This window comes from Meleagris gallopavo, chromosome 2, assembly GCF_000146605.3.
Source record: "Meleagris gallopavo isolate NT-WF06-2002-E0010 breed Aviagen turkey brand Nicholas breeding stock chromosome 2, Turkey_5.1, whole genome shotgun sequence".
NCBI classification, from domain to species: domain Eukaryota; kingdom Metazoa; phylum Chordata; class Aves; order Galliformes; family Phasianidae; genus Meleagris; species Meleagris gallopavo.
Genome location: NC_015012.2, coordinates 59,612,139 through 59,671,942, shown reverse-complemented (window position 1 = coordinate 59,671,942; position 59,804 = coordinate 59,612,139). Strand labels below are relative to the sequence as shown.

At 42.6% G+C, this 59,804-nt stretch overlaps 1 protein-coding gene across 1 annotated transcript; it reads right to left on the bottom strand.

The window, feature by feature from the left end:
- Positions 1-9,617: 9,617 nt before the first annotated feature.
- LOC104909800 (maestro heat-like repeat-containing protein family member 2B) lies at positions 9,618-21,808 on the bottom strand. Its single transcript, XM_010707420.2, has 31 exons — positions 20,203-21,808; positions 19,781-19,902; positions 19,505-19,627; positions 19,200-19,365; positions 18,946-19,044; positions 18,614-18,765; positions 18,107-18,250; positions 17,519-17,611; positions 17,171-17,240; positions 16,942-17,055; positions 16,783-16,856; positions 16,244-16,363; positions 15,993-16,100; positions 15,644-15,803; positions 15,479-15,519; positions 15,102-15,243; positions 14,632-14,684; positions 14,318-14,425; positions 13,948-14,067; positions 13,631-13,753; positions 13,340-13,495; positions 12,992-13,114; positions 12,642-12,721; positions 12,098-12,233; positions 11,889-11,981; positions 11,464-11,559; positions 11,162-11,285; positions 10,855-10,964; positions 10,258-10,410; positions 9,847-10,001; positions 9,618-9,690 (listed from the first exon to the last, which is right to left on the bottom strand). The coding sequence occupies exons 1-31, from the start codon at positions 20,225-20,227 to the stop codon at positions 9,618-9,620; spliced, it is 3,456 nt and encodes a 1,151-aa protein (XP_010705722.2). The 5' UTR covers positions 20,228-21,808.
- Positions 21,809-59,804: the final 37,996 nt, after the last annotated feature.

The window sequence follows — 59,804 nt, the reverse complement described above, 5'->3', positions numbered from 1 at the left end:
GTATTGATGATAACTTTCTGACACTGGTGGTGGAGGAGCTGATCATAGAATCATAGAATCATAGAATCATAGAATCATAGAATCACAAGGTTGGAAAGGATCTGCAAGATCATCTAGTCCAACCATCCTTCCATTACCCTTGCTACCACAAGCTACTAAATCATATCTTGTAGCTCTTCATCCAGATGCCTCTTGAACACTGCCAGGGACAGAGACTGCACTACTTCCCTGGGCAGGCCATTCCAGTGCCTGACCACTCTCTGAGAGAAAAAGTTCTTCCTTATGTCTAATCTAAACCTCCTCTGGCACAACTTGTGGCCATTTCCTCAGGTCCTGTTTGTTGCCTGGGAGAAGAGGCCAAACCCCTCCTCATCACCCCTCCTCCCTTCAGGCAGTTGTAGAGTACAGTGAAGTCTTCCCTGAGCCTCCTCTTCTCCTGTCTAAACAATCCCAGCTCGCTCAGCTGCTTCTCAAAAGATTTGTGCTCCAGACCCCTCACCAGTTTTGTTGCTCTTCACTGGACATTTTCCAGGGACTCAATGTCTTTCTTGTAGTGAGGGACCCAAAACTGAACACAGTACTTGAGGTGCAGCCTCACCAGTGCTGAGTACAGATCACCTCCCTGCTCCTGTTGGCCACACTATTTCTAATGTAGGCCAGGATGCCATTGGCCTTTTTGGCCACCTGGGCACAGTGTCAGCTCATGTTCAGCTGAGCATCAACGAACACCCCACGTCCTTTTCCTCTTCACAATCATCCAGCCACTCAACCTCAAGCCTATAGCACTGCATGGGGTTATTGTGGCCAAAGCGCAGGACCAAGCACTTGGCCTTGTTGAACCTCTGAAGGGCCTCCCTACCCTCAGGCAGGTTGACACTACCTCCCAATTTGATGTCATCTGCAAACTTATTGAGAGTACCCTCATCAATCTGCCTGAGGTTAGGGAGGCCATTCAGAGGGATCTAGATAAGCTGGATCTGAGCTGAGGTGAATGGGATGAGGAAGTTAAAGAATTGAACAACTAGAATTCATACTTTTCAGTAAATATGTAGATAAAATCTTAGTTATACCTCTTTAGTGATAGTGCAACAGTGATGAAACTGTTTCGTCAGCTGAGTTGGAAACTGTAAGTAAACTATGAGCCCTGGCTTGTAGAGGTATTTCTGCTGGTCCTTGCCAGGCATCTCCTGGGACACATAAGTTGTGCTATGGAGCTCCTGCTCTGCTTCAGAGCTTAATCAGTTGTATCTCCAATAAGCCTCGAAGAGTTTTATTACACTGTAAGACACATCTCTGAATAACTCCAGCTATGAAACACTAGCAATTCAGTTGCCAAAGAAGTTGTTTATAATAATGGCCTGAGACAGGGCCAACATACAGAGCTTCAGAGTCCTCAGGCAACAGCTTCTCTTGCGTGTGCTTACCTTCAACCAGCTAATAAAGGGACTTGAGATATGAGAATCTGTAGTTAATGGTAGCATTACATTTCTTCCATAGTTTTTACAATAATCGTAAGTCACTTTAGGCCGTCCATTTTCAGGAGATGACTGCCTTGCCCCACGAGCTGAAATCTCTATTCCTTCAGCCTTGTGACTCATACTGCACCTTTAGTCATATTTTAGCCTTCAGAACTGTGCTCTCTGTCATATCTTATTGCTTAATGCATGTTCTCACAGCATCACACCACCAGACAAACCTCAGTTTGATTTTTTTTAAGAAAAGCACATTCACATGCCTGATTTTTAAAAAGAATTCTCCTTAAATATGAATGTTTAATAGCATTAATAGATTTTTTTTTTTTCCAAATCAATTGCGCTATGAAAAACGATAGATTCAGGAATGCCTTTAGTGTCTTGAAGTTCAAGACAACTTACCTTCTTTCTATATATTTTGTGTGGATTCTAGTGACATAACAGTAACTGTGGAAAGGGAAAGTAGCTCTGAAATGCCAAAGTTGATTCGGTGGCTTTACAAACCATATGGCTCTTCAAAGCCCTATTCTATGGCAAACGTACTCTCTCCTGTGCTCTTTCAAAAAGGAGAAGCTATTGAGAAATATGAGATGTCACCAGTAAAACATCACATTACTAAAAAGAAAATTGGAATCAACATTATATAACTGTTAAAGGTATATATATATATATATATATTTTAAATTCTTCTTTTCACCATTTGGAAGGATCTGGGTTTTTTTTTTCCAGATGACTGTAAAAATCATTAAATCACGATTCCATCTCTACTCTGCACTAAAGACTCTACATCTGCTACTCAGAGACATCTTCCTTCTCTTTCCCTGTTCCTTGGGCTTGTGGAGCTGTGACCTTCATTGCTTGCTGTCCCACCAGCCATGACGCAGGAACAACTCATTCACAGATTTTCCTTGGAGGTCTTCATCTCCCACACGTCTCGCTGCTGTCTTTCCTTGTGATTGTCCCAGCAGTGTTCAGAAGCTTCCAGTTCCCATCAGTCCATCATGCTAGCAGCTGCAAGCCCTGCCTGCTGTTGCTCATTTACAGTTCTTCTGACCCTTATTTGACTCTCATGCGATTACCTAGGGAGCTTTCCACACCAGCCAACTTTATGCATCTGATATGTCACACTCTCCATTGGCTCCTCAGAGAGTGACCACCTCACCTACAGAGCACAAATGGATGTAAGAGGTGCCTAAATCTGGTCAGAAGGAACACATCGCTTACTGAGATCCTAGACAACAGTATTTTAACTACTTTAAGATATGAACACTGTTCTTATTGCTGCTATGGCTGCAAGTGTATTGATCATAATAACTGTATAATTCTAATTACAGCAATAATAACAATGTATAACAACGGTAGTAGTTGCTTTTATCCATTTAAATTAAAGACTTGATATTCCAAATATGATGACATTTATTTTTCTTGTGTAGAAGAATAGATTGCCTTAACTGTAAGCCAAGATTTTTTCCTAATGGCCCTTCTAGTAAAACACTTCAATCTATTTTTTAAGAAGTTGATGGCAGATTTTTTTATGCTTTTATCTTTTGGCAGTCGGAGCACGTACAAGCTTACAAGTAGATAATTTTTCTGAATTTTAGTTTTCATTTTTAAATATCTAGAATTCATCATAAATATCTTAAACAAAATTATCTGTTTAGAAAAAGTACACCATATATATTCTCAAATGAAAATGGAATGTATCACAGTTTTTTAACTGAAAAAATGTCAGAATGTGGTTCTACAATAAGAAATATGTTTAAATAAATAGTAAACAGCTCTGGATAGGGGAAGAAGAGCAACACAATATAACGTGTTCATTCCAGGAATGTTGTTTTTTTTTTCCCAGATAAGAAATTCTTATACTTCATGTTGATCATTTTATGTATAATATTTCACTACGGGAAATACAAAGAGATTTTAAACTGTCTTTGGGAAACTGTATGTCATATTCTAAAAACAACAAAGGATATTATTGGCCAAAGAGCCATCCAGTCCTTGGATAATAAAGGAGAAAAACAGACTCAATAAAAAGTTTAAGGTGAGTAGATTTGGCCTTTTGCCATTTAAAATATTTAGCTTTATGCATTTCCTAATGGAAAATAAGAGTATCTGCAGTACTGGTTTAATATTAGACTGTGCTGGTGGGGCTGTGGCAAGACTAATAATCTGGGAGGAATATTTGGTGACAAACACCATTCTAGCAGGTGGCATTGCATTCCAGCCTTTTGAAGGGCACTGTAGTACCAAATGCTCTCTACTTGTCCATGTTCTGTCTGGGAAGATAATGTTTTGGTCAAGGTCTGCCTCAAGTGTAATTACACTTTACCGCATCCTGGTGAGAATTAATAATGACTGGGACAGTAGCGAGCACACAGTGCTCTCTTCAACTGCAGCCAAAAAAAAGCATAATTAAATCCTCCAGATTTTGCTTCACTATTTGTAGTACTTGTTATTGTCTTACTTTCTCAGCATGATTACCAGGAATGGAACCCAGACAAGCCTCTGTAGAAGTGAGCTGTGGTATGGAAGGCACAAATTGCATTAGTGCTCCTGGGATTGCCAAGCAGAAGCAGTTTTCTCAGCTACATCTTGTTTCAGTCCCGTCCCCTGTAAATCCAAATGAGGCAACTCTGAGGAGACAAAGAACCAGCTTCCTGTTAAGGCAGACAATTTGTCTCTTAGCTCGAACCCCAGTTCTAGCCATCAGAATGGAAACCAGATGGTGGGAAGTACACTGTGGCTTCTCTTGTAGCACAGGCTACAGCACAATAACATATGCCTAAAGCCAGCTATGATAACCTTCTTGCTAGCCCTCCAATTAATCAGAGAATTTACAAATACCTTTCTTAGCTTTATTCTGCTTGCATTTACTTTTTTCCTGTTTCTTTAACGGACTGCCCAGACAGGGCAAGCAAGTGGCAAGACAGATAGTTTCAGAGGTGGGAAAGAAAGAAGTTCACAGTGCAGAAAATGCATGTCCTCTACTGCTGCAGTCTGAATTTTAATTTAGGAATTCTTATTTCTGTGACTGAGTAAAAGGATGTCACCATTCATCCTACCTACCATATATGTTTAAATTCCAATTTTCATTTGAATCTGAAGTACATTTTTGAAGTGTTTCTCTTAAACTCTTGTAGTGTTTTTGTTTGCACCATAGAACAACTTAGTGTGCCCAGACTGGATTCCTTTCAGCTCAAGCCAAGCCTAAGAATATGGTTTGGGAGCACACCTACTGTACTCCAACCACCTGTGGGCATTAGTAGACGAACAACAGTTTGAAGAAAGCATGCCCTGCACTCACAGAGGGTGAGTGCCCAGTGTAGAGCTCTAATGGTTTCAACTTGATGGATCAGCTCCTATTTGACTTGCTATGTGACAGGAAGCAGATGTATTAATTGTGAACCATTTAAAGCTCAGACAGAGTAAACAGTTCTTATTTATGCTGTAATAGAGTTGTTGTGCTGTTTAGGCGTGCATATGTAGAATGAATATATACAGTTACCTCAGGCTGGAGCTGCTTCTGTCAGAGACAGGCTGCTGTAAGACAAATAATCCTAAAATAAGCAAGAAAGGCAGAATTCCTGTATGGGACAGTTAAAACTATTTCGCTTTCCACATTTGGAAGCCAGTAGCTTTATTATCCAAGAGACAGAAACAGTTACGCTACTTCCAAGGTGTGTCCAAAGACTGTGAGTGTGTACACACCAACAAAAAGATCGCAGTTACATGAAATCTGCAGGAGCAGATAGGATCAATTTCCAGCAAATAAAAAGTCAGTGCGAGAATCTACAGCTCATAATTATATCAAGGGAAGATGGAACTGAGGGTGCAATTGAAAGTGGAAGATCAATAGCCTAAGAGGGTAAGATATCTTGCAATAAAACTGAACATTGAGGTTCAGACATGCAGTAGCTTTGAGCCCTTTGGAAGCATTCAAGGATGCACTGTAGTAAATTACAGCTGAAGAGATGATTAGGTTTGCTGCAATTGTCTTAAAGAGAAACACCCATGACATTGCACTGACTAGGACAAGAATAGAACGGTGTCAAATGTTGACATTAGTTTTTCAGACCACTAATGGCAAGGCTAGAATTTGGAGACTCCTGTGTGAGATCTGAGCTAATTCTGTGCAGCCTATTTTTTTATCTTGGGCCAAAAGGATGGAAAGAAATGTATACAGCAGTAACTATGGATAAATCACCTTCCTCTGATTATGATTATCAGGGTAAAAGGCAAACATTTTATTTACAAACTCCCTGAGAAGATCATCAAAGAAGATATCATGCAAAAGACATCTAGATTGTCTTTAGATCCACAAGATGTGTGAGTGCTCAGCACCTTCCAGAACTCCAGAGAGGACCACACAACCTGCAGTGCCCTTCTGGTGGATAAATACAAAAATGTAAAGTAACTCCCTCCAAAATCTACTTTCATAGCCTCGATAATTCTACTCAGTTTTATTACTTCATCTGAAATTCATTAGGGTGCTAATTAACAAATGAAACATAGCTCATTAAACAAAGACACAGACAATGTTATCTCGTTCAGTTTCACCTTGGAAAAAAAACTCAAATCGCACAGACCTTGGAAGTATGGTAAAATGCAGTAAGAGAGAACTAATGAAAATCATTCAGATTTACTGTTTCACTACATACCTTTCCTCACAGAAAAAAAGAAGGTATGGTTGAAAAGTCCTGTTTTCTCTGCTAGTAGAATTGAACAAAGTAATTGAATAAAGATTGGTATAAAACACTGTTAAACTGGATAATAGATTATATTGTCTGTAATCTTATTCTTAAAGGTCACAGGACATTGTAGCTCAATTAAATAGTTATTAGGAAAAAACCCACTCTTTTTTTAGATTTTTAGAAAGGTGAAACTGTTTTGATACTATTCGATATACTTCAGTGAAAAAATATTTTTTTTTCACTGTAGGTTTCAGAAGGATTAAAAGAGATCCAAACATTAATCTTACATCATGAGCAGAACTAAAAATTCTCATACTCTACAAGGTTTTTAAGCATAGTTGCAGCATACCCAGAGCAAGACTTCTAGCAGCAGAAATTGAGAGCTCATTGTCAGACAGCTCATTAGTCTAAAGAGTTACTTACTAAATGGAAATTTCATTCTTTCTGTTCCACACACCAGCAATTCAGGTAAGAAGAAAATGCCCACTTTAAGTATGTACTTACATTCTTTGATGGATCAGGACCATGACAGGGGTTCTTGATCTTTAGCAGATAATTACTGCATAAGGAAAAGGCTGCGGGAACTGGGCTTGTTTAGCTTGGAGAGGGCTGTGGGGAGGCCTCATTGTGGTCTTCCAGCACTTGAAGGAAGCACATAAACAGGAGGGGTAACGAGTTTTTACATGCATTGATAGAGATAGGACAAGGGGGGATGGTTTTAAACTAATACAAAGGAGTCACACTGCCCAAGGAGGTTATGGATGCCCTATCCCTGGAGGCATTCAAGACCAGGCTGGATGTGGCTCTGAGCAGCCTGGTCTAGTGGTTGGTGGTCCTGCATATAGCAGGGGGATGAAACTAGATGATCTTTGAGGTCCTTTTCAATCCAGGCCATTCTATGATTCTACGATCTCAAGGGAGGTGGGAGGCAAATGGATGAGGCCAGGCTCTTCTTGATGATGTGTAGCGATAGCACAAAGAGTAGTGGCCTAAAACTTGTACATAGGAAGTTCCATAATAACACGCAGAACTTCTTTACGGTAAGGGTGATGGAGTACTAGAACAGGCTGTCCTGAGAGGTTGTGGAGTCTCCTTCTATGGAGATATTCAAGACCCATCTGGACAACTAGCTGTGCCACCTGTTGTAGGTTTCCTGCTTTAGCAGAGGGTTTGGACTCAATGATGTTTTGAGGCCTTTTCCAGCCCCTGTGTTTCTGTGATTTCCCCATTTTCCTTTGCCTGCAGTCACCCACAGTCCCCAAAAGCACTTCAGCAACCGCAATGTGAAATGAAAGCTGGTAACTGGTGGCCAGCTGTATCATCCCCCTCCCTCTGGTTTACGAATTGTGTTTCTCTGGCACCGAAGGCCCCTTCTGACAGAGTGGGTTGTCCCTGTGCTCAGAGGCAGTCCTTCTCCGCAGAGTGCCAGGGCCCTTGCTCAGTTCTGGCTGTCCTGGCGCAGTTCTGCTGCCGTTCCCCTCTGGCATTACCGTGCAGTTCTGTTTCGATCATGACTCACTCGCTCACCGAGAGCAGCTACCTCGGAGCCAGCCCAGCCAGAACTGGAACAACCAATGTCAAGGTAGGAGGCTGTCTGCGGCTTCCTCCACCAGGGAAACACTGAGACAACAGAACTGTGTGCCATCAGGGAGGCACAACTAGAGAGAGTCAGACAGATTCATGTGCAGTCTGCATTGAATCCACAGTCCAAGGCCAGACAGCCCCAAACTCCCCCACTGATGTATCCAGCAGTATAAGCAGTAACGAGAAAAGGAAAATTGCCATGAGAAAGACTAACAAGAGGAGGAAGCCTGCCTCAAAGCCTGGGGTGCCTCTGCAGAACCCTTGCAGACTCAACGAGTTCTCAGAGAAACTGGTGGATGAAGTTGACAAGCTGCTATCCATCGTTTTTTAGAGCTCATGGCAGTGTGGTGAAGTTCCCCCCGATTAGAAAAGGGGAAATATAACCCCCATTTTCCAGAAAGCAAAAAAAGAAGATCCAGGGAACCACAGGCCAGACAGTCTCGTTTCTGTGCCTGGCAAGATCATGGAGCAGATCCTCCTGAAGGCCATACTAAGGCACATGGAAAATAAAGACGAGGTGATTGGTGATAATCAGTAAGGCTTCACCAATGGTAACTCCCCTTCTATCCATTATTCCTTCCTCTCCAACCTCTGGTTCCTCCTTCATGTTGAGATTTCAAGGTGCTCTATTCTACATTCCAAGCAATGATTGGGGTGAAGAAAGGTGGTCATAGGTGCCTTTAGAGCCTTTCCCCAGCCCCTTGCAGGGGCCCGCAGCTATGGGGCTAGTCACCTCCTGTGACAGCACAGGGAAGGGTTAGAATACCCCAGTCCATGGGTCTCTGGTTCTTCCACATCTGGGAGACAGCAGTCTTTCATCACATAACCCAGCACTACCTCATCGCTGTAAGGTCCATATGGGATTTTGGAAATGTCGCAAACAACAAATAAAACAGTTGTTGTGGAAGGGGAGGTGATGTGCAGTGGTGAAACGTCAGCACCTTCAGCAGTGGCCATCACCTACACAGCAGGGGCAAGGATGAGTGAAGCAAAAGAGAAAGAATGAGAATGAGAGGGGTGAAAGAGAACATGAGCGTCAGGCAGAGATGATCTGGAAGGGTGCTGCCAGAGAGGCAGCTGGCCTCAACCTGCTGCTCGGAGAAAGGCCAAGGATGAAGGAGACACAGAGAAATGACAGGGAGGCAGGCAAGAACAGAATGTGTCATCTGACATGGAGAGAGATGGGCACGGCAGGACTTACTCTTTGTCTGCAAATGCAAGGAAATGGAAATACGCCATGAAGGAAGATGCAATAAATAAGTAAGCAGCCAGATAAAGAAATACACATGACACAAGCAGAGTCAAAAGTGGAAAAATAACCGAGCAGGAGTGAGAGGACGCATGTCAAACCACCTGGCTAGGCTGAAGGGAATTCTCCAAGAGTTCAGAGAGAAAGAGACCTGTACCTCTAAGTCAAAACACAGGAAGAGCTCTGAGTGTGAACAACAAAGTAATCTGCTTTGGCAAGCCATGTGTTTGGAAGATATTCTGCAGGAGACACAACATAGCCACGGCAGGGGTTTTGGCATCCTGTAGAAATTCCCATCCCTGTGCAGACACAAGCTCTGCTGTGGGAAGTTTGCTCCCCTTGCAGACCAGTTCATGATGTAACTGGTATGGAGATGATCTACAGCAGCTATTAAAATGAAGACTTAGGTAAAAAAAAAACTACTTTGCACTTCTTAGCCAGGATTTTAGTATTTAAAAATATTTAATAAATAATATATAAAAATATATACACATATAAAAATATATAAAATATATACATATAAAATATATATACATATAAAATACATAATATATATATACATGTAAAATATATACATATACAAATTTATAATACATTTATAATACATAAAAAAAAATTAGTTCAGCGTTTCTTTTCATTCTTCTCCCGTCTCCACTCTCGAAGATAAAACTCTCTTATTCTCCTCCACGTCTCGCTAGAAAAAAGAGATTCTCAAGTTGTGATTGAGTAATTTTCACCTCAAACAGACTTTGAGAGTAACAAAGAAAAAGCTGCTTCCTCCTTGGATCCCTCTAAAAGAGGCAAGCTACAAATGGGACCACAGCATCAGCAAAGGCAGGAGTGCCAGTACCTGTCTGTTGGCTCAAGCAGCCGGAAGAAGTTGTCAATTGTGACCTCTGCATGGCAGCGGGTGAGGATGACCATTGCCTGGCAAAGGAAGGGCATGAACGTGCTCTGCTTCATGGATGACATGCAGCTGCGCAGGATGTAGACAATCAGTGCCGCCTGAAAGAAGAAGGGAAGAAAGAATGACTTGCTGCATCCTTGACTCTGCAGTAAGTAACCACGGACATTCAGCACATGAGCAGTGCCTGCTCCCTTGACATACTGCCAAGTCCTAAGCCTAAATTTCACACCAATCATCCTGTCCAAGCCCTGGCTTTGTGCTCAGTCTGTGCTTCTTTAGCACAAGAGGCAAATGGCACAAGGCGTACTGCAACAACCAGCAAAAGTCCAAGACACGTGGAAGAAAGTCTCTTACGTCCCAATGGATGTCCTTCCCGTACATCAGCAGAAGGGTGATCATCCACTTCCCAGCTGCACGCACGCGCATTCCTCTGCCTTTCCGGAAGGTATCCTCGATGGCCATCATGAAGTCGACAGTTTGTTCCAGGGGGAAGTTTCTGCACACCATCTGCAGAGAAATGAGAAGCAGGAGAGATCTCATCACTGCACTGCGGCAGCTCTTCAAAACAGAAAGCAGTCTTGAGGGCGTTCTTAGTTCAGCAGCTTGCTGGTCATTCAGGCGGCAATCACAACGCTCCTGCTGTCCATGCCCTGCTATTTATACGGAAGGCGGCTGAGCCTTCTCTCAGCTGCTCCACCCATGGTGTTTGCTTACATGCAAAGCCTACCTAGCAGCCACAGTCAGCCACACATGCACACATACACACACACACACACACACACACACACACACACACGCCTGAAGGCCAGACATAGCTCAGCGCCTCCTGCTACTTGCTGAGAAAATTGGTCTCAGCTCATTCTGGAAATGGTGGGTGAGATTGGGGGGAGTAGAGGAATGTGCAGAAGCCTACGTGCTGAGATCCTACCACCCCTTTTTGGGTCCACTTACCCTTGCAATTTTGGACAAGGTCCGGAGCTGAGCAATGGTGCTGCTGTCATTCAGCCCCTCACACAGGCTCCCGATGTCTCCCAGTTTGATGACTCTGTTGGCTGCCTTGGCTGGAAAGAGCACGGGGAGAAAAGGGAAGTCATGCTTCTTGAAATGGAACCTCTTTCCATGGGGACAGAGGACAGAGTGGGGACAAGAAGACAGCTGTGCACGGTGCCTCTCCCTCCTGGAAACAGGGCCCAGCCCATGGGGTTCTGGTAATGCTGTGGAGGAGAGCGGAGGGCTGGTGCATGGCCGCTCTACTCACCTTGGATTCGGAGAAGGGAGCTCAGGCAGGTGGCAGCCAACTGGCGGGATGTGGGCATGGGATCACATGTCAGAGGTGCCAGAAATCCCACCAAGGAGCCAAAGTGCTTGCAGGCATCTCCCCCCTGCAGGGATGAGAGGCAGGAACAAAGTTGTAGGCAGCCCCAGCTCTCCCTAGCTTCTCCCGCCTGTGCCTTCCCCACGCAATGGGTGACACAGCATGCACAGCTGGGCGGAGCTCGCCTTCCAGCTCAGGAGCACCAGGGAGGGAGCCAGGGGCATGTGTTGGGGCTCTTTACTCACTTGAAGTTCTTCACAAGCAGCCAGCAGCTGGGAGCAGGTCTGCAGGGCTCTCTTGCGCTCCCACATGTTGTCTGATGTCATTGATTTTTGCAGGACCTGGAACAGAGCATCTGTATGACTGAGGACATCTTTTCTTTCCCTTTCTGCCATCCTTCTCTCTGTCCCTCCTTTCCCGGTACTTTCACTCATGGCCTGCCCTGTGGCTCCATGCAGCCCCCTGCTCTGCTGAGCACTGGCACTGCTGGCCTGGCTCTCTGCAGACACTCCTTCCTCCTAATCCAGGAGCTTTTCCTCAGCTGTAGCCTGCCAGGGGCTGGCTCCTGCCTTTCCCCTGCAGGGCCCATTTCTCTGCCCATTTCTGAGCTCGCAGTGAGCCAGCATGCCAGCAGGCACCATGCTTTCTCCCTTGCCCCACACATACTCACATGGACTATGTTCTCGAAGAATCCACGGGTGGTCCCTGTCTCAAGCAGGACCGCCATGAGCCGGCCCAGAGCTTTCAATGAGGTTTGCTGAAGCTGAAAGCAGAAGAGGGGATTGAGGTGTGGCATCATGGCTGCTGCCAGAGCATAGGTTGTGTATTCTGAGAAAGGGCTCCGACTGAGACGTGGCTGGGAAAATTACAGCAGGTTACCTGCAGGTACTGTGCTGCTTGCTGTAACTTCTTGATCTTCAGCATCATCCTCGCTGAAGGGTGCATCACAATATTCTTGCAGCACAGAGTCAGCATTTCACACATGTCCTTGCTTCCTAATGAAGGCTTCAGCTTGCTGACAGGAGGAAAAAAGGAAGAGAAAACAGAAAGAGCCTTTACTAGTGCTCTCCAGAGTGGTTCAGACAACATCTGAGATTCTCCTAAGCTGCAAAGCGAACACCCCCAGACCATGCTGCTGAGCACTGTCTTTAGCTCCATCAGCACTCGCCGCCGCCCCGGCAGCAGTGAACAACCTCCCTCTTTGAAGGGAAGGAGACCCCAGGTCTCCCTTCTCTTCCCTGCCAGGGGCAGGAGCACCAGGGCCTTTCTCTCTGCTCAGAACCTGAGCTTAGCTGGGCACAACAGCCCAGCCATCTCTCTTGTAGATGTGGCTCCTCACCCTCTACCCCCTCCAGGCCTTCGGAAGCTACCCTAAAGGGGGACCACCTTCCTGCCTGGCCACTCCAGAGGCTCCAATCCTTACCTCAGCTGCTCCAGGGCCAGAACTACCTTGAGGGGCACTGGGGATACACGGGTGCCCAAGTAATACTTCTTCAGCAAGTCCTGCAAGTACCAGAGAGACATTGTCAAAGTGGATAAGGGGCATGTGAGAGCTCTTGTGCGACACAACTGCCACACACCAGCCCCATCACTTCCACATTTCCCACCAAGGCACTACAAGATGCAGCAACTCCACAGCTGGTGGACCTAGCACCCAAAGTCCCCACCAGCTGGAGACGTGTGGCTGAGGGAGGCCTGTATGGCTCCAGGGGAGCAAGCCCCGTGGCACAGCCCAAAACTCCTCTGCAGAGAGCCCTGGCTCTAGGCACTCACCATCAGGATCTCCAGCAGCTTGCTCTTCAAAAAGGGGTTAAAGAAGGCGGAGCCACCCACAGCATGGAAGGCAGAGCTGAAGTCAGTGATGCTCTGCACCAGCGCGAGCTTGTTCTGCAAGTCCTGAGGCCCAAGAGAGAAGAACATTCTTTGAACTGAGGGAAGGGCCAAGGGCTGCAAGGGGGACACGTGGGGGCAACGCTAAGGGAAGGGCTTGGATCTTCATCTGGGCACAAACCGTTCCCCAAGGGACCTTTGGAAAGAGAAGGCCCATTGAAATGGGTATCCCCCCACGTGGAGGGGCTGCAGCTGGGCGCTCTGACACCCTGGCATGCTTTGAGCTCTCACCCGACAGCTGCAGCTGTACAGCAGCAGGATGTTGCCCACAATGTCTCCCTCCAGGCGGGCAAGCAGCTGTTCCTTGGAGGCTTGCAGTGCCAAGCTGCCATGGGCGAGGATGAGAGCGCTGCGTGTGGCGTGAGCTCTCGTGCTGTTCAGCTCCATCTGTGAAGGGAGAAATGCCTTGAGACACTCGCTCAATGGCCCCCAGTGCCCAGCGATGCACCTGGGCTCCCAAGGCAGGAGCTGCTGTGAAAATAAGGCAGAAGAATGCCAAGATGGAAACCCATAACACTTTACCTTCTTGCGCCTGGAAATCCTACTATTCCGGCCTTTGCACAGCCTGGACGCAAACATGGTGAGTGTGTCCAGGACTATGTGGAAGTTGCTCTCAGCAGCATGGCTGACAAGAGAGATCATTCCCTGCACAAAACAACAAGGGGCAGTTGGCGCAGGCTTGAACCTACTGACGCAGCCAGCCACGGTGGCCGGGCTGGTCCTCACTTGAGGGAAGCAGCAGCAGGGAGGAGATTGAAAGGCCTGGAACAGGGCCAGGAGAAGCCCTCTGCCCCAGGGACGAAGCGGGGATGCTCGCAGAATCTGGAAGGAAAGCTCACCTGGGCCTCAGATGGCTCCTCTGCATTTGCTCCCTCCAGGTGCTGCAGCAGCTTCTCTTGGACGTAGAGGACTTCCTTACAAGCTCCCAGAACTGTGCCCAGAGCCTTGTACAGGAAAGACTGCATGGGAAGGGAGGAATAAGTTGGGATGTGTTAGCAACGTGACTGGCTGGGAGAGGGCCAGGTGGGAAGGACCCACGCTCCCTGGGAGTTGCTGAGAGCAGCTGCAGGGCCGAGCTTTAGCCAGCCCCCAAGCAGTTTGCAGGCAAAGGCCCTCTGGGGGGAACGGGCTGGAGAAGCAGCAGGAGCAGCCCCAGCCCCAGTTGGGCACCTGCAGCTGCACCGCTGGGTAGAGCCGAGGGCAACCTACCTTTTCTCCAGAGCTGCTGGGAGAACTGCTCAGCTGCCGGCTTAGCTCGCAGCTCAGGGCCTTGGTCCAGGCCTCGTCCTCCATGGTGTCCAGCGACTCCCTCAGGAACTGTTGAAGAGCAGGAAAAGCCAATGTTCCCTTGCCCTTTGCCTCTTCCCACATTCCCAAGTTGCTGCAGCCTTCTGGGGAGAGGTGCCTCAACAACAGTCCCTCTGCCAGCTCCCCCCAGCATTCCCTCCCTGGCTTGTATGGGGGTGGGGCTCCTTGTGGCAGGCAAGCACTTCTCTGCACCCTGCCTCCCAACAATGCTCTACCTTTAGCAGACGATGCTCCCACTCTGTAGAGTCCATGAAGCTCTCATCTTTCCCTGCACAGCAACAAGAAGCAAAAAACTCTTGCTTGGGATCAAGCCACAAAAGAAGAAAAGCAGCAAACCTGGCTTTGCCTGACTCAGCACTGCCAAGCTGGGGCCTGTACCCCCCCCACAATGACCTGTCCCTCCGCACAAACACTGTTCCAACAGGAGCACTTAACTAATGGCTCCAAGACAGCTGTCTCAGGGGACTTGAAGAGCCTATGCATGCCCTGGAATGGGCAGATGCCTTGGGGAAAAGTTCCCTGGGCCTCAGTGCTGTCTCCCTAGAATGGAAACAGCAGCACAGCAAGCAGTGGGCTGCAGGCAACACTTCCCCTCTGCCACGCCGCAGAGCTGCATTTTCACTCTTCCCCTTCCTCTGCCCCCTCTTCCTCCACCTCCGCCCATCCCTTCCCACCAGCACTTTACCTTTGAGGCACTGCAGCAGCACGGGGATTTCAGCGGCCCACATGGCCCCCACAGCTCTGTGGATCCTGCTGTGGAGGTTTTGCATGAGAAGCAAGGCAGCAGCTTGGAGTTCACTGCCTGCAACAGGGCTCCCTGCCACCACCTGAGCGAGAGCAAGGAGAAACTGGGTCACTTCTGCAGCAAGAGAAGCAGCTTCTTCCAGGGGGGAAGCAGCTTGGCTCTGCTCTGGTGAGCAGGGAGCAGCTAACAGCTTTGCCCATGGCTCTGCAAGCCCAGGAAGACAACGGCATCCCCAGAGGTGAGGCAGGCGCTGGCACACTCAGCCATGCTGCTTCCTCCTTGGGGCTTCTGGAACAGCCTCTGGAGCATGTACTCACCAACAGGCGTGCCAGCAGTATATGTGGAGTCAGCAGTGGGCCTGCAGGAAGAAAGAAGTACTGAGTGAGATGCAGACACTCCATGCCCTGCCATACGCACCTCTGCTGTCCCTTCTGGGCGCTAACACAGGTCAGCAGAGCTCACCAGAGAGTTTCTGCTCTTACCTTGAAACATGGAGCTGACAAAATGGGGATCCAGTTCTTCTATCTCCTGCACTGTCAGGTCCCCTCTCTCAGCCAGGGCTCGGATGCAGCGGGAGACTGGGATTAGCATGCCGGTGTACTCAGCTGGCACCACGTACAGCAGCAGCCGTGGCCACAGGAGCTGTAGGGAATGAGGCAGTTGAGCGTGTCAGCGTTCCTGCCTCCACTCAGAGATGAAGAGGACTCTGTGAATTTTCATGAGTCGTGTGTGCTTCAGAGCACATTGGAGGAGAGACCTGGGGTGTTGGAAGGGGACAAGGAACACGTGGTGCAAAGGCAAGGAGTGGCAGCAGGGCAGAGTGTGACTTACTTTGGTCATCCCTCTCACGGAGACATCCAGAGACCCCAGGATGTCCATGCACAACTCTTGGAGTGCTCCTTCTTCCTGGGCTTCCTGGGCAGAAACATCTCCGGCTGCCTGCACAACAGTGGTGTTGTTGCTGGTTACTCTCAGTTCTCAGGAGCCTCTCAGGAGGCTCAGGTGTGGCCCCACTGCTGCTTCTGTGCCAGCCTCTGAGCAGCATGGGTTTTCCAAAGGAAGATGCTGCTCACTGTCCTTACCCTTCTTCCTGTGGTGCAGCTGAACTCATTGAAGATGTGACCCACCACATCCCAGGCTGAGCAGCTCCAGGCATCAGCATTGAGCAGATCCTTCATGAAGTGCAGAATGGCCCTCCTCACCTGCCAGGGTTCAATTGTGGGTTTGATTTCTTTTTATTTTTTTTTTGCCCTTCGGGCATACACAGAGACAAGAAGAGCAGAGGAGAAGCCTTGGCCCTGAGGTGAAGGCCAGGCCTTAGCACCAGGCTGTGCAATTTCCATGCGCAGCACAGGGACCTGCCCACTCCACTCTGCCTGCTCACCCCACAGGAAACATTGCGACCATGCATTCAATGCCCCAGCACCTTCCCTAGCACCCCAGCCCTGCCCGTGTTGGCAGCAGCATCACTTCTTGCCATCGGGCTCTCAGAGGACACAAAGGAGAATGGAAATACTTCCCAGGGTCTGAGTCCTTCTAGTACAGCCTCACCAGCCCCTGCCCCGAGGGAAAGGGTATCCCTACCACCCCAACAGTGCTTTCCTTTCCCACATCAGCTCACCTTGGTCCTGGGATCACTGCACAGACACTGCACAGCCTCCACAATCTGGGGCAGCTTCTCTGTGATTGCGGGCTCTGCAAGAGATGCACAGAAGCATACATGGAGGCACAACCCAGATGGCAAAAGGGATCCCTGGAAGTCCCAACCCGTGGTACTGACCGTCAGAGCGAGCCAGAGCACCGAGCAGACCCAGGGCTGCCACACAACTGTCCTTCCTCTGACCACCCAGCTGCGACTGCAGAAACAGGACTGTCTCCTCTGGGCAGATTCGGGCTGCAGGGAGGTAATCCCACACTGTGTTATCAAGAAACTCGCGCCTGTTCCAGAGGTTTGCAAGAGAGGTTTTGGCCAGGGCACCGCCAACCATCACCAAATTTCCTCTCCTTACCCTGCAGCAGGATGCAGTGGGTCAGCTCTGCTCTGTCAGCCTCGCTGTGCTGTTTGGTGTCATCAGAGAGCTGTGGGAACAAGGTGTGGGAACATTTGAGAAAATCACATCATCACTGAGTATGGAAAAGAAACTGCGCTGCCAGCTCTTGTCTCCCTTGGCAGTCTCAGGAAGAGGAGATGCAGACAAAACACAGCCTGCTCCAGGGGAACATGCATGGCTCTGGAGGAGCCACAGGCATGCAGGAGCTAAGGCTGAGCGGCCATCATAGGCTTGGAGCTTTGCAGTCCTCCTGAGACTTAGCCCAGAGGGGAAACTGCTGTGGGCGCAAGGATAGGCTTCCCTTACCTGGTAGAACACGACTCTGGTGATGGCCAGAAACTTGTCCTCTGGGATAACGGACTGAGCTCCCTCTAAGGCCTCCAGGAAGATAGTGAGGCTCTGCAAGAGACCAGGAGAGGAAGAAAGGGCTGAAGCCACATCTAGCCACTTGGGATTAGCAAAACTGATTCCCAGTGGTTTGTCCACAGGGAGAAGCTCCTGCACAGGCATTCTGGTTTGTCCCCCCTTCCCAGCAGCACCAAGAGAGACTCTCTGCTCACAACCAAGCCCTGCTTGGGCATTTTTTGCCCTCTTCTCCCCCATCAGATACACCTGGACGTGGTCCTCCTAGTTGTTAGCACAGAACTCCTCAGGCATTCAGAGCCCAACAGTGATGGTGGTGAAGCCTCCCATCCCCAGGAGTGACTCTTTGCTTCTTTCTGGCCCTGTCCAGGTTCCTTCACTCTTCCTTCACTGAAGAGCCCAGGAAGCCTCAGACCTCCCTTGAACACCTGTTCCTTCTTTCTCCAAGGGCTTCCCGCCTGCTCTCTGCATCCCACTGACCCTTCTTGGTCCTGGCCCCATGTCCACACTGAGCCCAGCACAACGTCTCACCTTGGTCCCCCTGCAGGTGTCTTGGACCTCCTGATACTGGTGCACAAGCCAAAGGATCTGTTCCCAGATGTGCTTTCGGTGCAGTTCCTCTTGCAGGAGGACAGCCATCATGGAAGCCACGGCCTCGAGGACGGCCTGTTTGTCCTGGAGAGGGATGGCAGAGGCCCAGCATAAAAGACTGAAGGTCTGCCCTCCTACAGAGAGGGCTTTCTCTTTCCCTTCCCCTTCCCGATGCCCCTGTGCCCAGCAGGAGATGGGCTTGCTCTGGAGGGCAGGCAGGTTTTCCCCACACCCTCATCCCCAGTTCTCCCTGCCACAGTGCTGTGACATGTGGCTGCTTCCTGGCAAGGAGATTCAGCCCTGAGCACAGAGCCAGTTTGGGGCCCTTTGCAGAGTCCTCCCACTCCCTCTTGTCACCCCTCTGCTCTCAGCCTGCTGGACACTGACAGGGCTGCCATCATGGATGCCCCAGCCGCCATCCTGGGCTGAGAATGCAGCAGTGCTCACCTTTTCCTCCTTGCAGTCCTGCCAGTTGCTCAGGACAGAGCAGAAGAGCTGGTAAAGTTTCTCATAAATCTGCTCTTTCTCCATAACAGGCCAGGGGCATTGCTTTCCAGAGCACAAGTGAACCTTGACTCCTTCCAACCATTGTTTCACAACTGGAAAAACAAAACAACAACAACAAATAATTAATTTAAAAATAAAAATGAAACTAAGAAGAAAACAAACAAACAAACAAACAAACAAAAAAACAGGATAAAAGGGAGCCCCTGAGAGTCTGCAGCAGGGCAAGGTGCAAGGATTGTCCCAAGCCCCGCTACTCTGGGGCTGGCACTCACCAGCACAAGCAATGCGCAGGGTCCGGCCGCTCCTCACCTGGCCCACCACACTACGCAGGCCAGCCAGCGTTAGCCACATGAAGGAGATGCACTGTGGAGCTGCAGAGAGGAAGGAGATGGGCACGGTCAGAGCCTCAGCAGGGAGGGAGGAGAGGCTGCAGCCCTGCATCCCCCAGCTCTACGCAGATCATGCGCAAGGGGAGAGATCCCTTCCCCCGGTTGTTACAGATGCCAGGAGACTGAGGGCACTCTACCATAGCTGCTGAAGAGTTTGCTCAGGGTGACAAGCACAAACTCCTTGGACATCTCCTGTGTGGCCTTCAGGTGGCCCTGGAGCTCGGCCATCACCAAGGAGAAGTGTGTCCGGGCCAGAGCCACCAGGACATTGCTGGCAGCCGTTCTCACGCTGTCCATCACGCCCTGAAAAAGAGTCACTGGTGACACACGGCACAGGAGACTGCCCGAGACCTTCCCTTGGAAAGGCTAAGCCACCACCGTCCGCCAGCAGAACACCAGCGCGGGCAGGCAGCTCCCTTTGCCTTCAGGAGTGACCTCTCACCTGGGCTGCTGTCAGGTCCTGGGACACCTCTGCCAGCAGCCGGTTCACCACTCCACATGGCGGGCGGCTGTCATCTTCACACAGGACGTGCTCCAGCTCGCAGTACGCCTGCGCTCGGTCACCCTGGGGACAGAGATAGGTCATGTTTTGCTTTGCCCTTGTTCCTGGGGAGCCGCCAGCTGCCACCCATCGCTATGCCAATGTGCTGCCGGGGCCTGGCACCCACGGGACCGTGGCACTGGGCCAGGGTCTGATGATTGGACATCCCCAGCTCACCTCCTGGTCTTGCAGGCGCTGCAGCAGTAAAGTCACAGCAGAGGCAAGGACAGGGCTTTCCACCCTGCCTCTCTCCCTGCGACGTGTACGTCTGGGCATGCAGCCCACACAGGCAAAGAGACCTGGAAGGAAAGAGCAGAGCAGCTGTCGCTGGTGTTGCTTGGAGCCAGGGCCGAGCATCCGGCCAGCTTTGGGAGGAACGCTCCTCCAGCCCCACAGTGGGGGTGGGCTGTGCTGGCACATGTGTGGTCAGCAGGTAGAGGGAAGAGAGCCTTCCCGTTGCTGGGGTACTGGGGAAACCACGGTGGGCAGCTGCACTCAGCAGAGCAAGGGCAGTGCTGCTGGCACATCCTAAACAGGCATTGGAGGCACACACGTGCTCGGGCAGCGTCACGGTGTCCAAAGAGGTGGAGGGGCCTCACCTCGAAGGGCTCTCAGCCGCTCCATCACAGCAGGATGTTTCCAGATAGACACAACACTCTCTCTGGGTTCACTTCCTGCGCGTCCCACAAGCGGACTGAGCCACCGCTCCCACCGCTGCCGCGGGCAAAAGTGACAGCAATTGTGACATCACACTGAGGAGTGCCACCTCACAGAGAATGATGTGCCCTGGGCTGGGGAGCAGACCGCATGCAGGGCAACCTTGCAGGCCCCAAAACACAGCTCGTTTTTGTGAGGAACTTGGCTCCAGGGTGGACACATTCCACACTGAAGCAGGGAATCACCTGAGCAGATGAGGGAGTGCCCTGGCCGGGGAGCAGCTGCCGGGCACCGTTGCCCGGCATTGTCTTAGTGACTGGGGACTCTATGCTGGGCGGTACTGGGGCCCCATCTGCTGCCCAGATAATCTCTTCAGAGAGATTTGCTGTCTTCCAGGGGCACGTGTCAGAGATGTTAAGGAGACTCCACTGCATGTGATCAAACATCATCTGCATGTTGTCATTTAAGTAGGGTCGTGGGAGGCTGCCACGAGGAAATGGCAGAACATCAGAAAGGGACTTTGTGTCCCTTGGAAAGACGCTAAAGGGCTCGGAAATGCTAGGAGTGTTCTCCTCTGTCCTCCTGACTGGTGGCGGGGTCCCAGAAGGAAGGAGGAGAATAGAGGAGGTAAATTAGAGGTAGATTATTGGCTGTGAGGATGGTGTTGGGATCGAGGTTTGTGTACCATGATCTTGGGCATGCCTTTGAGAAACCAGGTGTGTGGGTGTAAGACAGAATGCGACTGAGCAGCTGGGGCCAAAGTGTTCTGAGGAGCAAGCTGGCTGGACTGATGACCAGAACGTTAAAGTAGATTTGATGAAGGAAGGGGATGGAGTTCCTTGTGACAGAGAAGGGCCTGGGAATGCTGTCTTTTTAGTAAACGGTGGAGAAAAACCTCCCAGCTGTCCAGTAGGATCTTGTGTGGACTCGTCAGAGAAGATAACATTGCCAGGAGCCCAGCTTAAATCTTCCTGTGCCCCTCTAGAGATACCTGCACCCTCTGCTTCCCTACGGTGCCTATATAGCATTGCATGCTGCATGGGGAATAAACAGGAAGAACAAGTGATCCGTGTGTGCTTGTAGGGATGTGATCTCATTGCAATCACAGAGACATGGTGGGAGAGCTCACACGACTGCCATGCTGTTGTGGATGGCAAGATGAGGTGAGGTGATAGAATTGCACTTTATGAGAGAGAGCAGCTAGAATGTATTGAGCTCCACTGTGGGGGGAGATGATTAACAATGGATAGCTTGTGGGTAAGAATTAAGGGGCAGGCTAACATAGGCGACACTCTTTTGGGTGCATGCTACAGGCCACCTGATCAGGAGGAGGAAGTGAACGAGGCCTTTTACAAACAGCTGGAAGTAGTCTTGTGATTCTCAGCACTGGTACTTATGGGGGACTTCAACCATCCTGATACCTGTTGGCAAAGTAACACAGCCAGGCACACAAGGTCCAGGTGGTTCCTGCAATGTATTGATGATAACTTTCTGACACTGGTGGTGGAGGAGCTGATCATAGAATCATAGAATCATAGAATCATAGAATCATAGAATCACAAGGTTGGAAAGGATCTGCAAGATCATCTAGTCCAACCATCCTTCCATTACCCTTGCTACCACAAGCTACTAAATCATATCTTGTAGCTCCTCATCCAGATGCCTCTTGAACACTGCCAGGGACAGAGACTGCACTACCTCCCTGGGCAGGCCATTCCAGTGCCTGACCACTCTCTGAGAGGAAAAGTTCTTCCTTATGTCTAATCTAAACCTCCTCTGGCACAACTTGTGGCCATTTCCTCAGGTCCTGTTTGTTGCCTGGGAGAAGAGGCCAAACCCCTCCTCATCACAACCTCCCTTCAGGCAGTTGTAGAGTACAGTGAAGTCTTCCCTGAGCCTCCTCTTCTCCTGACTAAACAATCCCAGCTCACTCAGCTGCTTCTCAAAAGATTTGTGCTCCAGACCCCTCACCAGTTTTGTTGCTCTTCACTGGACACGTTCCAGGGACTCAATGTCTTTCTTGTAGTGAGGGACCCAAAACTGAACACAGTACTCGAGGTGCAGCCTCACCAGTGCTGAGTACAGATCACCTCCCTGCTCCTGTTGGCCACACTATTTCTAATGTAGGCCAGGATGCCATTGGCCTTTTTGGCCACCTGGGCACAGTGTCAGCTCACGTTCAGCTGAGCATCAACGAACACCCCCACGTCCTTTTCCTCTTCACAATCATCCAGCCACTCAACCTCAAGCCTATAGCACTGCATGGGGTTATTGTGGCCAAAGCGCAGGACCCAGCACTTGGCCTTGTTGAACCTCTGAAGGGCCTCCCTACCCTCAGGCAGGTTGACACTACCTCCCAACTTGATGTCATCTGCAAACTTATTGAGAGTACCCTCATCAATCTGCCTGAGGTTAGGGAGGCCATTCAGAGGGATCTAGATAAGCTGGATCACTGAGCTGAGGTGAATGGGATGAGGTTCAACAAGGCCAAATGCCAGGTCCTGCACTGTCCTGATGTGGAGGGGTATGCTACTTGACCTTGTTTTTACTAACAGGGAAGGGCTGGTAGGGGATGTGAAGACTGGGGGCAGGTTGGGATGCAGCAGTCATGAGATGGTGAAGTTCAAGATTCTGTGTGGAAGAATCAAAGCAATCAGTAGGAGTGCTACCCTGGACTTAAGGAGAGTATACTTGGACGTATCCCATTGGCTAGTGCGTTAGAAGGTAAGGGAGCCACAAGAGCTGGTTGGCCCTTAAACTCCACTTCTTCTGAGCTTAAGATCAATTGTGAAAGACAAAACTGTTTTTTTATTGGCTCAAAATTTTGCTTTCTGAGGCCTTTTTTTGTGATGACTCTAACTTACAGCTGTGAATTATCTGGGGGGACAAGTGGTGGGTGTCACTGTGCCAAAATACTTCTGCTTATGATTGTAAAGATAAGCAGAAGCAGGACAAGCAGTCTTTTTCAGAGGGTGAGGCTTGAAAGGACTGACCACTGCAAAAGGTCATAATGCTTGCGCATGGCAGTGAAGGCTCCCTGCTGGCTTATCTGTTGGGCCAGGTGTGCCAAGCTAACAGAGAGAAAAGAAGGAAAAAAACCTGAGAAACTGGGGATAAAAGGCCCTCAGTAAACTAAGGACTAGGGAGAAGAGCTCCCAGACAAAAGAAACCTTTGATGGAGGAATTCCCTGAGGGAAAGAAATTTCTTCAGAAGAACCACCTGTGTTGCTGCAAAGCTTCCTGGCTTTCTCCCATTCCCTGCAGTGACTAGACAAGATCCTGAGATCAATGGACATACTATGAACAATGCTGGACCCATGGTGGTGACTCTCTCTCTTGCTTTCTTCAAAGACTTGTTTTTATCTTTTTTCTATCACCTGTCTTTCCTTCCTCATATCCCGAAGCAACTAGGACTGGTAATAAACTGGTGAGGCTAACATTTGACTCGCTGTGTCTTTATCTCACTGTCAGGTATACATATACTAAAAGAACCTCCTCTCCTTCCTATAAATTGGAGCAAGATATTGGTGCATCCCTGAGAGTAAATAACTGGGGAAAGGTGGCAAAAAACCTGTGGGAATGAGCAAGGAACTCATGGATAAACTAAAAGGAAAGAAGAATGTCCATGAACAGTGGAAGAAGGCCCTGCCCACCTGTGAAGAGTATAGGAATGTTGTCAGTGCCTGTAGGGATGCAATAAGGAAGGCTAAGGCCCTCTTGGAATTAAACCTTGCAAAAGAGGTAAAGAAAGAAAGAGCTTTTTAAAAGCAAGTCAACAGTAAAAGGAAGACTAGGGAAAGTGTGGGATCCCTACTAAATGAGGTGAGTGGCTTGGTAACGGAATGCTGAGAAGGCAGAGATTCCGAATGCCTTCTTTGCTTCAGTGTTTAATGCTAAGACTAGCTGTCAGGAACCCCAGACCCTGTAAGTAAGAGAGAGAGTCCGAGGAAAGGAAGGCTTCCCCTTGGTCGAGGAGGATTGGGCCAGAGAGCATCTAACAAAATTTATGCACACAAATCCACAGACCCCGATGGGATACACCCACATGAGCTGAGGAAACTGGCAAGGGTGGTTGCTGAACTGTTCTCTATCATCTTTAGAAGGTCTTGGCAAATCGGAGAGATGCCTGAAGACTGGAGGATATTCAGTGTCACTCCAGTCTTTAAAAAGTTCAAGAAGTCTGATCTGGGAAACTACAGGCTATTCAGCCTCACCTCCATCCCCAGAAAGGTGATGGAACAACTTGTTCTGGATACCCTCTCCAAGCAATTGAAATAGAAGAAGGTTACTGCATGTAATCAACATGGATCCACCAAGGGGAAGTCATGCTTGACCAGCGTGGCAGCATTCTATGGTGTCATCACTGGCTGGGTAGATGGGGGGAGAGCAGTGAATGTTGTGTGCCTTGACTTCAGCTAGGCATTTGACACCATATTCCATACCATCGTTGTTATGAAACTTAGAAAGTGTGGGGATAGATGAGTGGACAGTGAGGCAGACTGACAACTGGTAGACTGGCAGAGCTCAGAAGGTTGTTGTCAGTGGTGTAGAGTCTGGTTGGAGTTCTGTAACCCCTGGTGTTCTCCAGGGGTTGGTACTGGATCCAATCTTGTTCAACATCTTCATCAAAGGCCTAGATGAAGGGATAGAGCCCACTCTAAGCAAGTTTGCTGAGGATACAGAGCTGGGAGGAGTGGCTGACACACTGGCAGGCTTTGCTACCATTCAATGTGACCGGACAGACTGGAGAGCTGGGCAGAGAGGAACCTGATGAGATTTAACAAGAGCAAGTGTAGAGTCTTGCACCTGAAGAGGAATAACCACATGCATAGTATAGGTTAGGGGATGATATGCTGGAGATAAGCTCTCCAGAGAAGGACCTGGGTGTTCTGGTGTACAACTGGTTGACCATGAGTCAGCAGTGTGCCCTTATGGCCAAGAAGGCCAATGGTCTCCTGGGGTGCATGAAAAAGAGCGTGGCCAGCAGATTGAAGGAGGTGATCCTCCCCCTCTGCCGTGGTGAGGTCACATTTAGACTCCAAGGGGTATTATAAAAAGGTGAACCAACTTTTTACGGAACCAACTTTTTTTAAGGGTAGTCAGTGATAGGACAAGAGAGCATGGTTTTAAGCTCAAGAAGTGAAGGTTTAGATTGGATGCCAGGGGAAATCCTTAACAGAAAGAGTTGTGAGGTGTTGGAACAGGCTGCCCAGAAAGACTGTGAGTGTTTCGTCCCTGGAGTTCCAGACAGGGTTGGATCAGACCCTGGGCAACCAGGTCTAGTACCAGATCTGGAGGTTGGTTTCCCTGCCTGAGGCAGGATGGTTGGAACTTGATACTTGGGGTCCCTTCCAACCAAATCCATTCTGTTATTCTATGGTTCTGTGAAAAGCTGAGTAACCTGGGTCTGTCTGGGGAAAAGAGGACTAAGGGAGGGATCACATAAATGTTTATGAATATTTTGGGAGTCCAGGCTGATGAGAAGCTGGACATGAGCCAGCAGTGTGTGCTTGCAGCCCAGAAGGCCAAGTATATCCTGGGCTGCATTAAAAAAAAAAGGGGTGGCCAGCAGAGAGAGAGAGGTGATTTTCCCCTTCTATTCAGCACTTGTGAAACCCTATCCAGAGTACTGCATCCAGGCCTGGAGCCCCAGCAGAAGAAAGACGCAGAGGTCTTGGACTGGGTCCAGAGGAGGGCCACTAAGATGATCAGAGGACTGGAGGACCTCTCCTATGAAGAAAGGTTGAGGGAACTGGGCTTGTTTAGCTTGGAGAAGATAAGGTTCTGGGGAGACCTCATTGTGGCCTTCCAATACTTGAAGGGAGCATATAAACAGGAGGGGGAATGACTGGTTACATGGATTGATAGTGATAGGACAAGTTGGGATGGTTTTAAACTAAGACAATGGAGATTTAGGTTAGATATTAAGAGTAAGTTTTTCACTGAGAGGGAGGTGACACGCTGGAACAGATTGTCCAAGGAGGTTGTGGATGCCCCATCCCTGGATGCATTCAAGACCAGGCTGGATGTGGCTCTGGGCAGCCTGGTCTAGTGGTTGGCACCCCTGCCTGTGGCAGGGGCATCGAAACTAGATGATCATTGTGATCTTTCCTTAGTAAATAGTTATTACTAAAATTTCCTCAGCTGGAAAGATGACAGATGTCTTAAATTAAAAAAAAAAGAAAAGGAAAACAAGAATTAACAAACTATAGTCTTCTGATAAACTTTCTGAAATCAGCAAAAACTTGAGAATATGAATTGATTTTAATTGGTAATTTGAAATACCCTTTCTGTAGGAGTTGTGCTTTTCTGCCATCATTAAGGGGAACCGCGCACCTAAAGTTTTACGTAGTGGGTATGGCACTGTCAAGAACACATCTGTAGCTATAAGAATTGCTTGAAAGAGAAGCTTGATGTCATATATTTCAGTTATAAAGCCTGACATCTTCAGTACGCCCATTATTTACTACAGCACAAGGACCTCTGAGGAGTTCTGCCTCCAGGAAAGGTGTTTTTCCAGTATCCCTTTAGCAGTGAAACACTGTTAGACCACTGTGACTCCTACAATGCCGCAAACCTACAGAACATCACTTCTGTAGTAAGTCAGAAGTTCACATCTCAGTGGAAAGCCACAGCAAATGGGAATCAGCTCTAATTCCTGTTTACGCTGTGCTGCCCTTAACATCTAACCCATGCAGCACAATTAGGTGCCTCTCAGGGCCACAGCCATGCTGTTACACAGAAGGAAAGCAAGGTAAATCAGAATGCAAAACCTGTTGGTGTCTGGAGTAGCAATAACTATTTGCAGTTATGAGATGAGGTGGAAGTTGGTGTAGTAGTATCACATTTGTAGCAGTGGTATTTATTACAAGATGCTTTTAAAGTCTTTTGTGATCTTAAAAATAAAAATAAAAAAATTAAGAAACTCCCCTAAGATCTTTTTTCTTGGCAGTGCTGTGGTTTGAAATATGGCTTCAGTAATGTTTACTCCAGTCAAGTATTGAGAATACACAATTCTCAGTACTCCACTGGACATAAATAAGAAGATTAAAATGTTACTGATAACTTTTGAGAATTTTAAGGATATGAAGTGCATTCAGGCCCTGCTTATGAGGCTGAGAAAGAAATATGGGAAGAAAAGTACTTACTGTGTAAGCACTTTTTATAGGTCAGGATTATCTTCTGAGCCTTAAGCAATTGCTTGCACATCACTTTAGTCCACTTACAGTGGAGGAAAGGGGAAGAAGGCAAGCAGCTGACTCTCGCTTTTCTTTCTTTGAAACTGACTCACTGCACAGTCCTGAAATACCTTACTCCTGGAGGCTGTCTGACTGGAACTCCTGCTTAGAGCAGAATGCTTGGGGTGTTGACACAGGTTGCTCAAGCCTTGACTGGCTGAGCTGAGAACAAAGCCCTGGGCAGCCCCTACCAGCAGCCATCAGGGAACAGGGCCAACCTTGGCCTCCACACGCTGCAGATCACAGATGCCTCTGAATGAGCCTCCCAGAAAGGTATATATCCTTTCCCCAAAGGATCGGAGAAGGTTAAGCCCAACATTCCATCAGCATCCTTCAGGATGTTTCCCCGCCTATGTAGGCCATGTAAAACATGAAGTTGTTTGAAGACATTGCCTTGGGACTTCCTCATGCCCTGCCCTTCCTGAGCTACAGAGGAGTCAGTCCTGCTTATGCACAGAAATGTTCTATGCTAGCTTATGTTGAGTTTGAAGTGGCAAGAAATGCAGTCTCCAATGCACTCCTGCCAGCAGGACTTCCTAGAGAGTCACACTTTCACTGTCAAAACTGTGTTTTACAAACACAGCTTCCTTTACTCAAAATTCATAGCTTTGCTCTGCTGTTGTCCTGATAGAAATAATGCACAGACCCACCAGCACAGTTGCAACTGTTTTCTGGCATGGAAATCATTAAACAAGAGCTGTCAGATAAACAAGACAGCTTATTCAAGGAAAAGTGTGCCCACACTGAAAATTAGATGCAACTGTACAAATGGAGAAGCAATTTACTTCAAGATTGATTTTCCACTGTACTTTCAAGTGTGGTTGCCCGAAGTTAGATCCTCAAATCTATTTTCTGGCACATAGACAAGTGACCTGATATTCAGAAGAGCTCTGCACTTAAAATATTCCCCTCAAAACAGCTTACTTTTCAGTCACTACTGACACTTTCAGAAATGCTGCAAGACAGACGAATCTTGGTTGCAAGCTTTTCTCTAACTGTTTACATATGGTAATTGTTTTCTACTTATCTTGCAAAAGACAGAACAAATGCTACCAATTCCATTGATTTTCTTTTCATTAAAACAAACAAAAAACTCCCAAATCCCTGGTTTAATGAGCTGCATCTCACATTATGATTCTTCTGCAGCACTTAGGAAATGGTACAATCAAAATGACGCTCCTATCCCATATGATAAATTATTCCTCCAGGCAAAGAAATTCAATACCACAGATAATACGTTCCCCCTTTCTAGAATTCCAGACATTATTTAGTACTGCACACAACTTTCTGTTGAAGTATTTATCGGGTCTTCATTGAACTTTAACCCAGGATACTTTAAAATGAAAGGTGCCACCATTTGGCTAGGTAATGGAGAGGAAATTAATAGTTATGGAAAAATGAAAAATAGAGTTCTATTAATGCTGGCTACTGATCATCACAAAAAAAAAAAAAAGAAAAAAAACAGAAACAAACAAAAAAATCACATTATATTGAATAAAACCAGCATTTGCCAGGCTTATGGCTGGTTGGTTGCTTACAAATTAGTATACACACATGCACAGAGATGCTCAAGCAGGACAAGTGGTTCCAGAGCAGCAAGCATGTGAGGAGTGCTGACTTCTGGCTTCTTCCCTTGCTCTGGGGCACTGATCAGAGCAAGGACATTTCTGCAGGAAGGGGGACATCATCTGGGAGATTCTGGATCCTTGCCTGGGAAGCAGTGATGCTGCTCTGACATGACTGGGGTCACCAATTTGCTCTTTAGCTGCTAATGTAATGGTGCTTATGCATGTTGCCCTTTATTTCAAACTTCTGGCACTGTCACAGCTTGGTCCTAAGAAAATATGAAACAGTGCATTGCAGATTGTTCCTGCACAGTGATTTTTGAATGGTAAACTCATCCCTTTTATACAGTTTTACTTGCTGCCGTTTGAACACAATGAAGGAGTCTGTCTCCCTGCTCTGGTTATCATTTTGCTGTGTTTTTTTTAAGTTCATGTCTGACCTTGTTCATGCTATTTTGTTTAGTGGCCTTGAGTTTAGCTTTAATCTTAAATAAAAGCACAAGAAATGCTACGTTTTCAAAGACAGAGCTGAAAAGCCATTGACAACAAATATTGTAATACTTTTATTCTGCTTTACCGAACTCTTCTACTTGTTAGGAGCTCTGATTTCACTGAGCTAACAAGGTTATCAGATTATATGTCTATTGTCTTGTTATGACTTCCTTGGCTGAGTTCCTGCAGTAAACAATGCTGATGTGATGTTTTGTTCAAGTAGCAGAGTGGGAGGCAGCCGGAGGGAGGGGAGCGGCACGAGGATGAGGGTCATGGAACTGTCAAGGCCTCCGCAGTGGTGGCGTGGCAGGGAACGCTACCTGCGGTCAATAATAATCAGCCTCCTGCTTCATGCACTCCTGTTAGTCACTGCGAGCCTGTGGCAGTGGAGGAGCCGGGGCTGAGTGTCTGCAAAGCATCCTTACAGAGTAACAGAGATGCAAGCAAGCAGGACTTTGCAGACATTGTCTGTCCAGGCTGACATGTGAAAAAATGTCTTTAAAAGAAGGTAAATAAAACCATTTAAAAGAAATGAATTGATGCATTAGCTTGAGAATGCATTTCCACTCACACCAGCCAGAGTGCTCAAATTACAAGAGTAACAGTTTAAATCACAGTTTAAAAGGAAACATCATTGTACACTACCTTTTCTCCTCTGTGTTAATGATGTGCATTCAGATTTCCTTTAAGCCATATCATAAACTTGCTGTTTCCCTGCTGATTTAATTAATGCATGCCACTATTGCTATTAAAATCACCATGGATGCCAGGGCAGCAGCTGCACATTTGGAGGGCTTACATTAGCATTATGCCAATTGGCTGGTAATTCTGGTCACTTTTTAGACTGTCATAGTAGCCTGAGAAACAGAAAATATGTTAACTATACAGTATTGGTATGTAATACAGAAGTAGCAGCCCTACCTAATGGGACTATAGCATAATTTACAGCAAAATCTCACATTATATTTTTCTTGCATGGTATACATGGAAAAACACAAGATACCATGGAAACCTTTCATCTCATTTCTGCCCCAAACAATTTTCAAGCAGCAAATGTTACTGTTCATATTCTTTCCAATGCGTGTGTGATCAGATGAATACTCACGAGATTCCTTTGCAGGTATCAAATAGATAGGATTTCCTGAAAAATGTTAGCAGTCTAATACAACACTGATAAACTGCTATAAAATGGGATGAATCTTGGAACTTCTCATTACTATGGAACTTTCTTATGACAAAGCTCACTTTGTTCAGCTGTACATTGACTATTAAGCTGTGGCCACCATCCTGCTTCTGAGTAGGATTGCTCAAAGATAGGGCCAGGACTCAAAGGTGATGAAAAAAAATCACTTGAACACCTTCAAACCATAAGCAGACTAGTGTAGTCCACACCTCTGAATATCACCTTTTACGCTCCTCTACTGTGTGAAAACATAATGAGTCCAAAGACAGACGGATAAAAGATGATCACAGAACCATAGAATATCCCAAGTTGTAAGGGACCCAAAAGAATCATAGAAAAGAACAACAATGATCATCTAGTTTCAAACCCCCTGCTTGTGCAGGGTTGCCAACCACTAGGTCATGCTGCCCAGAGCCATCTCCAGCCTGGCCTTTAGTCCAACCTCTAGCCCCACAAGGGTCCACTGAAAAACCACACCCTATCTCTGAGAGCCTCCTCCTTGAACTCTGGCTCTGAGGGCCGTGCCCACAGCCCTGTGCATCCCTTTCCATGCCCACCGCCCTGTGGTGCAGCACCTGTCCCTGACCCCCAGCTGCCCCTCCCCTGACACAGCTCCATGCCGTTCCCTCAGGCCTTTCGCTGTCACACAGAGCAGAGCTCAGCGCTGCCCCTCCGCTCCCTGTGAGGAGCTGCAGCCGCCATCAGGTCTCCCCTCAGCTCCTCTGCTCTGTGCTCAGCAAACCAAAGGACTTCATCTGCTCCTCATACATCTTCCCCTCTAGACCCTTCAACATCTTTGTGGCCCTTCTTTGGATGCTCTATAATAGTCTTATGGCTTTACATTGTGGTGCCCAAAACTGATGTCGGTACCCCGTGGTCCTTCCCACCATATTAAGGCACAACAACTAATCCTTCCTCTTTGTTTTGCATAGTATGAATGCGGCTGTACTGGCTCAGGACAGTGCATAGAACATAGAGTGCACTCTGGAGTAAGAGAATGATCAAAGTGGCTCTTAGATTGCTGATGAGGGAAAATTTGGTGAGTGGGTGCATTATTTTCCATTCTGAAAAAGACAAGAAATCGCAAACTTAAATTGTAGCAAAAAAGGTACAAAGACAGCATGGGTAACTGTGAAGCATTAAGGAAAATTGTCCTGGGTATTAGAAAGAATTCTGTCATTGGTGGGTTTTGAGAATAAATTAGAAAAACCTCTGGTAGGAGTGAACACTCAGCTTTGGTTTGCTCAGGAAGAAAAGGAAAACTAGTCTGTCCAAATTTCCAGGTAAAAGGGAGTGAACTGTTTTGTTCGGTAATCTTCAAAGGCTCAGCTGAGTCTGAAGGGGGACATTTTTTTTGTTGAAGTGAGTTTTCCGTTTCCTACTTTGCACCATGCAATCTAGGGTTTTATCAGCTCACCATGAAGTGGCATCTGTGTTTTTAATATGAAAGCTAGTAGTGGTAGATATTTACAGAGTTAAGATGAAAGCAGAGATTTTTGGAGATCTGAACTTTGGACATTGATACTTAGCAGCTTTTGGTCTCTCTGCATCCCTTAGTACAAAGCTTGTCTTTGAATGATGGTGAGCAGAAAGGAAGATCATCAGCTTAATCTTGGTGTTTGGAAAGGCTGGGGAGCCAACCTTCCTAGAAGGAATTTCCAGCTACATGAAGGAGAAGGTTATGGGGAACAGTCAGTAGGGATTTAGTAGGACAGATTGGGCATGACCAACTTGATTGCCTTCTTTGATGAAATGACTGATGTTGTGGATAAAAAGTGAATGTTTTTCCACTGGGTCTTAGCAAAGGCCTTTGAAATGGTCATCCTTATACTTAAACGAGTGAGTTATAAACTAAATGTTGAGATGAGTGGAAAATTGGCTGGACTGCTCGGCTGAAAAAAATTTTACCAGCAGTACAAAGTCCAGTTGATAGCAAATTAGTAGTTGGGGTTCAAAAAGGAGACAATACCGTCCAATAGCTTTATTAACTATCTGGAACGTGTATTCATGAAATGAATACATATTCACTGAGGCTGCCAGAGTTCAAGAAGCATCTGGACAATGTTCTGAGACATATGGTCTTAATTTTTGGTCCTGTGTGGAGCAAGGAGTTGGACTCAACAATCCTCATGGGTCTCTTCCAACATGAGATATTCTATGATTCTATGATTCTGTGACATCTGACTGGGGGGAAAATCAATGGGAAAGAAAATGGCAGGTTAATTCAGATGAACTTTGACAGGCTGTAGAACTTCTTGAAGTCAATAAAAGCAAAAACAACGTCCTGAAGTTGGTGATCAGTCATCTGATCAGAAAAGATGGAAGTGGACAATAAAAGCATGGGAAGCAACAGGAACTAGGGGAATTCTAACTGCATACAAGAAAAAGCTTCTTCATTCTAAGAGTGGATCAGGAACCCAAGCAGGTTCTGAAATCTCTGTCATCAGAGAGACTCAGTCTGAAATGACATGGCCCTGAGCTACCTGCTCTAATCTGCTCTGAGTGGGGGGCTGGGCCAGATGACCTCCAACGGTCCCTTCCACCCCACAGGATCCTGCAATTCTATGAAAAACACTGGACTAGCATCCTTAAAATTCTACTGAACACAGGCGTTTGGTCCGTAGATTAGCATGACAAAAGGGCAGTAATATCAATGTAACTTTTTCATTTGAAAATAATACTTAAGTGAAAACTAGTCACTCAGCTGGAGATTAGGGTGCCTTTCTGCTATTTTGGCTGCTATCATGTGGTGTAAGCAAGCAGGGAACCTACCAGCAAATCTTAGAAACTCCCTGATGGTCTTAATGACATTTCACTCTCATGTCTCCACCCCAGCTGTTTGCCAGAGAGTTATGAGGGAACAAAAAAGAGCTCTTCAATATTAGGTGTTTTCCTTTGATGTTTGATTAAACATTCTTGAGTTTTTTTAACCTTTTTTGTCCTGGCAGCATGTTGGTGTGCATCCAGTTTTGCAGGAGGCAGTACATACTTACTAAATGTCTACCTGTTGCCCTACTTTCCTCCTTCACTTCTGTTACAGAACAACAAACAACTTGGTTTTATGATTTCTTTAAGCTTATTGCATACATTTCACAACACAATTTGTCTGGTTTGTTATAGCTACACTTAACCAATTTTCAGGTTTCAGCAACTATAAAACATTTCTGTGAAACAAGTTTTAATTTGAATCACAGACTATTTCATGTCTGATTTATCAGCAGTGTTGTAGAGTACGGATATCCAGGAACGAATAACTTTAGAATTCAACCTCTACAATATCACCAGCTTATTGAAATTATGCTTATCTACCCAGTAGGCATTTTGAGCGTACTGCTAAAATTCCAATGGACAATTCCACAGCATGCAATATTATTAAAATGAGATGATGTTTAATTTGAAGTTCATGCTTATCAGCTATTACTCTGCACCTAGCACATGGCTCTGAATGCAAAATGTTTTTTAAAATAGTGTTTTCTCCCTGAAAAGTTTTTGAAGGATGACTAACATACTGATTTATTTGCAGCTGGACATAGAGAACATGCTTTGTCTTTATCAGTGAAGATCACTGCTCCAAATAACAGTGTGGACCCCAATAAAATGTCAATTGAGATAAGCAAATCTCTGGGTTTATAAACTGATTAATGATGAATGAGGAGGCTGAGATGAGATCTGACCTCCTATCACATCTTAATTCAAAACCCAAACCAAAGGAAAAATCACCACTGTCTATGACACTGGAGGGCAGTGCATTTAAAAAATTCTCCGGTATAGATTCCTAGAAAAACAAAGCTATTATGAGTTTGCTCTCTGACACTTTGCACCCCTTGTTTTTCTAAGTATTGGACAATTGTAACAGCAGTGATAGAGATTTAACAACCTCAGTGATGTTGTGTTTCTTTCCCTGGCCCACATATTTTATTGTTCTAAGAAATAATTTCTGATTGGTATCAAAGCAGCCAAGGGGGGCAGGATGTGATGCCTGGGCCAAGAATTGAAGAAACAGTAATTCTGTAAGAAAAGACATTTCTGGACATCTCTTTCCCGAGGGAGAGAAAAAAAATTAAATGTCTCACATGTATGCTATTTTATAAGATTTTCAGCATACTTCTTTTTAGATTTCAGACTTTCACACATGCATACACAGATTTAATTAGGTGTCCAGCGAAATCATAAATATAAAGTTTAAACAGAATTATTCCTGTCTTTAGGTCAGTGCTGCTGTTTAGATTACATACCAAGGAATATCATAACTAAATACATGGGTAGTTCTGCAAAATTCTGGGCATATAAGTCCTTATTGGCAGAATACCTTCTCATATCTGTCTTGCCTACTTAATCTGTAAGCTTCTCAAGAAAGGGAGTTTCTCAGAATACATATTTGGAAAGAGTTTAGCATCTTGATGTTGGTCCCCTGGGCATATAAATAATAATAAAATATCCAATAATAGATTTTTTTCTGATTCTATAATGTGGGGGAAAAAAGACAAATCATTCATAGAGATAGGATTAATGTTCTGTAAGGATTGTAAATTCATAGCTCTGTTGTATGTGCTTGACTCTTTATCTTGAATAAAGTGTTTTCTCTACTGAAAATAAATAGACTTCTGTGAAATAAACAAAGCAGAAATCTTAAATTGAACCTCAGTAAAAAAAGGTTATTACGTCCTTCTATCTTGTTATGATCTGTGTCTTTCGGAAAGCCAAACTATTTCTAGGCAGTCCCAATAGTTTTGCTTAGTGATATTACCAAAAAATAAAATATAGAGGCAAGAAAATAAGGAAGAATTTAATTGAAATGATCTCTAGGACATCAAAGAGTTTTGATGAATATGTTGTTTAAACATATGATGTTTAAACCTTTCAAGTCCTTACAACTAAGAGAGGTACACCTTCAGTGAGGATTATTAATTAGAATCATGGTATGTAAATTCGACCCAATCACCCAATAACCATCTTGTGTTTTTTGTTAGTATTTTTTTTAACAAATTACTTGGTCTTAGGCTGCAAACTCTTTTGGATGATAATTATTTTGGAGTCTTCAGTGTTAACACAGCCTAGCAATAAGCAATACAAATAATCATAATTTAGCCTAATCTGTGTGGTTATAAAGAAAGGTAATGGTTGGGTCATCCTGTCCCAGAAAAAGTTTCTTACCACTGCTGATTTGAAGCATTTTTGGCATTTTGCTATTACTTTTTTTCTGGTTTTGTTGGGAGTCATTTGCCTGGGAAGATTTCTTGAGAGTTTTTGGCAGCAGGATTGGGTTCTGGGAGGTGGGAATGACTTCTTTTCCTATCAGGGAGATAAAGGAATGGAACAGTATGAGATTTCACATCACCTCAGTGTTGTGGGACCAGGACTTGGAAGTGTGATATTCAGGCAAGTTAGGAAATTGTAATGTGCTCTTTTACACTCTTGGGTGCCTGAGAAATGAAATAGCTTATCTAACTTTGTGTAGAGTATTAGGAAATTGGGATGAATTAAAATACAGTACCCATGCATATCTTCTGATTTTGGCCTTTTTTTTTTCAATGGAATTTGACATGCTGGGCCATGACTCAGATATAGTCTGAAACATGTAATGTAATTCAATGCAAAGACCATTTTAGTTTTGAATCTGAAGGTCTCCTGCAGCATTTTGGGGTAGCGGTGTCTGAAGTGCTTCAGTGTGTAACCAGTGATGGTGACAACAGCAACAGCAGCAGCAGCAGTAACAACAACAAGAGAATACCTGAAAACCCAAGGAGACACATCTTCATGCTTGCCTGTTTGTCAAGTTAAATCTTCTCCCTTGCAGCACAAAAAGTCAAAGTTCAGAGGATCTGTGTACACTTTAAAAGGTGATGAAAATGCCTGTGATGTCACTGGATGAGTGGGATGCATTTTTCTGAGATAGCATGCTGCGGGTCATGGTGCACTGTTATACCCTCATAGACGTATGTTCTTTTCTTTGCGATACGCACTGTAATGTGCTATCTTTTTCTTTGTCACTTTGATTACCATGTAGGCCAGTAGAGGCAGGTGGGAGGCTAAGTGTATAGTTAGATAATAACAAAATGTTCTTTCTAATTTTTTACTGTGTCCAGCCTTTCTCTGGTGATGGAAAAATGGTGATGAATTAAGTTTTATCTTTTTCTTTTCTGCTTGGCACTTTACACGCTTTTTCTAAAGCAATATAACAGAGATGGACCTAAAACTTTTTTTCTTCTTCCACAATTCAGCACTCATGAATGCTGGGTACATTTAAAATCGAAACTGTTTCTCATTATAATAAATAATCCCTATTTTTTCCAAAAACTCAAATGTAAACAAGCATTCAGCTAGAAATGTATGCAGCACTAGTATTGGGAAGGATGGAGCTTGGGGGTGAGAAAAGCTGCCTCACACTATCTGAAGACCTGTATCTCATACTGAAATCAGTCAGATTGCATCTTGAAAGTCAGATTCATATTTGGTGGCTTGTATTTGTCTTATGTTTCGGTGAGTGAAGTTTTAACGGAGAGACTTGGCTAATTAGATCATGAGTTTCTTTAGTGTCTTGATTATTATAATATGAATCCTAAACATGATTTTGTTACGTGTGTCTTGGAAGATACAGAATCCTGTATCTTCCGATCCAATCCTGAAAGCTGAACCGAAGTACACATAGACTATTGGTGTTCGTATCAATAGCAGTATATGTTTGCCTGTCTACCCTCACCTTTTGGCAGGTTAACAGCAGCTTCATAGTGCCTCAGTACTGGAAGTAAAATAGCATTCACGTTAGATTGCCTTTTTTTTTTTTCCTGCTTTTTATGTCTTTTGTGTTTTGTGACCTTAAAGTCCTTTCAGAATAGCATTTACTTTGGTTTAAACTGTGAGTAAAAAGTAGAAGGTTGATGGATTATCAGCTCATTCTCCTGCTTATGCTAAGCATTTCAGCTTTAATTTTTCCTACTTTCCTACCTTTGGAAATACCAAAGCTCAATATGTAACTGTGTTAAACAGCTAACTTTCTTGTTTGTTCTGCTTCACAATTTTTATTCATCTTAAGAGACAGTGGAAAATCATACAGGTACAAATGTTTAGGCACTATGCGAGCCTGTGATATGGAGACTCATTCAATGTCTTGCTCTGAAAAACACCTCTTGCATGACCTTAGACTCTTGCAGCATGAAGAGAATAGCACTCTGCACCTCACGGAACATTCTGAGAACGAATGCATTAAATATTTTGAGATGCTTCAAATGAATGTGGATTGGATGGGTAATGAAGGTAAACAGGCAGGTGATTTTGTTTCATGTTTTCCAAACGAGGAAAATAACTCCTTAAAAGCACTGATTACCTAATATGTCAGTGAAGCTCTGGTTCACAGTTTCAAGTTCATGTAAAGAAACTGGGAGCACAAATTCTACCACAAAGCAACAAGGTTTAAACTTTCCAACTGTGTAAGGAAAAATGTATCTTTGTTTTCTTGTTTTTCTCCCAGCAAAATGTGAAAGATGTCTTTATTGCAGTGTAAAAATAATTATTAATTTTTAGAAGGAGCTTAATGCAATTTCAGTTTTTCTGAGAGAAGGTTTTCTATGACACCACAGGTAGTTAAAATGAATTTGGATTTGTGTTCCAGATCAATGAACTGATGCAAATGAGAAGGTAAACCCTGGCTGGATGAATATGCAGATTGGAATATAAAAGACATTTTATTCATTCCTGCAAACACTAAGTAGCAAAGTCAGGAGTGCTGCAGGAGACCAATGAACAATATGCTACGTAAAAATGAGTGTTCAGTGCAAAATCTTAAAGCAAGTGACACAGTATGCTGAAGAAACATGATTTGTTTAAAAGATGATTTCATTTGAAGGAGTTCTGTTAGTACTGTTAGTACTTGTAATTGATTAAGTATGTCCTTAGCATATTTGTCAGCAGGAAAAAACAGTAAGCTTGTTTTCACGGTATCTAGGTGAACAAGGTCAAACCAAAGCATGAAATGAGATAATATGAATCCCAGTGCAAATATGGGAACACTTCAGAGTGTAGCTAAAGAATGATAATGACTTCCAAAACTCACACTCCTATGAGAGGTTTCAAGGATATTTCTCTGCTACACGTAAGGGTACATGTTATCCACAATAAAACCAAGAAACTGTCAATAATAAAAACAAGAACTTGTTCTAAGAATAGCCAACAGCTATTATTTGAGCAATCAAGTCTATTTTTTCTTCCTTGGAAAGAAGAAGTGTTGTTTATCAGAGAATCACAGAATGGCCCGGGTTGGAAGGGACCTCAAGAATCGTGAATCTCCAACCTCCCTGCCACAGGCAGGGTCACCAACATCCACATTTAGTACTAGACCAGGCTGCCCAGGGTTCCATCCAACCTGGCCTTGAACACCTCCAGGGACAGAGTGTTCAAGGTTCCACAATTCTCTGGACAGCCTGTTCCAGCACCTCACCACTCTCATAGTAAAGAACTTCCTCGACAAGGTTTATTTCAAACCCTTCACATTTTTTACTAAACAGTGCTGCTGTTACTCTTGCAGGGTGGCTGTTAACAAACACAATAAAGTAGACTGCTGTTTCTTAACATTTGCTATTGAGTGAGTACTGCTACTCATTACTGTAGGAGCTGAATGAGGGGGACTGCAAAGAAGTCAGTGCATTGGCAGCCTATTGGCGTTGACAACTCCCTAACACCATAAAATGCTCCACATTAAGGTCCAGTGTCTTATTCTACAACATCAGTAATATTAGTAATATAGTATGTCATTGTGAGAGGACTGATTTTTGGATCATGGCAGTTTATTTTCCAAACTATTAAAATCTTAGCAAAGTGATTGCTACCAAAATTACCATCTCAGCTGCTTTTATTTGTATCCTGGAGCCTTTTAAAGATCTTTTGAAGGCTTTTGCCTCAGGCCTTTTCTATTTTCTATTCACTATGTTATGTTTTCATAAAATGCCCTCTTGTCCTTCAAAACAGGAAGGCTTGGTTGGCCCTCTGTGTTCTCTTCATTATGTTGTGTATTTTGTTCATATCTTTCTTGTGCTTTCTTTTACCAAACTGGGTAATTAATGTTTTTATTCTTGTCTGAAATGGGAAAGCATGCTTTCTACTTCTCAGTACAGCATCAAACAATTGTTTGTTGTTTTTTTTTTTTTTAGCTCGGTTTCCTAAGACTTACATTTACATTCTCTTTTTCTACAGACGACTACCTACCATTATGTGGCAATTTACAAAGTCCTTTATTTCACTGACAAACTTTATCTAAATTTGTCAGGGGGGAGAGATCTCAGAGACAATTAGTTTCTTTTAAATGTCATATAAATGAGTGGCTGAAAAAAGGTAGCAACGTGACCTCACTTCAGCAGATGTCAGAGAATTACCACCTGGCAAGACTCAAGGGTGTCTGTGGGGAAAGCTTCATTCAGAGGAGTTTGGAAGCAACAGCAGCACGTGGAAGCGACTCCTGAATGAGGGGGCTAATAGAGAAAGAGTGAGGATCTGCCATTGATGGCTGCTGTGCCCACCACAGAATTTGCTCTGTGTGTCAGAATCAGGAACCTGCTGGTAGCCATATAAAACCTCTGCTTCATATGAAGAGAAAAATGGAATGACAATTAAAGAGACCTATGAAGAAATTAGTGCCACCTCATAAGCACAGATATTTTAGATCAGGTCAGATAATGTTTTTTTTAATATTATTTTTATATTCAGTTTTGACATTATACTCTGTTAATTATGTAGTAAGAATACTAATTATATTCTGTGCGTGCAGGAGAACAAAAAGTGTCCAAACACAGAAATCAGTATTATCCAGCAACAACAGAAACAGAAATACTAGCAGAGGTCACAGAGGACAGTAGTGATCTGTGCATTTCCTAGATATAGCCTTAAGTTTTATTTTGCACTTTATTATTCTGTTCACTTGTTGTCTGTTATTTTACCTGCTCTGAATTTCAGTTTAGGAAATATCCCTGATTAATCCTGGTACTGCTACATGCTTCTTTTTTTTAATTTGACACCAGTAAAAAAATGTGGTGGGATCAGATCCTGTGAAACAAAATAATCCCTACTTATGTGTGAAATCTCAATGAATTTTTCTAACAGCTGAGTACCCAAGAACTTTCTACTTTCCATAAATATTATGTTTGCCTACGCTTGTTTCCATGCAAATCCCATTCTAACTGCACTTGGTTTTTGACAAATAATTGGATGAGAGATGCTGACACCCCATAATACAAGCTCATTAATAGATAAGAAGATGTTAGTTTCACGTAATTGAAAAAAAAATTTCCACTTGAAACACACAACCTACTTTCACCTTTACCAGTACTCACTAGGTGACATTATTAGTTACTAAGGTGGATGGGGATGCATATTTACATATCTTTCAAGGCCAAAAGGTTTTGCCAAGTTAGCAGACAATGTTACATTACCCTGAACTTCTGCTGGGCACAACAGAAAACAATCTGAATTACGTTTGGAATGTGTGCTACTAATTACACATAACAACACAGTTTTTATTCCAATGGCATTTGCTGTTATAAGCACTTGTAGCAGGGGGTGCATTTAAAACTCTTTCATCTATTTTTATATATTTCTCAATATATATAAATATATCAATATTTTTCTCTTATATTAAATGTGTTTGGAGAACACATAATTTTGGTGTGCAGTCACTTCTTGTTGTGCAACATTTTTGATGGGACAATCAGTGCATACAGTGGTGATCCTTCTCAAATGCAAAGGAATGTTCCAGCAGAATTATCCAGTGAATCTTAATCAGATCAGGTCATTTAATCCAGATAACTCTCAAATTCAGATGGATACAGGTAGCTGCTCAATTTGCCTTCAACTTCCCATCGTCTTTCTTGTTGGTTTGTAAGGTCTTCAGTGCAATTCTTACTTTGTATATGTCAGCGTATTGTTTAAGGTCTCAGTAGTAAGTTAAAAGGATTGTGAAAATAGCCGACGGTGGCCAGTCTCCAGTTACCTGCACGTGTGAGCAGCTGTCAGCCTTCCATGGCCCAGTCCTAGATATGTTGTGAAGAGTTACTGCAGTGGAATGGTAAACTGAAATTTGGTATTACCTCACCCATTACACAGACTTCCACTCTTGTTGCTTTTTTGATCATAATTACACAGAAATTTTAACTTTTAATGCATGCATTATTATTGTAATATAGAATTTACTGAAATTCAGCTGCGGTTAAACCAAAAAGGTTACTGGTTTCTTTTCTGTCTGCTTATATTCTGTCTCACACATTTCCAAAAAGAGATTAGAATGCTCAGTTTAGGAAGCTCAGACAGAAATTTATGGCACGTGCTGTATAGGAGATTATATTAGGAGCCTACAGTGGTTTGTTTTAGCTTCTGTGAACACATGACGCTATTACTTATAGTTGTAATAGTTGGTAAGACAGCCCTATACTTTCTCTCATTATCTGTTTTTCAATAAATGTCAATGGTTTCAAGATGGATGTTTCCCCCTTGAAGAATTAACCATTCACTACAGTACATCTCAAGTTCAGTATAAAAGTCACTTGCACTTCTAATGAGTAGGGAACCGAAAAAACTTACGTTTTTGCCGATATAAAAATAGTTTTGCATCTGTTTACTTGAGAAGATTTAAACATTTTGGTCTTGGAATGGTGACTTTAAAGAGGCCTGGAGGGCAGCTTTGCTGTCATAACTTTGCCAACCATGCACAGCAGATCCCGGATTTGCTAAATTGAACAACAAAACCATATGTATACATGTTTAAAAGGCATGTTAGCCAAATTGACTCCATTAGAGTCTGGAATTTATTTTATTTTATTATTATTATTATTATTTTTGTTGTTTTTGTTCTCTTGATCATGGGACACACTGTTGCTCAGAGATTTGAGCACAGGCCTTCCTGATAGTGCTTGTCTCTGGCTTCAAGCATCACTCTGCTATGGATAACAAAAGTAAAAAGAAGATATCTATTTCCACTGTGCACTCATCCTTCTCCCTGACATGACTCAAACAATAAAGAAGAAAGGAAAAGAGGGGAGAGCAAGGAAGGGCAGGGAAAGGCAAGATAGGAGAAGGAGAAGGAGAAGGAGAAGAAAAAGGAAAAAGAAAAGGAAAAAGAAAAGGAAATAATGTTTAATTCTTCAGTGTTTGACTTGTGCAAAGAGCAAAAGATGACATTTAAAGTAAAGAATGCTGGAAAGGCTGAAAGTTTTGAAAAGGTGAGCCAGCAGCATTCTTTCTTTTTCATTTGTCTTTTAGTAGGAAGCACTAGCAGAGTACTTCTTCATTGGTGAGATTGCTCATCAATTGCTATTGAAAGTCTGATCAGGTCCTTCAGCCTGCAAGAAGAATTGCAGTGACAATGACTGCTTTTGGGACACAAAGTAAAATTAACTTCTAGGCTATCCCCGTCAAGGGCCATTAAGTCCTGAACTATGAGGGACACTATGAACAAGTCATATTTTAACCTCCCATGAGCACAAAAGCAGGCAGGTTCTTCTACTCCCCCAACAAATCTGACCTTCACTGAAATTTATGTGGAAATGAAAAAATAAAAGGCTTCTGTAGCTCTGCCAAACTCTGACGATGTGACTCATTTTAATTACTGGTATTTGGAAATTAAATGGCCTGAGTTTCCTTCGATAGTTTGTTTCAGGAAGAATGATTTAAGCAAGCTCTAGAGTTGCAGCTCCTTTTACAGCAGGTGTGAAGTAAGGCACTCATTTTTCTTTTAACAGTGTCCTTGTGAGCATAATAACAATTAGGGAGCTAGGTCTTCACATCAGGATCTCCCGTTCACTGTGACATTACCTCCATGGGCTACTTCATCACTTCTAATTTTCTCAACAAGTTTCTCAAATACACGTTTCAGTGAATTGACATTGACCAGCATCAGAGGTACACGATTTCTTCAAAAGCAAAACATGTAAGAGACACAGACAACTGGAACATATACCATGCTCATGTGAGCTTCTTAATTAACTGAACATCTTTCCCTTTGAACCCACATCAGCTTCCTTAGATCAGAATATCCACTACACCAAAATAGTAATTCTTCATCTGATGTATAGAAGAGCTGAGTGGTGGGTTTCCTTGTTAAAGGAGCAAAGGAATGTATAGTAGCAATATCAACACTGCCAAGTGATAATTTTTTTGAGAATCATAGAATCACAGAATAGATCAGGTTGGAATAGCCCTTAAAGATCAAGTCCAATCTAACCATACTAACCTAACTAACAATCCTCTGCTAAATCATGTCCCTGAGCACCACATCCAAACAGTTTTTAAACACATCCAGGGATGGTGACTCAACCTCCCTGGGGAGCCTATTCCACTGCTTAACAACCATTTCCATAAAGAAGTGTTTCCTGATAACCAACCTAAACTTACCCTTACACAACTTAAGGCCATTTCCCCTCGTCCTGTCATCTGTCACCAGTGAGAAGAGACCAACCCCACTCTCGCTGTTAGCTCCTTTCAGATATTGGAAGAGAGCAATAAGGTGTCCCCTCAGCCTTCTCTTCCCTAGACTAAACAGCTCCAGTTCCTTCAGACTCTCCTCATAGGGCATATTCTCCAAGCCCTTCACAATCCTTGATGCCCTTCTTTGGACCTGCTCCAGCACCTCAATGTCCTTTCTGTACTCAGGTATTCTGTATTGAGAAATCCAAATTAATTTTATCAAAAATAAACTAAATGATGCATAGTTTTTAGATTTTAGGTGGGATTTATGATTTGTAAGGTTACTCAATATCCTGAAGTTACAATAGGTAATTACAATATGTTTAAACTATAATTTATACTGATATTTTCAAGTTTGATGGTAATGATTTCTACTATTTTATTACTGAGGAGACTGCACCAGTTCAGACTGCTGAACATATCTCACTGTCAGCTTTTGAAACTATATTTTCTGCATTGGGATAACCAAGGTATTTCTAACCATTTGTTTTGTAAACTGTGCTTTGCAAGTGATAGGGAAAATGAAGTCGGGACTTTTTATAGAGTCTGTTGCATATCAGACTGAAGGACAAGACTGAAGGACTGAAGTACATTTTTAGACTGTTCTCCCCCCTCCAACTCCCCCTTCTCCCCCCTACCCTACTACCCCCCCCGAAAAAAAAAAAAACCTTATTAAAAATAAATAAATAGTAAATTGGATTTATAAATACAACCCATGAAGAAATACTGAGAAATACGGAGAATCTGAGAATCTCTAAATATGAGAGAGAAGGGAATTTATATGCCTGATGTGTACCTTCATGTTGGGAGTCTGTTATCTTGAACATATATCATGACAACAAGCAATAAATACTTGGATATGGCTCATTTCAGTTGAGCACTTTAGGTGTAAAGATTGCAAAACCAGCTCATTTCCTATATGCACACCTGAAAACACTAAGTGAAAAAAGGTCATTAAAAAGCTAAGAAAAAAGGGAAAGATTCAAAAATGAGCTTTGTAAAGACAGATGATGATGTCCTTTCAGAAGGACATCATTATAGCACATGGGAGGGTGTGTTCTTATGAAATCCAGTGAGAATTATTTATTAAAAGAAAAATTTTATGGAAAATCAAATGCTTTTAAGACAGTACATAGTCATCTCATTATAAAGAAGGAAGTTTCACCTCAGTTTCATATAGCTTACAACTCCTTTTCTTTAAACATTTTTCAATACTTGTGAAGCATTTAAAATTACATTCTGAAGGACAGCCCATGTGAGGGTATCACCAGCTCAGGTATAATCTGTGGAATAGCACACCTTGCATATGACTCCAACAAGCTGCAGAATCTTGAAGGATACTGCTTTGAGGTATTGTTGTCCCTATTCTTAACATAGCACTTCAAATAATAGTGCCTACCTCAGATATGTGCTCCCTTCCCACGTGTTTCTTCATAGTTAGGTTTGAAGACCTGGAGATGTGCTTCTGAACAACAGCAGCTTAAGCAAGGACTAAAAATGGAGGCTAGATGATTTCTTTTCTTTTGGATAAGGAGTATGTGTTTCTTACCACCATTGTTTCATTCCTCACAATACGGTTATTTGATGGCTGACACTATGTGACTACATTTAAAATGTTAATGCTATATTTCCAACAGTTTTGCTACAGAAAACTTCACAAGTAAAACATACTGTGTCAGATATAAATCATGGAGATACCCACTAATTCAATACCAAAATTTGGATTTACTGTTTGTCTATGCAATACGTACAGATTAAGGCAAAGTGCTAACAGCTGTACTCTGGAATGAACAAAATACCTTGTACATTTTAGTAGGAGAATTAAATGGTCAGCAAATATGTAAAATTTCATAACTGAAGTATTATTGCCCACTACTATCAGAAAACCATTGGAGGAGATTATAATTGGAAAATGTGGGGAAAGGATGGACATTTCAGCAGTGTTTGCAACAGCTTTAGTTCTGAATGTAAATGTATTTCCTGTTAAGTATAAACCAGTAAATGGAGCACCAAATATGTCTTGAAACCACTGCTAGAAAAGAGAAGTTCTCTCCTTCTCTAGAGAACAGTTATTTACAATCCTGTAACTACATTCATGGGGCACCAATATTACACTTCTGTAGAATAAGATTTTTGGGGGAGGGTTAACAAATAAGCATAAACAAATACATCTAGGAAATGAGGTAAGGCTTTTGTGTGGTAGATCTTATTTTAGGTTGATGGCTCTTGACACCCAGTGAGTACCTGGTCTGCTCCCCATCACCACTAGTATTTGGGAAAAAAGAGAGGAGGGAATTAGTTCGTAATCTTTTGGAATGAAGATTGATTAAGTAGAAGCTTAATTTCCTGTATAAAAAGGGTAGCTTAATCATTGTTCTGATGACTCTACTTTGACAGCGGCATGCTCCATTGATTCATATTTTACTTATGTTCTTTGGCAGAGTGAGTTTGATATTAAACTTTGAGCTGAGTCTATAGTTTGGAAAGAGTACTAAGTCTAATGATTTTGTTCATATAAACATTCATTAGTGTCATCAGTCTTGTGGTGTACACACCTGTCCTCTAACATTGTAACTCATCCCTCAAATTGGATGACCACAGAATCTACAAAAAGCCACTATAAAATAAGTATGAAGGGAGATGATTTCCCCTTTGGTGACTTGCAAATTAAGGCATCACATTAAAAATCACGCCACTGTGCAGACTAACATTAGGAACGTCAAAAGACTGATACATTTAGCTTCTTCCACAGTTTCTCATGACTTTAAAAAATACATATTTCAGTCCCTGTAATGCAAATTCTATCAGGAAGAAAAAGTAGGGAATGTGTCTGGCCTGTTTATTGACACCATGCTAAGATGAGATATAGCCTGCCAATGTTAGGTGCATACTTATATGGCCATCCTGATGACATGCACATGAAAAGAATGATTTTTCACATGCAGTAATCACCTTGAATTATTCAAAGTGCAGCTTCTTCCTTCCATATCTATCATATATTATTGCTGGGCCAGATAAGTGAGCGTAAGATGGTGGGGACATATTTCAGTCCAAAGTGGGCTTTTAAAGATGAATTATTAAATCCCTAAAAATAAACAGGGGTTTATCACGGGACCTTCAACTACAGAAGCACTAGTAAGCATAATTAATACTCAACTCAAGAATGGGCAATATACTGCCATCCCCCACTGGAGAAGTAACATTAAATGAATTAAAATGCCTCATGTAATGAATAGGAAGAGATCTATTATTACTATAAACTCTTTCTGGTTTCATTATCTTCACCTCCAATTCTGTATCAGCTACTACAGTGATACGTAAGTAAGGAATACTATAGTCACACATGTGATTGCCTCAAGAATTCTCAAATAATTACATTCTGTGCCAAAGGTACAATATATAGTGAGATACGTGCAGTTAAGGGTCAAAAAAGATGCAAGCACCAGAAACTAATGAAAGGTTTACATCAAGGATGAAATTGAGGTAATTCTACCTGTGCTATACAGCTTTACGGAGGGATAAAATTGGACTGGCCTTTCCGCTCAAGCCGCAAGGACTCTGATTAGACAAACTGAGAACAGGTAACAGGAGAAGAGCTCCTAACATCAGGCTGAATCATAGCTTTTCAGGAAAAGCACTTTTAACAATGAATAACTTGTACAATCAGATTTATAACAGAGGAGTAGCTGCAATTTGGCAACAGTGAAACTCTGAATGTCAAACCTACCTTGATTCATACCCATAGATTCCTGAACAGTAGATCCCACTCGTACTTGACCATCAAAACACAGCTTTGAGGTTTTAACACACTTTGTATTATTCTTGTATTCACATTTATGATTCTGTGTTTAGTGTCATGTATATTACTCACTGAGACAGAGACCCCATTTTGTGATATTTCTAAATAAACTGCAGCACAGTTTAACATTGATGCCAAGTATATTTAAACCAGCTGTAGATCTTTATTACCATTCACAAGTCAAAAAGGCTAATTGAAATATCTGTCTAAAAATGTGTGTTTTTTTCTCTGAGAAACACAAAATACGAAATATTTATTTTTAGACATGCATAAATCTTTTTCCTCTTTCATACTAAATCATCTTTAAAAAATGAAGTAAGGGGCGAAAGGAGAGTAAATCTTACCATTTGGAAAAAGTAATACAAAAAATGTTTTTATGTCTTTTTTACAGAGATCCTTCCTTATTGACCTCTTCTTCCTTCTACAATTTCCACATTACATGTAGCATGTGATGCAGTCATCACTCAGTTTCATATATTTATCTATTTTAAGCTTCCTTTATTCTTTTTCTTTTAGTTCTCATATGCGCTTTCCTTGGTCACAAAATTGCAAAGAATTCTCTCTATTGCATCATACTACACTGTATAACTTTCTTTGTGTATATTGTTTTGCTTCAGTTGATAGCCGTGAGTCTTAAGTCTTTTACTATATCCTCACAATAAAGAAGGGACAAACTTTATAGAGAGAGGGGACATATCTTACTACAATAGTGAGAAAAAATGAATTTTTGAAAGTACAACTTCGATCATTACAACTGCAAAAACATCTGCAAAATGGCAAACATCGAAGTGGATGAATATGCAGAATAAAGAACAAAGAATATAAATCAAGCTATTTATTTCTGAAGGACATATTCAATATTTATGCTATACTGGTTGACAGGAAGTTTTTCTTAGTTTGTCCTGTTTTTCTGTGTATGTATCTCTTACAACATCAATAACTTTCCAATGTGTTATTATTATTTTATCTTAATAAAGCCTCTATTTTTTTACCCCCTTTTTTAGATCACCCAGCACTTGAGTGTATAAAGGCTGAAGTATGAACTTCGGTAGTGTTTGGGATGGTGTCATTTTATTAGATGAGCATAACTTAACTGCAGATATATACAACTATATTATTTCTTAATTGTTTGAGTTGGAAGGGATCCTTAAAGGTCATCTGGTCCAACTCCCCTGCAATGAACAGGGAAGCCTACAGCTACATTAGGACGCTCAGAGTCCTGTGCAGCCTGACCTTGAATGTCTCCATGGATGGGGCATCCACTACATCTCTGGGCAACCTGTGCCAGTGCCTAATCATTTTATTAAACCAGTTATTATTCCTGTAATAATTCCCATTTATCCACAAATATAGCAGAATATAGCAGAATCTCCTGTTCACTCCAAGAGGCTTCATGTCTAAGAATAATTTTGAAATGTTTAAAAGCTCCATTCAGAAATCTCACTCACCTTGTAGCTTGGAGAGGAGGAAGTGGGAATGGGGCTTTCTTATGCTAGATCAATTTTATATGCTAAAAAGTTTTAAAATTTTGATTTAAAAATAAATTATCAAGGCTCTTATTCCATAAAATCATCGAATCATCATAGAATCTTAGGCTGGCCTGGGTTGAAACAGACCTCAAAGATCATCTAGTTTCAACCCCCCTGCCATGGGCAGGGTCGCGCACTAGACCACTTCCGTTTTAAAATGTTAGGGTATCTTCTTGAGGGCTTTAGAAACAATCAAGGAAGAGCAGACAGATGCTCAGATTTATCATCATGTCATGTCAAAGTAAAAAAAACTAACAAACAAACAAAAAGCCATGAAAAGCAGCAACTTCCATTCTCTGCAGATAACATGAGAAGTGGAATCTCAGCCAGTGCAAAACTTCTGTGCTGGCCAGAAATTTAATATGTCTCTGCAGCTTTAATAAGATGATCACCACGCTCCCGGAACTGTAACTCTGCAATGCCTTCACTAAATCATCATCAGTAAATGGAGTTTGTGCAAAGCCTGATGGAGATACCACACTGAAAAGGGTGTGCTCCATGTGCACTATAAGACAATTTAGATAAAAACCATTTCCAGAACAGGTTCTACGAGTCTTTTCTATCACACATAGTATTTTTTAAGTTTGTGTTGGAAAATAGGAACATTTCTTAAATTGCCACTTAAATCTTAACTTAAATCTCTTCTTCATGGCACACATGAAGGTATTGATCATGTCCTGTTACTGCCAGTCAGATCAGATCTCTATATCTAAGGCTGAAAACCACGGTAGCAGCTATACCTGCCTAGTTGCCTCTGTAGAACAAGCATTACATCTTTGGCCATTATGTCCTTCCCAGAGGCAGTACAAAAAAGTAGGGAACAGAAAGACTTGTGAAATGAGGGAATGGAACAAAACAGAACAGAAGTCCTTGTAGGAGAAGAGATTGGGGCTTTAAAGTGGGTATCTCGAAAGCTGTAGAATCGGCATTCTTGGAGACACATTTTGACCTTTAAAGACCTGACTGGACAAAGCCTTGAAAGGCCTGAACTCAGTATTGAGTCTAATTTGAGCAGGAGACTGGACTAGAGATATCTTATGGCTCCTTTCAACACAAATGTTGCTGTGAGTCAGTGACTGCTATACACGTACAGATCCATAGTGGGAGTACTTCAGAGCAACCAATGGGCCTGTACAGATTAATCTGCTAAGCACGTGCTGTTCTTTCCTTACCAGAATTATCAACACAGTATTAGGCTGCCTACATAAGTTAGAAAAGAGACTATTGTGGGCAAGGAAAATCGTCTATTCAACATGCGCTTTATGTATACAAGCCATTTGACCTATAGAAGCCACAGAACAGATAATCTCCCACTTAGAAACACAGTTATAATCTTAGAGAGATTCTGCTCTTCACTTTCTGTCCACTTTTGCTGCCTGAGTTCTGAGAGGTGCTGGACCAACAGCCCATCCTCTACTGCCCTGGCATGCAGCTGCTTGTTGTAGATGGCCTCATAAATTACCCTGTAGGATCTGCTGTGGGCTGCTTTTCTCCTATCTGCTGGTTTTCCCTATTTTGTGTTGAGGTTATTGGTACTCTTTTACTTGAGGTCACGTTTTTCTTTTATTTCTTGCCTATTGTTCCATTTTCCCCATTTTATCCATTCCCTCCTCCGTCAGCTGATGTTTGTCCTCCATTGCCCATTTCCCCCTTCCTATAAATACATATAGTGTTTGTTTAGCTTTCTTTCAAGGATTTTCTCTTTTTCTTCTACTTTTTCTGTGTAATTTTTCAATCACATCAGAATGTCAGAGTCAGTTACATATAAGAGTTACAAATTTAGGAAAGCTGTTTAACTTGTCACACTACTGAAAGTATATCACCACCTGTGAGAACATATTGTATAGACCATATATAGCTGCAATACTGCTCAAATTTTACCATATTGTGGGTAAGATGCTGTAGGCCACAGCCTTGACTACACCATTAATAATGAAATGTGACAGAGGAGATGGAGAACCCTGTCATCCTTGTATTCTGTATTACACATTGTCATCCTGTCAAGTCAAATCTAATATAAATGAATCACATTAATCAGAAAATGTGAATTTGTATTTGACAAGCTAAAGGAGCATAACATCTTCAATTAGACTAGCTACCTAAAATTAGCTACTGACTCAAGCAAGTATACATGGTCAATTTGCCTGACTGAAACTCAAAATCAAGTAAGACATATTAGATAATAGATAGCCTCAGAGCGAATGCAAGGCTTTAACTCATCCAATGGGCCACGTTGACGTCACACGAAACTGCAGTGAATTCAGCTATATATTCAGTTTGGGGTCATCTCTTGGCATATGATTTATAACATAAATTTTAAGCTTAAACGCTTCAGACTCTGTTCATCAATAATTCAGTTCTTTGATTGAAAAAGAAGTAGCTGAGTTCCATCATAAAGGCTTTTTAAAACTTGTGCTGTTTTGGGATCCCAGCTATGAAAACCAGATAACAGGCTTCATAAGTCTTCAGTTCCATACACAGTGAATATATTCTACAGGTTTATTAGACTGGGATACCAGGAGGAGAGGCAAATATGAAGAATATACTGAAGACACAAGTGTGCAAGAACATAAAGAGACTTGAGTGTAGAAGATGAGGAAGGATGATTTCTATATGCACTCATGCTGAAGTTCAAGCTAGAATTTGGCCAACAACCTCCTAGGGTAAGTACAGGCTTGTGATCAGGTAATTGCCATGTGGCTGTCAATTTCTTTTCAGAGCCATCTCCCTGGGAAGCTGTGGCTACATGTTCAAAAGAACAAGACAAGACCTGTTCTTGATATCCCTGTACTTCATATGTATCAATAAGCAGATTATCCATAATCAATTACTGACTCAGAGGTGTCTAAATTTGCTTCTCAAAGGCAAAGTTACCTCTTGTCACTTGAGTTGCTGAAAGCAACCAAACATACACTAGATTGTTAGCAAAGATTGTCAGCTATTTTTAACCTTCACAGGGAAGCCAAGGATTCAGAGAATAGCTTAGTTCCTTTTTTAAAAACTTGCCTTCTGGAACTTCAGAATCTAAGACAAAGCTTAAGAGACCTGAAGTCTCTAATTAACTTCTCCAGTTTTGAATAAAAATAATCTTTCTTCCACAGAGATCAAATCTATAACAGCTATAGAAATAATAAATGCCTATTACAAACAAACCAAATAATAATAGAAATACAGAATGATAGAGTGGTTTAGGCTGAAAGGGATGTTAAAGACCATCTAGTTTCCATACCAGTGCTATGAGAATAGAATCTTTCACTAGATCAGGTTGCCCAAAGCTCCATCCAATCTGGACGTAAACACCTGTAGGGACTGAGCATCCACAGCTTGTCTGGGCAACCTATTCATTTATCAATCTTCTTTTTAAAGTGTAGATATCTGAATATATTCCAGTGCCTCACCATCCTCATAGTGAATAATTTCTTCCTAATGTCTAAATCTAAATCTAATCTGTATTAGTTTACAGCCATTATCCCTTGTCCTATCAGTACAATCCCTGATGAAGTGTCCTGTGTCCCCTCTGTATCTTTCTTATAGGCTCTTTTTAGGTACTAGAAAGACATTATAACATTTCCCCAGAGCCATTTTTTTTTCCAGTCTGAACAACTCTAACTCTCTTAGCCTAATAGTAGTAGTCCATTAATCAGTAGTATTTCACTAATTGCAGCATAACAGTCCTTCAGGCTTGTGTAGACCTAATTGTATTGGACAGACACAGAATTCTCTGTACTACAGCTAAATAAATATGTGCTGTCTCCCTTTTCCAGTTCCCTTGTCTGGTTTCTTTTCCTACTTCTGCACAATTCCTGATGATTCACCTTTTCACACATTTCTTCTCTCTTTATAAACATACATTTCTGCAAACTACCACAATCATTTTGATCAAATGTGGGCTACTTTCTTTCCCAGCTCAAACTCCTTGATTAACCTAAAACTCAACAAGTCTCCCAGTTTAAACATTTCTAGAGACATACACTTCCAATAGAAAAAATAAGCAGAATAAAGACGTATAGATTTTGAGACCTGAAAGGATGGCTACAATAATATAGTTCAATCTGCTGCACAATGTAGAATATCATCTAGTCATTACTGCATCAGATTCTTCAATATTCTTAAAAATCTCTCAGTATTGTCATGTTTTACAGTGTGAAAACTTTTCCCTCTAGTTATTCTTCCTTATTTATCAAACTCTTTTCACTATGTGAATAAATAGTCATTAATTAACTTCCTTTTAAAATTGTTAATATCCAAATACGTCCCATGACTTTTCCAGATTGGTCCTGCTAATACATTAGGAAAAAAGTATGGCCACAGTCAGAGAATGCATACTTTAGGAGTAAAGCAGGCAGGCTGAATATTGCTTTCCTTATTGTAGTTGGTCCATTTAAAGACAGAAGAGATTAATCAAGAAACAGAAGTTTGATACTTGATGAAATAGTACACTGTCTGCATCTACTGTATGACAGACATGAAGGAAATAACAGGATAGAGGTCCTAAGGAAGTACCTTCAGATGCCAGAAATTATTCATTAAGCCTCTGCATGCTCCAAGACGATGTGGAAGGGACTATTAGAGAACAGAGTGCATGACACATGGGTTTTTCTGATGGATTTTATTTATCCTTCAGGCTTCCAACCAGTCTGAAAACTGTTTCAGGGCTCAGGCATATGAATGACTTAGGTTAGCCAACTAGAATGGAAGGCTAGGATTAATTTCATCTCATGCTCACAGTTCATCCTAATTATATTACTCAAGTTAAAAAGCAGAGATTTGCCCTGAGTAAAGAAAGAGTATCATGCAGTTGCATTTACTCAAATGATGATCAGTAATGTAATAGGCAGCTACAATCTGACTGTCAGATCCTTAGAAAGTGGAATCCTTAAAAACTATTGAGAAGAATTTGGACCTTTGTCTTTTATATTTTCTTCTCTTCGTATCTGATATATATAAAGACAGTACCATTATTATGAACTTCCCATTTCTAGTGTTTCTTTGGCAGACTACTTCCATTTTGGTTCCACTGAAGTTGTGAGAAACCTTACATGGAAGTGTGGAAGGACACGCCAGAATAAAATTTATTCAAATTACTTGTGAGTGACACCATTTATTTGTAAGTTATACAACAGCTTACTTGAAGAACAGACTGTTTAGAAGTTAGCACAAAAAATGCATTCTGACCAGAACACTGGAACATGGTCCAGAATCCTATTTACCTGTATTATCACCAACAGAAGGGGATAACTCTCTATTTACTTTTTAAAAATATTAATTTCCAATATATATCTTTCTTTGTCAGTAGATGTTGTCACAGAACATGTGTTCTTAATTAAAGATCTCTTCACTTAACTAGAAGAACTTTGTTATCCTTCATTTCTGACTAATTATAATATACAAGTCCATGCTGCTGGCATCTAGGAAATGATTGCACCCAATGGCTTTTATGTAGTTTCCTGAAAATGGGATATGCAATAATGTAAATAGGACACTTTATAATCCTTTTGCACTTCCCACAAATCCATTTCACATTTTATTAAAAGAGACATAACTGCTTTCATAACGTAATACATAACATCTAGATTTGATTTTCAGACTTCTTTGATTGCTAATATAATTAAAATTATACTGAGAAAAGGAACAGTTAACAAGAATCAGAGACAAATGATGTTTTTGGGTTAGCTGTTTGACTTTCATTATGCATAGAAAGGAAGGATACTGTATAACAATAATCTATATAAACAGATTACATACAGATTATATACAGATAACTTGTATATACCTGCTGGTTTTTTTTGTTTTTTGTTTTCCCTGTCAGGAATGTCAAAGATATTTCTAAAGTGATAAATGATACAAAATTTATAAAGGATCTTGCAGTAGTGATCTTCAGATTTTCAGTGCTCTTGGATTCATCTATTTCTAACACCTCACGAAACTGCCAGCAATGAGAAGAAATGACTATGAAATGTTTACTTCAAATACCTGAAGTTAGCATTAAAAGAATATTATTTTGGAGAAAAAACTTGTCAGTGGCGTCATTTAACTTACTATAAGGATAGGGTAATGCATTGAATGCATTCAATGTCACACTAAACAATAAAAACACCTGCAGAATTTCAGCCTGCTAAGTGACACAATCTCAACTGTACGTGGCATGGAAGATCCATTACTTCTGCTGAAATCAACAAGAATACAAGGCTTGAGCACCTTAGCAAATAAAGTCTCCAAGTCTATACCTTGCTTTCTTATAAGGAGACATAGACAGGCCTGTCCTATTCCACTCAGCTCCCTATTTTTCAGCTTAAATATATCCCTCTCCCAGAGTTTGTGTGGGTTGTCTAGTCACTTTATGCCCGTTATTCTTTAGAGGATTAAAAAAAAGGAAAAAAGTTCATTTGACTGGTATTATCAGGCAGGCATTGAGCTGTCAATATCATTACAAATATTCAGACAACAAGGGATTTGCACACCTATCTCTGTTTCACAAGTTTATCTTCTTTTTCAGTAGTTCTCACTATCCACACAACTATAAGGAAGTTTAGACTTCCTTAGCCTCTCCATTCCTTTAGTGTAGGGATCCAGCTAAGACCCTTCATTGATGACTGCAGCTTTGCTATCAGCCTTTACTTTACTTTGGCAATAAATTTTGTTATGCAATTTTTTCCTTTTTTTCTGGAACCTTTTGTATCTATTTAACTAGGCTTACAACGGGGCAAGGGTTGGAGGGACAAAGCTAAAAGGCATAAAAATCTGTCCAAAGTCACAGGAAACCTGGAACACCACATGCTGATGTAAGATTACCAAATGAGTTCACAGACTGGATGCATATAAGCCACTGATAATGCAGAGGAGATACTGAGCCTGTTTGCTAAATAAACATCACATGGAAGTCATAGAAAACCACGATACTGCTTATGCAAACATATCTATTTGGTTTACCTTGCTCAGGAATTTTCCACAGTAGGTTTACAGGAAATGGATTCATTTAATGGGCTTTCCATTCCTTTACAATATGATTTTTAAGGAAAAACAAATCTTTACATGTTACATTTTCTCAGTTTATTTTCTTGATATCACAGAATGGCTTATGCCATTATATATACCATTTAATTCATAGGAAAATAAACAATGGAGGAAAGGTGTAAGTAATAGATATCACCTTACTTTTCCAACTGATAGCTTGTCTGTCTCAGGCATTGGAATTTCTCTCATCCCCTCAGAAAACACTCATATTCTTTAGTCTGACTTGTTTTCTTTTGCTACCTTTAAAGCAGAGAGCTCCTCATGTTTGTTTTCCACAGAACACAAGTCCTATCTGCAGCTGCCCTTCTCCCTGCTGCTTGCTTAAACCACAGTTTCATGCACCTTTACAATTCCTGATATAATCTCTCATGTTTCTCACTGGATCTCAGATATAGGAGTAGCAAACAAAAAATGCAGATTTTTATTTGCTCTGTTTGGTGGAATTCTTGCCAAGTGCAAAATTGCCAAAGCCCAGCTCTTGCTTTCTCTTTGATAAAGGCACAAAGTCATTGATTTTCCCCAATAGCAAGGCTCATATAAAAACTTCTGTCACTTTCAATAGGAAGCAATTTTACTGACCTGCAGATTAATAGGAATTTTAATGGCAGCTGCACTCTTCTTTCTCTCCAATGGCTATGAGTACCCATACAAATAATTTTGAAGTGGTTAGAATTTATTCAGTCCTGCAAAAACAAAGCACCAGATTGATACACACTCTTTCTTTTGTCCACAACACATAGTTTATCTTAGAAAATGTAACAACTCACATGCAGTACTATATTTCCTAGCTCAGCCTTCTCATCATACCAGTCTTAGCAAGGTATTTTCATCTGTTTCTGAAGATTCTAGTACGGAAATATATCGATCTGGGAGAAGACAGAATGGGAGAGGAAATGAAAAAAATTTTAACGGTCATGTAAAAGATATATAAAAATATATAAATATATATAAAAATCATATATAAAAATCAGTATTGGTGTGGGAAGAAAACAGTATTTTATGAGACTTTGTCATTACCTCTTTTGCAAGTAGAATCCGTGCCAGTAATACTGAAAGTTTAGACATCATTTTTCATATATTGATGCTCAGACATTTTTAATGCATGGTAAAGAATTTGGACCAAAGATGGAAATGGATAAAGCAGATGTTGTGAGTGGCTTAGACTAAAGAGCAATAGCTGTCTGGAGAAATACAAAACAATAGCTGAATAAAAATCTTTGTGAAATGCTTAAAAGGTTGTTTTGCTCTTTCTGTCCAATTCTATAATTCTCTGTGGAAATTCTCAAGAAATTATTTTTAAGAAAGTAAACGAATTTATGTTTTATGGGAAGTTTATGCTGAAATGCAACCTCAGCTGCTGAACTGATCCCAGAACATTTTAATATATATGCATCTATGTCAGATAACCTCTAAGTCTATGACACAAATTCACTTAATCCCTTATTTTAAATAGGACTATCAAAGCTCTTACTTCTCTTTTCCCTCTGCAGGAAGCAGTTTGGTTCAGAGAAGGACTTCTCTGAAGAAGTTACACAATAGAATCGAAAACAAGTTTTTTCAGCAACAACTGAGTCACTAGTTTTGTTTCACCTGTACTACTGCATTTCAGTCTTTACCCTTCATTTCTAAAGAGCAAACAGGATATTTACTATTTATGATTTTCCATCTAGTTTCTAATGTCTTTTTAAAAAGAAATCACTTCAGAAATCACTAGATCTTTAACTATATTTTATTTCCCCACCACTATCACCTAATTTGATGTACTTCTACTGAAATCAATGAAACCATGCTAAGCTTGCTGATGATCATCAAGAGCTTTCAACTGAAAGTGATTAGAAAAAAAAGGAGATTACATACAACTAGGAAAAAATTATATGGTGTTATATCTTTCTCATAAATAGAATTACCTCTTCTCAAAATAGAAGGTAATTTGCTTTTATACCCTGTCACATCAGACAGAGACCAATTTTAAGGTCATTAACAACATGTAGTACCTGATATAACATAAAGTAATCAGAGTAGCACCTGAGAATTTTAAGACCCTGGCAAAATGCATCCTATAGTGTTTATCGACATTATATAATTGTGCAATGGAAGAAGGCACAAGAGACTCTTGTAGGACACTACTGCTTGCAGGAGTCGTTTATCAGTACACATGCAACCTACTGAAAGATAAGAATATGAAGCCTCTCACAGCACAGATATAGCAGCAAGTTTTGATTAAGGCTTGGACTAAGTAAAATTTCTTCATTATTTACTCAGTCAAAGAAAATCAATTGCTACAACATAATCCTATTGCCAAAACCTGTATGGACACATGGCCTATCAAAAGCATAAACAATTTCAACACTAAAATAAATAAGCATTCAGACCTTGAAAAAGACATACTAGCCATTTTACTTTCAGCATTAAAACACTTACATTCCTACACCAAATGATCAGAAGGTTAACAAGTATTTATTTCAATTAATTCATGAGAAAGAAAAGAAGTCTGATTCATCTCTGCTGTCCTTCAGAAATACTCCAAGCTATGACCAAGGATTCTTAACCCCTGTTCCTCTTACAAGGATTACTATTGTTGGTATTACTAGTTTGTGACATGGAAAACAGGCGAGGCTATTTTTGCTGGGTGCATGCTGAAATAGCTAGCACTTTCCACATGAGAACTGTCATGGTCAGCTTCTAGAATGGATGACCCAGCACTCAAATATTGGCAACACTCAAATATTTTAAGCAACACAGGGCCTTGACATTGCAAAGTAGCTCCATGAGTTTACAAATTAACATGTTTACTATAAAATATGAGTTCATTATGCTACAGAACATAGTTTTTAATTGCTTTATTCAGCAATCCCTAAGAATACCAATTTCAGAACTAAAAGTGCAGTATTAGAGAAGCTAAGAAGCAAGACTGCAACTTAATCTTCAGAAGGTGACAAGGGCAGTGCTTCAGGAACACCATCATCGCAGATCCCTGGAATACATTTGTACAGTACAACACCTGTACAAAAAGAAGAATGCATGTATTTGAAAACTGTTTTTACTTCAGAAGTCTTGTTTCAGTCCTTGACTATAATTAAAACGTTTCTCGCCTTCAGTGCAGAGGTCACATTTCTTAATAAGATTTAAAGGCTTTTGAAAGGGAGTAGAAATAGTTTTGGTCATGTAAAAACTCATTAAAAATCCACAGAAGTCTATCCACACATCCACACTTGGGCAAATGCTATGAAGAAATCAGCAGCTCAGTCAGCTGTGAGGGATTCTTCAAAAGTCTTGTGCTT

Coding starts and splice junctions, on each gene's coding strand:
- LOC104909800 (XM_010707420.2), bottom strand. CDS start 20,227: ATGGAGCGGCTGAGAGCCCTTCGAG. Junction 14,068..14,317: donor CCAGCAGCTCTGGAGAAAAG/GTAGGTTGCCCT, acceptor CTTCCCATGCAG/TCTTTCCTGTACAAGGCTCT. Junction 11,560..11,888: donor TCTTCGAGAACATAGTCCAT/GTGAGTATGTGT, acceptor GCTCTGTTCCAG/GTCCTGCAAAAATCAATGAC.